Source organism: Sciurus carolinensis, chromosome 1, assembly GCF_902686445.1.
Source record: "Sciurus carolinensis chromosome 1, mSciCar1.2, whole genome shotgun sequence".
Lineage (NCBI taxonomy): Eukaryota > Metazoa > Chordata > Mammalia > Rodentia > Sciuridae > Sciurus > Sciurus carolinensis.
This window is the reverse complement of record NC_062213.1, coordinates 185,496,631-185,563,762: the sequence shown is the minus strand read 5'-3', so window position 1 is coordinate 185,563,762 and position 67,132 is coordinate 185,496,631. Positions and strand designations below refer to the sequence as shown.

General features: G+C 44.2%; 1 protein-coding gene across 2 annotated transcripts; it reads right to left on the bottom strand.

Annotated features, from left to right (window-relative positions):
• Positions 1-33,427: 33,427 nt before the first annotated feature.
• Ak2 (adenylate kinase 2) lies at positions 33,428-54,144 on the bottom strand. Of its 2 annotated transcripts, XM_047524131.1 has the most exons (7): positions 53,986-54,144; positions 44,846-44,971; positions 42,912-43,022; positions 42,690-42,784; positions 38,172-38,244; positions 36,781-36,976; positions 33,428-34,504 (listed from the first exon to the last, which is right to left on the bottom strand). In XM_047524131.1, exons 1-7 carry the CDS (start codon positions 54,076-54,078, stop codon positions 34,500-34,502), a joined length of 699 nt encoding a protein of 232 aa, XP_047380087.1. In that variant the 5' UTR covers positions 54,079-54,144; the 3' UTR covers positions 33,428-34,499. The 2 variants fall into 2 exon arrangements, with proteins under 2 accessions (XP_047380087.1, XP_047380078.1); XM_047524122.1 differs by lacking the exon at positions 33,428-34,504 and having other exon boundaries at positions 36,612-36,976.
• Positions 54,145-67,132: the final 12,988 nt, after the last annotated feature.

The following is a 67,132-nucleotide window of genomic DNA, read 5'->3' as shown; positions in this document are numbered from 1 at the left end:
ATGAGTAAGAGTTGACAAGCTTGTAAAAATGAAAAATTCCAATCAGGAAGCCAGGAGGAAAGGCATAGAGGGAAGGCAAACTGAAGATCAGTTTGAGGAAGTATGAGCAGCAGGGTACAACAGGAGGTCAGAATGTCTGAACGAATGTGACAGTCAAGTGAAAATAAAGTCTGTATTATGGCTCCATTGGATGCAAGCCAGAGAAGCCAGGCACAAAGAAGCCTAGACCTAAAGAATGACTTTTGACTCATGGACAGGTGCTATTATAGCAACTAGGCCCATGGACCAGCTGCATCCCAGGAACCAACCAACTCCTGCACCCTGTCATTCATTTTTGCTGCTTTGCAAGTGAGCTTTTTTTTTTTTTTTAAATGATCATCATTATTATTATCATTGTGGTAGTTGTGGCGGTAAAAACTACATATGACATAAAACCCACCATTTTAACCAAGTTTTTTTTCCAACGGTAGGGATCAAACCCAAAGCCTTGTGCATGCTAGGCAAGCTCCCTACCACAGAACTGCATTCCTAGCATCCCCCCCCTTTTTTTAAACCAATTCTAAGTGTGCAGTTCAGTGGCATTAAGTGCATTTAGTATTGTTCTGCAACCATTTTCACCATCCATCTCCAGAACTTTTTCATCTTCCCAAACTGGAAATCTATTTATTAAGCATTAACTCTCTCTTCTCCCCACTTTATATTTGCAGACCACTTTCTCTCCTAACTGGAACTGTTCCTCACAGCAATCCCCAGCTTATGCATCCCAGCTTCCTTACCAGAGAGATATGAATATTTCTCTTCCAAATCTTCAAAAATCTTACAGATGGATTCTGATCGACCAGGTTTGGTTACAGATTCACTCACACCTGCAGTCACAGGGCTCAAGAGGCCATGATTGATAGCCCCTACCTGGACCAGGGCTGCTACCTGGGAGACTCTCTGCCTAAAAAAGACAGACTTTGTGCCTGGGAGCAGCAGTTCTCCAAAGGACAGTGTTGTGCTCTTAAAAAAAGAAGGGGTCAGGTGTGGTGGCCCATGCCTTTAAACCAAGGGCTCAGGAGACTGAGGCAGGAGGATTGCGGAGTTCAAAGTCAGCCTCAGCAAAAGTGAGACCCTCGGAAACTCAGTGAGATCCTGTCTCTAAATAAAATACAAAAAAGGGGCTGGGCATGTGGATCAGTAGGTAAGTGTCCCTGAGTTTAGTCCTTGGTACCTAAAACAAAACAAAACAAAACAAAACAAAACAAAAAAACCAAAAAACAAGAAGAGGAGGAGAGGGGACCCTAAGCAGATGAAATAAGAAATGCTCACCAAAGATAGGTTAGAGTCAGGTCACCAGGAGCCTTTCGAATGCCCAGCTTTATTCTGTTAGGGAGTGGAGCATTGTGGCAGCATTTTGATCAAGGAGAGCCATATGTACAATGAAGTTGGACCATGAAACTTGGTCTTTTCTTCCTTGAGATTCTTCTCTTGATCTTGCCTTTCAGGGTTGCTACAGAAGCTAATTTTAATCCGATGTTATCTGAATACTGACTGAGCCCCAGCTATTTCCTCTGACTTCAGGAATGATCTCTACCTGTTGGGAGCCCCACCTTTTCCTTCTAGGTCAGGAGTGATGAATGCTTAGTCAGCCTGATCTGGCTCATCTCCTGTCTTCTGGGTCTCCTGACCTGTTTCAGTTAATGGCCTTCCCATTCACCTGGAAATCCTCCACCTGTCTTTGGATTCTCTCCCCTCCCCGCACGGAAGTTCTATCCAATCCATTTTCCCTCCCAAGTGCTTATGGAAGCTTCCCCCACTTCTCTGGGCCACAGGCCCTACTCTGGCTCAGTTCTCAGTATATAATGTTTCCTGCCTGGACTTTATGCCCAGCTCCTCATTGGGTTCTTCTGGGAAGCCACAGACTTGTCTACCCTACTCAAACACATTCTACAGCCAGCACTATACGAAGCCTCATCTCCTTCCATGCCTCCTGGGCTCAAGCCACGTGGCCGTCTTAGTTCTTGACAGAAAGAGTGTGCCAACCCCTTGTTTCTTTCAAGTTTCATTCCATTGAAATCAACACAAAGAGAGGTTACAGTGCACTAAATGTTCCTTCCTTTCTCCCTCCCTCTCTCTCTCCCTTTCTTTCTTTTTCCTTCCTTCCTTCTTCCTCTCTCTCTCTCTCTCTCTCTCTTTGGCGGTGGTGGGGATTGAACCCAGGGCTTTGAATATGCCAGGCAAGTGCTCTACCACTGAGCTATATCCCCAGCGCTATGTGGCCATCTTAATGTTACCTAAATATATTCAGAATTGTCAAGCCTTACTTCTTTGCAAATAGTAGTCCCTTTCCTAGTTAAATCCTTCCTATTTCTTCTCTTGTAATCTGATGCACAATTCCAGGCTCATGTTCATGGTTACCACCCTCCTTCCTATAGACTTACCTCCTTCCCTCTGTTGTGTCCCAGAGCACAATGTAGATGACTCATGTCACATCTATTAATTACGGTGATGACCACATAATTTACTATCCAAATCAGGATTCTTTCAAGAATGAAAGGGAATGCTGTTAATTGCTTGGTTTGATAGGTGTTCCCTCTTCTGCTCCAGGTAAACTGGAAGGTACAGTCACCTTTCTTCACCCAACAGCACTGAAAATCTGGGTGTTGGTCTGCTGTTTATATCATATCATTTGTGTGTTTTAGCAGCGCTGAGAGTGGTTTTGCTATCCCCATTTTTTAAATGATAAGATAGAGTCTCAGAGAGAAGAGACTTGTGGTTTCACAGCCAGAAGTCAGCAAAGCTAGATATCTAAATCCTGGACTCTTCAGACTCCCACCTGTTCCTCCAATACCAGAACAATACTGTGTCTAGGTTAATGATTTGTGGTCCCCTGGGATGAAGTGGCAGGGTAGAAATGGAGTCTTACTAATAAAGAAGGTCTCAGTATGTGCTCATTTTATAGATGACTTCTTGAGGATAGGAACTGTGTGTTTATGTGCTCTTCTCCTCCTCCCCTAGCACATTACTTGTTATATCATTCATGCATTCAATTAGCATTTATTAAGTACCCACTGTGTACCTGTGTGGGACCCCAGATTTTGTCTCCCCTAAATATATTTCTTTGGCATATTTGGAGATGGTTATTTAAAGAAACTGCAGACAGATATAGCTCTGAAAATCTGTTCTTTAGTAAAAGAAATTTACACCTATCTACATTAGTAAAGAAAGCAACAGATGCAAACAGGCTTTCTCTTTGAGATCTCCATATCTGCCTAGGAAAGATCTTTTCACAGGAAGAAGAGATTAGAAGTCTGACACCTGACCCAGACAGATCACCACAGGTGGTCTGAGGGCTGCTAATTTGGAGACTTCCTGCAGAAAAAAGACAGACTTTGACAGTGGTGCAAGCCTGTAATCCCAGCTACTTAGGGAAGTTGAGGAAAATTACAAATTTGAGGCCAGCCTAGGCAATTTAGTAACACCCTGTCTTAAAACAAAAAGGGATGGGGATGTAGCTCAGTGGTAGAGCACCTCTGGGTTCAATTCCCAGGACTGGGCAGGGGGGGACAGCCCTTGGCTACCTGCAGCTCTCCCGAGATCCCATGGCTTGGGTCAGTCACTACCTCCCCTCCTCCAGGAGCCTCAAACCCCTATTCCTTTGTGTAAAGCAAGATATTTCATGAACTCCAACCATCTGGCCCTTTCCTTGAGTCTTACACTTTGTGCTCTTGTGCCTATGTCCATGATTATTCTTTTTCTTTTTGGTGATGCTGGGGATCAAACCCAGGGTTTCATGAACATTAAGTTTTGTTTGGCTTTTCTCCTTTTAACCTATATACTGTCTTTCAGTTTATTCCCTAGACTAAAGTTATAGCGCCTTCAGAGAGAAGAGAAAAATCAACATACCCCGCATCTGGTACCGTGTTGGTGCTACGAGGGTGAGCGACACAGCCCAGGCTCTCCCAGGGCTTACAATCAAGTGGGAAAACCCCATACAAACACAGTCACACAAGTGAACATAGTTACAAATCACGATTAATGGTAAGAAGGAGAAACACTGGATATAAAATTTAAGAGATATTTTGAAGAGAAATTTAACAGGTTGTGGTCACAGATTTGATGGGGGCAGAAAAACGGAGATGGAGGTTAGTTTTCGCTTGAAACAGGCGCAAACTGGGGAAGTAATGAAGTCCGGTTTGACTGTGTGGGATTTGAGGTGTCTGGGGGACTTCCCTTCTAATCGCCCCGCGCCAGCCAAATTAAATTGCGTTGCCCCAAACTGGAAAAATAGGGCAAGTCACCGAAACCCGCTTCAGCCAGCCCAAATAGAGCGGGCCTCCGGGTGGGTACGGTGGACAGAGGGGCGGCTGCGGGGAGGCAGGGGAGATGCAGAAGAGAAGGTGGGGGTAAGGGGTGTGTTCCTGCCGAGCCCGGTCGCGCTCCATCCTGCCAGGCAGGTCCTGCGGCGCCGCAGCGAGGGGAGGGGGCTGCTCAGAGCCCGGAAACCCGAGCAACCCCGGCTGCCTCGGCTGCGAGACCCGCCAATCCGGCTGTGCCTGGTGGCGGTGCCACGTGATCAGCCTTCCCTGCTCTCCCTCCCCGGCCTTCCAGGGAAGACCGGTATCCCCGCCATCCCGCCCCCGTCTCTTGCGTGCCGCAGCCGCCAGGGCTGGCTGGGATTCCGCCGCAGTCCGCTGCAGCGCGGGGAGGGGGAGGGGAGCCAGCGACTCGTAGCCGCAGCGCCCGCAGTGCTTTGTGTCAAGGTCGAGCGTGCCTTCGTTGGCAAGGCTGCCTCCGAAATTCCTCCCTTAGAGCCCTGCCAGCCGTTCCCATCGCTTTCTGCCACGCGTCTGGCTGCAGCATCTCTGGTCCCCTGGACCACGGCACCAGTTTCTCCTAGGCTTCCTGCAAGGGCCAGGGCAGGTTTGGGAGGGGGTGGGCAACGGAAGGGTTTCAATTCATCCTTCCTCTCGAGCTTCCTAGTCACCTTTCTCATGCACAGCTCCTGGTTTAAACCCCATCCTGGAGCTGGGGGTACAGCGCAGTGGTAGAGTGCCCGCATACTAGCAGGACTCCAGAACTGCAAAAGTAAATAGGTAGCTAGAGTCTGAACCCCGCTTTGGCTCCCATTGCTATGTAAGAGCACATTTAGGCCCTTCATAAGCAAACCCCAGCCAAACCTTTTCCAGCCCCGCCCTGCTTGCCCTGGAGACCCCAGTCCTCTGGACCTTGCCTTTCCAGGAATAGCCATCGCTTGCTTACTTCAGTGACTGCTCTTGCTGTGCTTCTGCCTGTGGTGCCCTTTCCCCTTTTGTGATCCTGGCAAATCCCCAGAACCAATTTAATAATAATAATAAGGCAGCAGAGGGTGGAAGCTGGCACCAAAATGCCTCTTAGCAAAGGCTATAAACTTTAAAGCTCACAGGGTTCCAGGAGGACAGATAAATAAGGCCAGTGGACAAAGGCCTAAGAAATACTTGTCTCAACAGCTGGGACCCTACTCACCATTCAGGCCAACAAGCTCCTTGGAGGAATTGTGTGTCTCAGGATGCCAGATTTCCTAAGTTTACAAGAAAAAGCCACAATTCCAGATTTTTATGTGTAATCTTTTTTGGGGAGTGGGGTGGATAGTGGGGATCAAATTCAGGGCTTCATGCAGCAAAGCAAGCACTCTACCACTGAGCCACATTTCCCAGACCTTCATGTGGAATCTCTCAATTTCTAAATGTTAGTTTGATTTTTAAAAATCACCCCTGTGGGTCAGATGCAGCTCATAGATCTTCAGTGCATGACCTCTACTCTTTAGGGAAGAGGAGTTTTCATTAGGAAAATACTTCGAAAACCTATTTAGGGTGAAGGTGTGGCCTTGAATAGCCTTCAGTCTCAGAAAGGCAGCTGGCAACTTTTGTGGAGGCAACTAAGAGGACTTGGATTTGAATTTGCTCCCCAAATCACTAGATTTCTTTCTTTTTTTTCTTCCTTTTTTTTTTTTTTTTTTTTTGGTGGTTCTGGGGATTGAACTGAGGGGCATTCCACCACTGAGATACCCAGCCCTTTTACTTTTTCTTTTTTATTTTAAGACAGGGTCTTACTAAGTTGCCTAGGTTCACCTCCAACTTTGCAATCCTTCTGCCTTAGCCTTCCAAAAACCTGGGATTATAGGAATGTGCCACCATGCCTGGTTCCAAAATAACTGAATTTTTAAAATAAGAGGTTCCATATTGAAAAGCTAAGGTGGGCTCAGCTAGTTGGCCTGAATTTGGAGGAATGGATTTGGGAAATTGGCAGGAGCAGAGGGTACAAGGGAGAGGGAGGTAAAGAAGCTGGCCAGGACTATCTATCTACCCATCTGTGTCAACTGTCACGAATGACAGCAAATGTTTTCTCCCATCCTAGTGGAGGTTACATGAAGGTCATAAAGGGGCCTTTGTGCTTTCACTTGGTGTGGGAAGACAGGAGGGGAAACCCACCCCTCTGCCCCCAGGGCTTCACATAGTTCATTAGTACTTGCAAAGGGAAGTGGAGATCTCAGAGAGAAGGTGAACAGCCAAACAATGCAGTTGGTTACCAGGAGCTACTGGGAGATGGCTTATGGCTGAGGGACTGGGGACAAAGTGAAGGGAAACAAGAGCCAGATGAGCTGTCTTGGGAACCAGGTTTATTTTGTTGTTGCTGTTGTTTTGTTTCACACTGAGGTTATCTAGGATATGATTCCCTCATATTCTTGGAAGTCTCCAGAAAAATCTCTTATGCTTAGAGAGGCTGACCTGACGATAGTGTTCGTGCAGATGGCTGTAGGACCAAGTTTTATACCATTTTGGTAATAATACTGACTGATGATGGTAAGGCTGAAGCAGGAGCTGGACCTGGAGAAATAATACCTGCCAGGAATTTGTAGTCTTGGAACTAGGTTTTTGGACTGGCTGCTTGTGCTCATCCCAAAATCTCAAAGGATTAGAAGACCTCAACTGACATACAGGATCAGCTAAAATTTGTTTTGAGTTATTGCCTTGTTTGTGCAAGACACTGTGCTAAATGTCTTACATACATTTTCTCTCTTATCTCCACCATGATCCTATGAGGGAAATACTATTATGATAACCCCCATTTTACAGATGAAGAAATTAAGGCTCAGACATGCTCAAGTCCACAGAGCTAGCAAACAATGGATTGGATCAACTCTCTAGTGGGTTGCCCTCAGCAGAAGAAACTGTCACCTTGTCTGGGATTTTCATTGTACTTTTGGCCCACTCAAAGATAGCACTTGCCATACAGAATGAAAGGTATTGTTTTGATTTGCATGTCTGCCCTCCCTGCTACTGTACTTACAGGAGGGCAGGAACCTCTAATTGCCAGTGCCCAGCTTCTACCCGGTGTGCAAATGAGGTAGAATAGAAGAAATAAGAAAAAAAAAAAAAAAAAAAAAAAAAAAAGAGGAGACAAAAGGAAAAACAAGGGAATATAATTTCAATCTGAAGTTCTGCATGCCTTCCTATGACTTTCACTCCCCGAGTTAGTTTTTCTCCCAGGCTGGTCACTCCCAGATTTCTAGGAAATCCATAAATTCGCCCATTTAAAAAATTACCTTGTGCACTGTTAATTATCCCATCAATAAATAGATTAAGCAAAAGGAGAGATAATATTTTAAGAAAACTACAATTTAGGGGACTTTCCAATATTGTCTACTGATTGATAATGGAGACCACATCAGCCTAAGGACTCTGAAAATTGGGTGGGCCACATAAACTGTCTTGTGGTCACCAGACCGATTGTATCCCCACATATCCTCCCATGTCTAACCCTCACCAATTTTCCTTCCAAAGAAGAGCCAGGGATTCCCCAAAGCATGTCACTTACTCCCGATGTGGCCCACATTCTCCCCTGAATGTGTTTCTGTTTTCCTAAATAAATCTCTGTCTCTGACTGACAGCGTGCTGAAATTTGTTTCCATCACATAGATATGTCAAGGACCCCTCTTGTCCTGAGTTGAGGGTCTGTGCTCTGGGAACTCCTTGGACCTCTTCCAGTGGTACAAGTACATGTTAAATGAATTCTGTCATGAAGGCCAAAAGCGGTACTCCCAACTCTCAGATCATCATATCCTTGGGCAAGTCACTCACCCTCTTTGGGTCTCAGTTTCTTTATCTGTGAAATGTAGATCGCAAAATAGATCTCACAGGATTATTGAGAGATTTAAATGAGATTAGGCTACCAAATTTAAGTATACTGCAATACAACTGGCAGCTGTTTTTGCTGCTATAAAGATAATGATGGGGACTACAGAAGGGGCCAGGAAGGAAACCAGGATGTAAAAATGTCAGAACTGTATCAGCACAGACAGGAAACAGGAGACCCAGCCAGTCTACATTTCCAAGACTACTGTGTCTTCATTCATTCATTCATTCTTTCCAGTTTTTTTTTTTTTTTTTTTTTTTTTTTTTTGGCACTGGGTGGAAACTAGGGACTCTTTGTCACTAAGTACATCTCCAATCCTTTTTAGTTTTTATTTGGAGACAGAACTGGCCTCAAAATTGCAATCCCCCTGTTTCAGTCTCCCAAGTCACTGTGATTACAGGTGTGGGCTCCCCCTGCCCCTATACCGGGGATGTAACCTAGGGCCCTATGCATGCTACACAAGAGCTCTGCCTCTGAGCCACACTCTCAGCCCATAATTCAGTCTTCACTGATGGAACACCTACTATGTACTGCTTGATCTCCTTTCATTTACAACTCTGCAAAGCAGATGGTCAGATTGTCCTCATTTTCCAAGTGCAAAAAATGAGGTTAGAGACGTGATGCAACTTCCCCAAGGTAAACCCAGCTAGAAAGTGGCAGAGGCAGCATTTGAACTTAGATCTGTGTGGTTCTAAAATCCTTGTTCTTTCTGCTTTGTACTCCACAACTTCTTCAGTCTTCCCTTCATTCACTGGACCATTTATCAAGCATCATCTAAGGAATAGGCCTTCTGCAGGGGGCAGGGGAGACATAGCCAAAACTCTTGTCGGCAAGATGCTTCTCCTTTGGTCAGGGAGGCAGTCAATTCAATGGACTTTGACATTTCAGCGTGACAAACTCTCTGCTGGGGAGGTGCAGCTGATAGAAGAGTGGGTCATTGCTTTACTGAAGAATTTATTTTATATGTATTTACTTTTTGTTTGTTTTTGCAGTACTGGGATGGAACCCAGGGCCTTGAACATGTCAGGCAAATGCTCTACCACTGAGTATACCCCAGCCCTGGGCCATTACTTTAGACTCAACTATCTCCTTGGCCCACAAATCCCTTCAAGTCTCAGACCCCTAAACTGAGGCAGAAATACCCTTACACTGTCTGGGGTGTGTTACAGTGAGACACCGCAGCAATCAACAGTTCTCGCCAAAAGAATTCCCTCTCACCTGTGCTCTCTCTCTTACACACACACACACACACACATACACACACACACACACAGAATAACGCTGGTAGAACCAGTTTCTGCTTTTTCTATCCTTCAGCATGCCTGGGTGGTCTAGCACCTTACTTTGGGATGTGGTGGTCCTTGCCCCCAAGCCAAGAGAGGAAACTTGCATTTGACATCCTGTTACATATGCATTAAAAAAGAAATCCGGAAGGAGAGTCCACCTAGCTGTCAGTAGCTATTATCTCTAGGTACTGAAGTGATATGTAATCTTCGTCTTCTTCTTTTTACTTATATTTGCTTAAATTTTTTCTTCTACCACAAACTTATTTCTTGTGTCATCAATAAAAATAAATGAATAAAGTCATTCTCTGTTTTAACAATTATTTCTGGCCCCAGAGGTAGGTCTGTTAGAATTATTTCTGGGGGTAGTTCTGTTAGAATTACTAGGAGGAGGAGCTGGTCCTGCGCAGGGTCAGGACTGTGGTCTTCCACATGCAAGGAGGTAAGCAAGTGAGGTCATTGAAGACTGAAGAAAAGCCACCATTCCTGAGGGACTGTCTGACCCCAGTGATAAACTATTATTTCACAGAGGAAACCAAAAACCTATTTTACAGGTGAAGAAAGCAAGACCCAGAGAGATTCCATTACCTGCCCAGGGACACACAGCTAGAAAGTGATTAGGCAAGATTTGAATAGAGATCTGAGTGACTTCATAGTCTGTGTACTTTTTTTTTTTTTTTTTTTTGGTAGCACTGGGGATTGAAACCAGGGGTGCTCTATCACTAAGCTACATCCCCAGCACTTTTCATTTTTTTGAGACAGGATCTCACTAAGTGCACTCAAATTTGCCATCCTCCTGCCTCAGCTTCTGGAGTAGCCAGGATTACAGGTGTGCACCCCCATGCCAGCCATAGTCTATACTTTTAACACCTGGACTTGGTGGCCATTGCAACCTCTCCAGTAGAACGGTGCTTATTCCCAACTGGCCACACACACACACACACACACACACACACACACACACACAGAGGCGTTCATCCATATTAGTAGAACTATCTAGAGAAGACTGTGAGGTGAAGATCCTAGTCCCATTTTTCAGATGAGAAAATTAAGGCCAGAAAGGTGACCTGCTCAGTATAGTAAGCTGAAGTTCCAGCATCCGGTCTCCTTTCTCTTCCTGGGCAGCTCTTCCCTTCTGCTACCTTCTGCCAACTGCTGAGGCTTCCTTCACGAAACAAATGACTCACCGTAAGTCGCTGGTCGGACTTCCCCTTTCTCAAAACACAGGAAGTCTATGTTTGTAATCCCTGTCGGTGAGCCACTCAGGTCAGTTATAAAGTGGGTGGGGCCGTGGAGAGGGTTGGATGGGTGGGCAGGACTGCTAGCTACCTGTGCTGTGGCACCAGCCATTTTCCTTCCAGGGGGTCATGCCACTGTTTCTGCCAAGTCAGGCTTAAGGTCCCATAGCAAAGAACTGACTGCACCATTAAGGAATTTAGAAACAATTTAGATGCTCCTCCTCTCAATATTAATAGCAACTCAGTATTTAATATTTGTACCAGGCACTGGGCTAAGTGACTGAGGTGAATCTTTTCAGGCCCCCAGTAGCCCTAGGAAGAAAATTCTGTCTTTGGAGCTGGTGCCATTTCCCAGTCGTGTGACCCCAGGGAAGTTATTTACATTCATTTAAGTAAATATCCTTGAACACCTACTGTGCACTCTATAGGCCATTCAGTGAACAGAATGGGGATCTCTGCTCTCTCTTGATGCTTACATTCTACAAGGTGAAGCAGACAAATCGTAAACATAATAAAGAGATGAATAATGTTAGAAAGTGGTAAGGCTCTGAAGAAATAAAAATGGAGGCGGCTGAGCAGATGGGAGTGCCCATGCAGAAACGGGGGAGGGAGGTTGCAGGTTCAATAGAGGTTTTGGGGACTGGGTGCTGCTCAGTGGTACAGCTGCTTGCCTAGCATGCCCAAGGCCCTGGGTTTGAGCCCAAGCATTGCAGAAAACAATCAAATAGTGGTATCAGGGAAGGTCTCCCTGAGTAGGTGATATTTGAGGGAATTAGCCATACAGATGAGTGGGGGACTCTTTAAGCAGAAGGAACAGCCAATAAAAAGCTCTAAGTGTGCTTGGTGGTTTCAAAGAGTAGTAAGAAGGCTACTAAGTGTGGCTGAACAGAATGAGCCAGGGAGAGTCCCCTGGACCCCCAAGGACACCACAGTTGTTCTTTCTCATACTGAGCTTTGTGCTTCCTTATTTTAATTTTTAAGTATTTTATTTATTTGGGTGTTTGCTTATTTCTTATTTATTTTCCCTTCTAGTCCTGTGTTGCTTAAGACCACATTAGTCTTGTTCGGTGCTGATCACAGAGCCTGGGCCATAGAAGGCACTTGAAGTTGAATGAATGAATTAAGACCATTCATCCATCTCTCCAGTCATACTCATGACTGGAGAGAACCCGCCCATCCTGTGGAATACCATTTCTCAGGGGAACACATTCTGAGTTCCAGGCCAGGACATTAGGTATACAGGTAGTAGCTAAGAGCACAGCCAGACTGCATGGGTTCCAGTTCTGATTCTACTCACTAGCTGTGTGATCTTAGACAAATTAGGCAAAACTGCTCTGTGCCTTAGTTTGCAAATCTGTATATTGGCTTAATAATCATATTGTTCTCCAAGGGTTGTAAGCACTCCAAGCAGTGCCATGTGTATATGTACTTTCCTGTGCAGCCCAGGCATGGGAGCCAGGACTCGAATTCCTTCCTCTTGTACCAGATCCCAAAAGGGAAAAGAGAAGGACAAGGGCTCATAGAGGAAGTGAGCCTGCAGAGCATCTCTGGTGCAGGGCGCCATATCTGTGCTGTGTGCTGACGGGTGAGGGCTTCAGGGTCTCCACTGGGACGGCCTTCTGAGGATATGGTTGCTGGCTGTGTTGCTTTCCAGCCTGCTCCTTTGGCTCTTTTCTGTAACACAGCCTAGGGTGGAGTCTGTCTCTTGCAACAGAGAAAGTTGACTGATGTAGATATTAATAGAGTACCTTCTTTTTTTCTGCCTGGCACTTTATATCATTATCTCAATAACTCTGCACACCTGATAGATAGGTAGTAACCCCATTCTACAGATGTGAGAGCCAACTCAGAGGCAGAGTGGCTTGCCCAAAGTTACATAGCCAATGAGTAGCAGAGTCAGGGTTCAGGCACAGGCGTGACTCCAAATTACTCTCCCAAAGTGCCTCCCAGTGATGACTAAAAGGCCCTGGCAGGGTGCTCTCCTCCTGTACTTGCTGCTATCTGTGATGACAGGCCATAGCTCTGCCTGGAGAGAGGGACTCATGTGAATCTGGTCTCTAAGCCAGAAAGATAGATGCTTCTGGGCTGCCTGGGAGATCTCCAGGACCCAGGGGAACTGACTGTCTTTCCTGGGTCAGTACTTAACACAAACAGCCCTCTTCCATACTGCCCCTTAGACCAGAGGCAGTTTCTCTCTGAGATCTGAGCCCAACTGTCACTGGGTGGTCTGATTCCCATGGAAATGTGGAGATAGAAAACATCTGGGGTGACTGGTTGCCAGGCAACAACCAACCACTCACTTAACAGAATCAAAGAGGCTGTCTGGTGCTGACAGATACGTGGATCTGAGGCCTAAAGACCTAGATTCGGGCTCTGATTTGTTGTGTGATCTTGTACAAGTCCCGGCCTCCCTCTGGGCCTCAGTTTTCCACTTCTGGTATATAGGGCAGTCAGATCAGGCTGGGGGATGTAGCTCAGTGGTACAACCCTTGCCTAGCATGTGTGAGACCCTGGATTCAATCCCAAGCGTGGGGTTGGGGAGGGGAAGAACAATCAGACTGTGTAAGTCGCAAGATGAGTAGACATTAGGTGGTCAGAATGACAGGGGGCACAACCAGCGGCTCCGGGTGAGGGAAGACTCAGTTTTGTCCATCCTGCCCCAGGCTGTCCTGGATCTTGTCCAGTTAAGGACAAGAGACATTTCCACTCCTCCCCTGGAGTCTGGCCATTGGTCTCCATCCCAGGCTACCCTTGCAGGTCAGAGTCTGGGAATTGTCCTCATACCCACAAGTTGGCACAGTTACCGCCTAGCCGGCAGATGTTTCCCTATGGGGAGTTTCCTCAGTTGCTGCCAAAATGAAGCCACCCAACTCTGGGTGTTTCCCTGGACACCCATCAGAAGGCCTTCTGATGCTGTTTGCTGAGATTGCACTGATGGTAAGCCCTGAGGGTGGTGGTGTGTTTCTTGGCGATCAGCAGAGCTAACATGTTCCATTTCACATCCATTACAGAATTAATGACAGCAGCTGTCGTTTGCTGGGCCTGGCACAGCATCAGATGCTTTCTGTCCATGATCTCATTTAATCCTCATACAATCCAGAGGGAGGGGAGCAAAGGCCACTGTTATAAAGATGCAAAATGGAGCTTCGGAGAGGAGAAATGATTTGCTCAAGATCCCATAAATGGTGGATGCAGGATTTGAACACAGGGCCAGGGGCTTAACCACTATAGGGTGCTGCACAGTCCCGGCATAGCTTGTCAAAGCTGCAAGGACTCCACTCGCACTTAACAGATGAACAAGTCAAGGCCCGGAAAGAGTTGCCTGGCCCACAGTCACACAGCAAGTCCATTCTAGAGCAGAATCTAGGATCTGTCTCCTCAAAGCCTCACCACACCATTCCAGAACACAAAAAGTGCCTAAGGCAAAAGCAGTGGATAAACAAGAAATTCTGAGTCTTAAGAAATCCCCAGCATTTCTTAGGAAATCAAGAAGCACGTAGATCTTCCAGAGGTCCTTGGGGTTAGAGCAGAGGCCTAGCTAGCATCCCTCTGGACAGCAGGGAGATGTGGGTGTCACTGTTTTTGGCATAGGTGAGACCTCAACTCCAGCCACTTGCTGAGGAGACAGGTATGCCCAGAATATTCCCCTCCTCAATTATTGTGCCTGGCTAATGCCCACCTCATTGAAGTTCAATATCACTTTCCCTGGGAAACTCTCTTATGAGTTTCCAAGATCCCCCACCATAGGTTCTCGTGGTTCTAGCTCTTTCCCACAACAGCACTGACCTAGTTTGCTCTATGAACTCACATCAGAGGGACATTGAACTAAAACCAGCTTTAAAATTTATCCTCTACCCACTGACCTCCAAAGATGACAGTTCAGAATTTGGTATTATCCTCATAAAACCAAACTAATCTTTTAACATGCACTAAGATGATGGATGCTTAATATAAAACTAGATTGGAGTCAGATCTGCAGACTCCAGGAACACTCCCAATTCTCTGTCCAACCTCAATTCATCCCTGGAGATAGGGTTGTTTTCTTAAAAACAGAGTGGTTTCAGTGTCCAGGTATCTAGAGATAGCCTTACCTGGAGTTAGTTCTTTCAGCCCAGATCATTGCTTTTCAGACCTGAACATATAGAAAAATTATTGTGCTGGGTGTGGTAGTGCACACCTATAATCCCAGTGATTTGGGAGGCTGAGGCAGGAGAATCACAAGTTCAAGGCCAGCCTCAGCAACTTAGCAAGACTCTAAGCAATTTAGGGAAAACCTCTCTCAAAATAAAATATAAAAAGGGCTGGGGATGTGGCTCAGTGGTAAAAGCACCTCTGGGTTTAATCCCCAGTACCAAAAAAAAAAAAAAAAAAAAAAAAAAAAGAGAGAGAGAGAGAATTATTGCACAGTATATAAAGTCTCTTTTCTCTTTTTTTGGGTGCTAGGGATTAAATTTAGGGTCTGGTGCATGCTAAACATGTGCTCTAACCACTGAACCGCCCTCCTAGTTTCTATATATATATATATATATATTTTTTTTTTTTTTTTTTTTTGCAGCACTGAGAATTGAACCTAGGGCCTTGATGCTTGCAAGGCAAGCACTCTACCAACTGAGCTGTATCCCCAGCCCACTAATTTAAGGTCTTTAAGTGTGATTTTGAATGATAATGCTCTGGTTACCTAACTGCTGTTTCTAAAATTCAGCCTTATTCAGAGAGGGTTCACTGTGATTATGAGCATGAAAGAGTACTGAATGTCTGTACCCCTCCCCACCCCTACCCCCTTGCCAGAATAGAAGTTCCGTGAGGATCTGTTAGGCTCATCTCTCTGTACTCACACCAGCACCGTGCCAGGCACAGAGCAGACACACAGTACCTGTTTATTGAAGGAACGAATCACATGTATTTATTTGTGAAAAATAACACCAGAAGTGGTACGCAGGTGGCTGCAGGAGCTCACTCCCCAAGACCACAGGTGCATACTCAGCTCTGTGCACTGCTCCCCTGCCTGTGCAAGGTGAGAAACAGCATGAACAGGAATGTGGATATGTGTGTGTATGTATTTGCCCACATGTTGTGAAAAACAGTTTATTATAGTTCCAGAGTTCAGAAGTCTGAAGAGGGCCTTTTAGGGCCTAATACCAAGGTGCGGGCAGGATCATTCCTTCTGGAGGCTTTGGGAGAGAATCCCCTTGTTGGACCTTTCCAGCTTCTAGGGCTGCATTCCTTGGCTTGTGGTCCTCTCCTCCGTCTTCAGGGCCAGCAGCACAGTATCTTTAAATCTTCTGTAAGGACCCTTGTGATAACATCAAGTTCACTTGGATAATAATCCAGATGATCACATTTTAAGATCCTTAATTTAATCATATCTGTGAAATCCCTTTTGCCGTCTAAGGGAACTCTCACAGGCCTTGGGAATTAGGACCTGATATCTATTGTGGGGGAGGAGGGCACTGGGGGGTTGAACCCAGAGCCTTGTGCATGCTTGGCAAGTGCTGTATCTGAGCCACATCCCCAGCACTTTTAAAATTTTGAGACAGGATCTCGCTAATGCCCAAGCTGGTCTCCAACTCACCTGTGATCCTCCTGCCCCTACCTCCAGAATAGCTGGCATTACAGGTGTGCCCCACTGCACTGACTAGGACTTGCTATCTTGATGTGACCATTGTTCAGCTTCCTGAAGCATATCACACCTTGCTCTATGGAGCAAAGTGCTCAGTACAAAGGGAAAATCTACTGCCCCAGCAGAAAGCCCACAATCTGAGGACTTTGGAGCTGTAAGAGTGGCGAAATCGTGGACATAATAACGTATAACCCAGAACCCTTCTCAACATAGGGAACAGCTGGCATCCCCAGGGTATTGCTGGGAATTGCTGTTTCTCTGCTCTCTGCACAACACTGGCAACTCTCTAACCTCTCTAGCTGCTTACAGGGATCAAAATTTTTGTTTTTTCATTTTTTTTTTTCTTTGAGGGACTGGGGATTGAACCCAGGAACTCGTGCATAAGTGCTTGCTAGGCAAGTACTCATCCTCAGCCCTTGTTATTTTATTTTGAGACAGAGTGTGGCTAAGTTGCCCAGGCTGGCCTGGGACTTGGATTTTCTTGCCTCAGCCTCCTGAATTGAATAGCTGGGATTACAGCCTGAGCCATGGGAAAATTTTGTTCTTAATTTATTTCTTGAAGAAACAATGTGCAAAGTTTATTGTTACCAAACAATTAGAAACTTGATTCTGTTCATCATTTAATTGAGAAAAAGAACTGATTGTTTTGGTTAAGCTTAAACTTTGGAGTCCCAAGAACCTATATTCAAACCTTGGCTCTGCCGCTTAGTGGCTGGGCACAGTCGTTTTACCCCAGTGAGGAGCTTCAGATGATGGTTTTGTTTTGTTTATTGATCTGTGAAACAGGTCAATAACAGAATCTTTTTCATAAGGTGATTGTGACAAATAAGTAAGATAACATCTACTGTGGTTCTCAAGTGTGGTCTCCAGATCAGCAATATTAAGGTCACCTGTGAATTAGCTCCACCCCGGACTTGAAGCTCAGCAATCTGTTACAACACATCTTCCAGGAAATTCTGGTGTAGCTCAAGTTTGAAAACTGATTTATATGTAATGGGCTAAGAATAAATACTCAACAAATGACTCTCATTGCTCTCACTGTTGTTTCCTGTGATAGTTTCAGCACATGCCCTGTGATGTTGAGTTGGGTATCTTATCCTACGAATGTTGTACATATTAGGGTGACCTGCTGATGCAATCTGTCACTCACACAGTTGCCCTTTAATGAGGTCATCTTCAACCCCCTGCTGCACATTTCTAGTACCAGGGAGCTCACTATTTATCTGGGCAGGCTAAGCCCCTGGGCAAGCCCTGCCCATACCTGCATGCCAACTGCATACACTCTGCAGACATTTCTCTCTTCTCTGAGATCTCTCTCCAGTTTCAAGGCTGCTTTCCTGTATGCTGAGCCTCAAATGGGGCCTGATTAGCCGTAAGTCACAGAGGAGGATTCCTTCTCTGATTTGGACTGGGTTTCTGTTTGCCAGTGTTTTGGCAGCCTTTTCACCCTGCTGACTCACTCTGGTCTGAGGTCAACCAAAACCCCCCAGCCTTTTTCTCAGGAACTGCCCACACTCTGATTGAACAGGTCACACCAGTCCTTGATGTGTGCAATTCCTTTTTTAAAAATAGCACTACTTTCGAATTGTAAAAGTAAAACATGCTTGATACAGTAAGTTAGGAAAATGTAAAGAAAAAAATTCATTGGTAACCGTCATTTTAAAATTGATTTTCAAAAAATGACACTTTATTGTACTAAAGGGGGTAAAAACCCCCACAATTGTGCAATTTCTATTTCAGGCAGAAGAAAAAGAATTGGAGAAAACAAAACAAAAATACCAGAGGGAAAATTGTGAATTCTAGCATAAGTAGATATCTCTTATCTCATAATTCAAACATACATAAATATAACAATGAAACTCCATACCCAAGAGACCACCATTGCTAGTATTTGGGTATAGCCTCTGGGTCTTTACGATTAACATCATGTATTTTAAAACTTAAATCTAAATCTAAATTCAGCACTGGATTTGAAAACAGAACTGTTTCAAATTCTGGCATCTTTACTTATTGTTAGATCACTTTGGACAATTAACCTCTTGGAGTTTCAGTTTTCTCATCTGTAAATGGGGGTAAGTATTTCTCAAAAGTGTGGCAAAAATGAAAATGAAGCTGGCACACAGTAAATGCCTGCAAAGAACTTGTTTTGGGGATTGTTACTGTTAGGAACTCCTCACTTGGCTAAGTGCTACTTTCTTCCTGATCCAGGTCAGGTGCCACCCCTTTGTAGACCTCCCTGCATGGCTACTCCCACACTGTCTTGCTGCTGTCCTGCATCCGTCATTGTGTTATAGCGCCGGACATAAAGCTGCTGTACCCACTTTCACTTTAAGCCCTTCCAGGACAGGGACCAACCATGTACACCTTATTCATTTGTTTCCTCATGGTCCAACGGAGTGCGTGACCTAGTGCGAGTGATTGAATAAGAATTGGTTGAAAGAATGAATGAATTTCAGGGAGATTGCGTGAATGGATGAATGAGTCAGTACCTGCAGGTGTCACCTGCTAGACCAATCCTCATTCTCCTAGAGGAGGAGAGAATGCCAGCCTCGGGCTTTATCAGGTGGTGGGCGGGGTTCTGGCTGGGCCCTGTCAAGAGGCTCCGCCTCTCCCTGCGGGAGCGTTGGGAGGCGGAGCCCTTCAAAGCGAGTAGGCAAAGGGTGTGCAAGGGGCAGGACCCCGCTGGAGGGGGTTCGAGGCTCTCAGCGGTGTAGGAGAGCCTTTGGTGTGGCCAGAATTCGTGCACACAGCCAAACCAGTTGCTGAGCGCGGCTGCGCAAGCTCAGTTTGCAGCCATACTGGAGATGTGATCAAATGGGGGTTCCCGGACTAGATAGCCAAGAAACTGAGGCCTCAGAGATGGGAGGCAGCAGCCCGGCGGGCTGATGCGTCAAGGTCCGATCCTGGCAGGTGCTTCTGATTACTGGGTCTGACCCCAGCCAGTGAGCTAATTTACCTAAGACACGCTGCTCCCTGCGCCCCAGTTTTCCCGTGGTGGGGGGCTTTTCCCACTTTGGCACTATTAAGAACTTTTTTTTGGGGGGTAACGGGGATTGAACTGAGGGGGTGTTTAACCACTGAGCCACTTCCCCAGTCATTTTTATTTTTTATTTTGAGAAAGGGTCTCGCTAAGTTGCAGAGACTGACCTCGAACTTGCGAGCCTACTGCCTCAGCTTCCCTCTCTAGGACTACAGGTGTACACCACCAGGCCCGGCTACGATTAAGAGTCTAAACTCTCTTCCAGGCAACCTCCAAACCCCGCCCCGCCCACACATACATACACCAAAAAACAAAAACAAAAAACCTCCCAAGGCAAAGCAAAACCCAAACCGATACTCAATACACAATACTTTTTTTTTTTTTTTTAGTACACCTAGTATTTCATTAGGAGGAGCAGAGGACTCGGCCCTGTTTTCAGTTTCCTTACCTGTGAAATGGCCATGGATAGCAACTGTTTCCACCCTCAGGAACAGCTGTGAGGGCTAGGGAGCTGCTGTGCCTGGAGGGCTCTGCAAGGGTTGGGAGCATTTCACTTACTCTCAGAGAGGAGTAGTTTCAGGCTCAGCCTTTCCTGAGGCCACCCCCCCCACACACACACCCTCAGTTTGTGGCCAGATGGGAAGCCCTCCTGGACATTCCTGAACCTGGCATGGTCCCAACTAGCAAGCCAGTCTGGGTAGTCTCTGCTGAGAGCCTAGTTGGTCTCAGGCCCTCAGGGAGGGAGTTTTTAGAGAAGGAAATTGTTGTGGTTGGGACAGCATGATGGAGCAACTTCCCCGGGATCTGGGTGGAAAGCCCCTGCTCCTGGCTGTTCTCACAGCGGGATGTGGGGCAGACACTCAGCGCCCTCCCTTTTACACCATCATCACTAAGAAGTTCCCAGTGGGGAGCCGTGACGAGTTGTGACAGAGCAACGTGTCTTCACTTGTGGAACCTCTGACCTGTCACTTTTGCCATCTCTGGTCTCAGAACCTCCCTCTTCCCAAGTGGTTACTCATTCAGAATCTGGTCCCACCAGCTGGGCCTCTATCCTGTACTTCAAACTTGGGGCCAGAGAACCAGCCTTTGGAATTAGCTCCTGATTTGTTGGGAGGTCCCTTCTCCTCTTTGGCGGGGTATGACAGTGAAGTTGCATTTAGCTCGGCCGTGGCATGATCTTGAGTCCAAGATACTGTGCCCATGCCAAGTTATTTTGTAAACTCTGGGCTGTTGGACAGTACAGAGGCCCAGTCCTGTGGAGAGATGTGCCCTCCAGGCAGCTGGAGGGCTTGGTCATTGCTTACTGAGTGGCTGAGAGAAGACCCAAACTTCTATGTTTCTACTTCCTCATCAGCAAAATGGGGACATTCCTCTTTGGGCCCTTCTTCCTTCTCTGTAAAACAGGAGTGGGATGAGGGTCACTGGTCATGTGCCCTGTGATGTGGTTCCCAGCTCTGACCGTGGGCAAGCCACTTCAGCTCTGTGTCACAGTTTCTTCATCTGTGTTACTATAGGGGTTGCTGAGCTCAACCGGGTGATAAGCCCGGAAGTTTTCCGAATAGGAAAAAAGGGAACACTAACATGGACACAACCCAGGCTCATTACCACGCTCCCTGAGGAATCTGGGGTTCACTGCACCTAGAGTGTTCGCTGGAATTAAACTTTGGAATTGTCATCCTGAGGAACAATGTAAACACTCTCAGCCCCTTTGGGGGCTCTACAATGCCCCAAAAGGATCAAGGACCAATTTCCACTTTTGTTCAAAACCCTCTACCACTTACACCTTATTCCCCCTGCTCTCCAAGATATGCCAAGAACCTTCCTTAAACAAGCTTGTACTTTTCCACTTCCAGAACTTTATTCATGAGTTCAAGGTCCCTATACTTGTCATCTTGCCCTCATTTCTGCTTTTCCAAATGAGAGGACACCCAGCGTATTTAGGGGCTGATGCCTGGAACCTGGAGTGTATAATCCTCAGTTCCCTTTCTCTCCACCCACATTTAGATGAGCCTTCTGATTGCTGAGAACCCATCCTTTGTGTCCCTCATGTGTACCCTAGGCCTTGAGGAACATGCAGGGACAATGTTGAATAGCCACACGCCTCCTCTGAGCTAGGCCCTGTGCTGACACTGGAGGCTCACAGTGGGCCAGTCTTTTTCCTCAGGAGCTCAGGCTGGCAGGGACAAGGTAAAGTAACTATCACCCTCACTTACCTCCTCACTCCCTTCATGTGTCAAGTCCCTACCAGAAGAACCTATGGGTCTTTTATAGTAGGACCTATAAACAGCTGGAGAACTGGACCTGCTGAGGGACCACAGGGAGATCCTCTCCCTCTCTGGCATCTGGTCTGGTTTTGTCCCTTGCACAGTGGTGTGAAATTGGAGAAGGGAAGGCTGGGGGATTTTCCAGTTCTGACAGTCTTGAAGGCAGTGACTCTAGGCAGGGGAGCAGGTGGGGAGGGAGCTAGAGTTACAGTGGTCTGGCTGCCTGACTGAGGAGGAGGAGGTCCTGCTCCTGCCAAGACAGTTCCTTTGAAGCCCCACCCCCTTGTCCTCACCTCTCCTCCCAAGAGGGTGTAAAGCTTTTCTGTGGAGTCTCGCCTAAAACCAAGAGGCTGCTGGTTAGCTCCCTGTCCCAGCCCAGCTGGGTCATCTGCCTGGCACATAGCCCAACCTGGCTGGTGACTGGCTGCTTCTCTCCAGCTGGCTCAGCCCTGGAGTCCAGGCTGGAAAAGGAGAGCCCTGGCTCTCTGCCAGTGCCGCAGCAGCAACGGGCTCTTGAGTCAGACAGACCTGGGTTTGAACTCCAGCTCTGCCACTTGGTAGTTATGAGGCTGTGAGGGTTAATTTTAGCCATTTGACAATTCAATGATGTCAACTTGATTGGGCCGTGGGGTGCCCAGATAACTTCAGACTCAGACTGGAACGAAAACATTGGCTCTCCTGAGTCTCCAGCTTGCCGACTCACCCTGCAGATCTCAGGACTTGCTGGCCTCCACAATCATATGATTATACATAGATCCTATTGGTTCTGTTTTCCTGACTAATACAGAGACCTTGGGCAAATTGCCTGCTCACTCTAAGCCTCTATTTTTTGAAATTTGTAAAAAATGGAAATAACAATTCCTAGTAGAAGTGCCATTTCTTTGCATTAGAATTCCCAGTATTGACTGAAAAGGACTCCTAGTCTTCTTTGTAAGCATTTCAAAGCCCTTCTCTGCCCTGCCCTAGCCAATCTCACTGAGACTCATTCCCTCATCATTGACTGGATGCTATGACTGGACACCATTCCTGTTCCAGTCCCCTTGCCTTTACATAAGCTCTCCCCTTCTCTTGTCCGCCTGGTGAGCTCTCGTACTTCCTCAGGGCCCATCTCCCATGTGCACTCTTCACAGGGCCTTCCCGGACTGCCCAGGCATTGTCTTACCCTCACCAGGCCCAGCACTCCTTGGCTGTTGCATTACTCATGCCATGTTGGTGTTGTGGGTCTGTATCTGACTCCCCAAGACTTGAGCCCCTTGAAGGCCTGGCTCCAAATCACCCATGTCTTTATACACAACAGAGAGGTAGTTCCCATGTCTGTCTGGTTCAACATCTTTTAGTTTAGAAGCAGATTCATGGTCTCAAACTCATAGTCACTTAGGGAAGGAGGCAGGGCCAGGATTAAAGCCTCCAGTTCATCCCACCTCCCTGGACAGGTCTTTTTCAGAAAGAGCTCTGGTGGGGAGTAGGACTTGGTTGTTTGAACTCAGGTCTCCAGTTCAGCAGGTGTTGGGAGAGGTTGGGGCTACAGAAAGGGTCAGGTCTGGGGCAGGTGGGAAGGGACTGAATCTGATTATAGATGTCTCTCTCTGTGGAACCTTGGGCAACTCTGTATTTTTCTCCATCATCTTCAATTTTCTTAGCTGCATAAAAGGCCACTCTGAGGGTCAGTGTGGAACATAGGAGATGGTCAAGGGGCAAGTGCTCTGGGAATGAAAGTGACTGAAGGAACTATGGACATAGCAAATGTATGTCCCCAGACGTACTCAAACACTTCAACTATTTCATTTTGCTGACAAATCATTATTGTTGAACCATCTCTTAGGGTCCAGAGTGTCCCTAATGCCTTATCAGAATACAAGCTCCTCTCCCTAAGAGCTTAGACACCCTCCCATTGGGACCTAGAGGTCCCTGAATGAAGTGGGGACTGTTAAGGCCCAAAGACAGCCCCTCCCATTCCAAGACTCAAGGGTCAGTGCTGAAGAGCTTGCAGTCTCTCTGATGGTGGTGCCATTGGAGATCAAAGGAGAGACTTACACTGCCTGCTTATAGTGGGGCTCATGCTCCTTTTCTTTTTTTTTGGGGGGTGCTGGGGATCGAACTCAGGGCCTTGTGCTTACAAGGCAAGTACTCTACCAACTGAGCTATCTCCCCAGCCCCCTCATGCTCCTTTTCATTCAAAAGCAGCCCTGTTTGTCTCAGGAGCAGGAAGAACCGCATTCCAAGTATCTGCAAGGCTGGGAAAATAGCTGGTTGGAGTCCTTGGGTACTCCCAGGCTAAGGATGGGGCTGTCCCAAGTCAGATGTCTCTGGAGCTAGCTGCTCTATTTCTCTACGAAGTACCCCTACCCTGAAAGTTCCTTGTGTGTCTGTCATCCCAGGGATGTCCTGGTCCAAGGCAAAATGGGAGGAATGGTATGGTGATTTTCTTCCATGATCTCAACAGGTTATCTCAAGTCCAGAGATGTGGGTCCTTGTCTTGGATTTGACTGTGTGGACACTTTGACTTCCTACATTTCAGTTTGCCTCTGAGACGATGCAGCAAGATCAAAGAGATGAAAATTCTTCATTGACTTTTTTGGGCAGAACTAGGGATGGAACCCAGGGCCTCATGCAGGTCAGGCAAATGCTCCACCACAGTGCTCTCCCACTGAGGACATCTGAATATGGGAGAAAAACATCAAGGGAAGTCTGTGAGGCAGCAGGCCTGATGTAAGACAGGACAGACCAGTTTGGGCCCCAGATTCCCTCGTTGACCAGATGACCTCAACAAGTCATTGTACATTTAGTAACACTTCCCCTTGCTACTTCAGTAAGCTGGGCCCAGCATCCTCAGGTTCAAACTGCAACATCACTTCCTTAGGGACATCTTCCCTGTCTGCCTAGGGAATTCAGCTCCCTGTTATAAAATATTTCCCCATTATAAGGTTTATTTATCTAGGAACTGGGAATTGAATTCAGGGGCACTTTACCATTAAGCTATATCCCCAGCCCCTCCCACAACCACCCCTCTTTTTTTTTTTTTTTATTGTAAACAAATGGGATACATGTTGTTTCTCTGTGCGTGGAGTAAAGGCATACCATTTGTGTAATCATAAATTTACATAGGGTACACCCCTCTTGTTTGAGACAAGGTTTTGCTAAGTTGCTGAGACTGGCCTTAAACTTGTGATCCTCCTGCCTCACCCTCCCAAATCTCTGGTTACAAGCATGCACCACCACGCTTGGCTAAAGTTTTTATTTTTCTAAAAATCAAAATAATGATAAATAATTAAGAGCATGATCATGTGTTTAGCATTTGTCTTCCCTGCCAGACTGTGGGCTCCCTGCAGGAATCATGTCTGGCCTGCTCTCTAGATGCCAACATGGGACCTTGCCCATTGGAGCTATGTAACAATTTCTGCACAATAGTACAGTTCTTTGCATCTTAGCTGCCTAGCTAAACTGCTGGAGAAACCCAGAAGACAGAAGTTGTGGCCCGTGAATATGAGCTGAATGTGATAAATGGGTTGCTCTGTGAAGAGCTTTTATCTGAGATTGGAGGGTGGAGTGCTCTGAACAGGAAGGCACAGCATAGTCTTTGGCCTCCAGGGAAAGGAACAAGTGGTGTGGGCCACACTGGGATCCAGAGGCCTGTGCACTGCTTTTTCTAGTCTTAAGTCTCAGGTTGTGGCTTAGGAACTTGGTGCTTAATTGAGCCACTGCTACTGCTCCTGTCCCTTTAGCCAGGTCTCTTCAAACACACACACACACACACACACACACACACACACACACACATTCCTCTCCCCCTCTGCCACATGGAGTTCACCCTTTCCTCAGGAGACCGTCTTTCCTGCTCATCCTTCTCTACCTGGAAAATGCAAGACTTAATTTAGCTCCATGTTTTTCCTGCTGGGAAACCCTCCAGGCTGCTGCAGGCAGTTGGTTGCTCCCTCCTTGGAGCCCCACAGCCCATCATCCTTCTCTCTGTGCAGTAATGTACCTACCACATCGACTGATTGCTGGCTTTCCCATCAGTTCCCCTAGCCCCCAACCAACTGGGTGCTACCTAAAGACAGGGATAAGCTTAGCTTCTCTGTGTGACCCCTGTGCCCAAGGAGAGATTCTAAATAACCTGGGGTTCAGGTTTTTAGGCAGGGACAATTACTTTGTGGTATCCCAAATGTCCAGTCTGTCAGAGGTTATATTTAGGAGAAAGGTCAAGGACAGGGGTGATCTTATTTATTTACTTTCTAGGAAACTGAGGCCCAGGTAAGGAAAGGGATTTGTCCAAGCTCCCACAGTACATTGGCTAACAAGCTGAGCTTGGAACCCAGGGGTTCTTAGCTCTGGCTGCGGCAGCCTTGAACAGCGTCTAGGCATTAAGCCAGGGTGCCTGGAGGCCCCAGAGGCCCAGGTCCTGCAGCTGCTCAATCCATACTGGCTCAGTTCCTCTGGCCAGGCTCTCAGCCAACAGCAGCACGGGGCTTTGGTGCCCCTCCCAAAGGTTGTGCTGTCAGCGATTTGGGGAGGCAGCCAGGCCACTTCCCTATAGGCAGCTCAGACACAAGACCTGAAACAGTGTTTAAAGGACTGTGGGCTCTGGGGCAGACAGAGTACTTCTTATCAACCTGATTGGAGCCTGATTAAACCTGTGTCTGAAGTGCACAGAGCAGAATTCAGCATGGAGCATGTGCTTAACCAAAACTGGTTAGTGCTGCATAATTACTATTACCATGATGATGATGAGAGGTCATTGGATTGGGAACTGAAGAATGAGGCCAGGGTGATATGTTAGGCACCAGCACTTACCAGGTCATGCAAATTACTTAACTGCTTTATGCCTCATTTGTCTTTGAGACAGGCATAACAATAATTCTTGTCTCACAGGGTGGCAGGAGAATTAATAATTAAAGCACTTACTCGTCACCTCTAAGATGATGTCTGAGATCAGGGCACTCACTTCACTAGTGCACAAACTTCTTGGTGACCATGGTTCCAGGTGCAGGCTTCAGAACCAGAGAAGCTGGGTCCAGATCTCAACTTCAACATTTACTGCATGAGCTCTGGGTTTTAGCTTCTCATCTGTGAAATGGAAATGACATCAGCCTTGTGGAGACTATACGCATTGATTGCAATAATGTACAGAATGTCCAGCACGATGTCTGGCATGTGGGAAATGCTCAAAACCTCTCTGAGGCTTGTACTCCACTGGCCCAGTCATTTTCTTCCTCTGGGTTTGGCAGGGTCACGCATCCTCCTCCCCAAGCTGCCCTTCTCTGACTGGTGCAGCCCTTACTCATTGCTCTTGATTTCTGCAGTCCTTGTCTAGGCTGCACAACTCAGTGTATTCCACCGCACTGGATTCCTGTTAGTCACCTTCCCAGGACCCAAACTGTCCCCCGCTTCCTCAAATTCTCAATTCCCAACAGAAACTCATAGTTTCAGGGAAGTTGCTGCTACTTTCTATCACCCCTGTCCCCCCAGTTCTAAGGGTAAACCACATGATCTAGGCTAAGGCAGTAAACAACACCTGCCTCTGATGGCTGTTTCACAAGTGGACACATCACCTTCCTTATTCAGTTCATAGTGAATCTCAGGACTTTTGCTGGGAATTCTGGAATAGATTCTCTCTCCATTTTATCTCTTGTCTGGATGTGTGAAGTACAGATGTGATGTCTGGAATTGCTGCAGCTATTTGGCTGCCATGAGAGAAGCCAGCTTGAGGATGATACTGAGGAGACAATTAGGAGACTAGGAGAGAAATGGAAGTTTTGATCGAATCATGCCTGACTCACTGCCAGGTTTCACTAGATCTTTTAGTTGCATGAGCCAACAAATATGCTTTATTGGTAAGCAAGTTGTTATTTGTTATTTGAAGCATCCTAATTCAAACACCATCTAAACACTTCTATTTTATCAAGAGATGTATTTATTCACTTAAAAATAATTAGGCCCTGTTACATGTCAAGCACAATGCTGGGTGCTAGGGACTTAATGAACAGCACTAATGTGGTCCTGTTCTCATCAGGGAGATTATAGTCTGGTGAAAAATAGTAGAAAAGGTGCTTCCTTTGGGGAACTCACTCTGGTGTTGTGTTGAACCTGCTCAGCATCAGTCTCCCTCCTTTGGATAGTAGAATGCTAACTTTTCTTTAGGAAGCAATCTACAGGCCCAGTCAACTCACCTAAACCTGGTCAGGTGGCACATGCCGTGCTCCTGGCCACAGTGATTCATTCAGTGACAAGCATGCAAGTCAATCCTGAGATTGCAAACTTCAAGAACAGGTTCTGTCCTTCTGCTGGGGTCACTGAACAGGAAACATAAACCTGGAGTTTTCTTAAGCTGAAAGAGTGTTAACACTAACTAGTTAACCTCTGAGAGCTGATAGCAATAAACTTCTTTGACTTCACCCATTAATTCAACCAGACATCATCAGTGCTTCCTCTGGTGACTTGCCTGCTGCTGGGTAATGAGAAAGAGGGACAAAGTTGACTGGGTCCTTCTTCTTGAGCTCAGTCTAAAGAGAAGGACAACTGCATAAATGACCATAGTACAGTGTATCCGGACTGGGAGTAATTAGAGGGCCCCCACTCAAACTAAAGACATTTGTTTTTTAATGTTTTAAAACTATGTGATGCAATAAACACAGAAAAATTAGAAGACACACTAAAATTTTTAAAATAAACATTCCCTTAGTTCTACCACTAAACTACGATTTTAGTTAATACTTTCATTTATACCTGCTAGATGCTTTTCTGGGTAAAATTTTAAGAACCCAAAATACTAAATGCAATGTGGTATAACAGGTTGAATCTCTGAACAAACAACAACAAGAGGATATCAGCAGAAAAACTGGTGAAAAATCAAATATATTAAGACTCTAATAAAGTGCCAATGTTAATCTCTTAGTTGTGACAAAGGTACTATAGTTATGTAAGACATTAATAATAGGGGAAACTAGGTTAAGTATAGGCAGAAACTCTACATATTGTCTTTGGAACTTTTCTGAAAATAGAATTATTTCAAAATAAAAAGTTTACTTTAAAAAATAAACCCAAGGGTTGGGGTTGTGGCTCAGTGGTAAAGCGCTTGCCTGGTATGTGTGAGGCACTAGGTTCAATTCTCAGCACCACACATAAATAAATGAAAAAAAGCAAAAGGTCTATGGACATCGAAAAAATATTTTTAAAAACCCATTTTGTATTGTTTTACAACCGGTTCATCTACCTAATAGTTTATCATGAAATTTCTCTGTCTTAAAATCATTATTTCAGGATCACAAACTATGAATGAATCACAGCCAATCTCCCCTGTTGTTGGAAATTTAGGTTGTTTCCAATTCTTATCCTGCTATAAAAAAATGCTTTCTGCACAGTCATTTCCTTAGGATACACGGACACACTGGAATGGCTGAGCTGGAGCTGCCAGCTGGGGAAGGCTTCCGAGCACTGAGCAGCCTCTGTTCTAAAGCACCTGATAAACGCCAACTCATCCTGCCCGCTCTCCTAGAGGAGGGTGCTGCTCTCCTTCCTTATTACAGGGCAATTTTCAAAGGTTCTCAAAACAGAAGCCAACAAATACTCACTAGACTTCTCCCTACCACAGCAGCTCCTTGGTGTCCAGTACACACATCTACCTCACTGTGCATGTCTGTGTTCCCTCCCATTTTGCCCTCAAGAATGGCAGTTCCTGCAGGCAGCCACCGCAGCAGGTCTGCAGGATCTGAGCAGGTCATGCCAGCCCCAGGTGTGGTATTAGCAGTGGCTCCCGTTCTCTCATCTTTGACTACACACTGCCCTGCTTCCAGTGTGCTTTGGGCTCAAGACTATCACTCTCTGGCTGGCTGTCATGTCAGGATCACATTCTTCCTACCAACGTAGAGGAGAAGCAGCATCCCTGGGGAAGAGAACTGATTCCCATCTCCACCCAAGGGCATGGCCGGCAGCTCAGGAAACACACCAATGAAAAATAGCCTGTTCTAGTTTGGTACCATTTTCTAAAGGGGATGAAGAAGTCACTGGAGAACAGGAATGGGTGAAGATACCCATTCTGAAATGCCTGGTGCCACGGTAAGGTCTTTTTTCCTTCGCAAATGGTCATGGGGAAAGCGAGAGAAAGGATCGTTTATTAGGCAGCAGCTATTTTTCAATTCATATAAACTCTGCCATCCTTCTAATCAGTGCTGTGATCTGCATTTTAGTGAGTTTGTTGAGGTGTAGAGGCTAAACATCTTCCCCCAAGGCACAGTGAACTAGTTGGTGCCAAGATCTGATTACAGATGATCTGTCACCCCCAGAACCCATGCTCACACCAATGGGAACAGGACTGAAACACAGAGCCAACAACAAAATTGAAGTATTCCCTGCTTTTCGGTCTCACAGCAAAGGATGGCCTGATTAATTCATTGTCAAAGTTCAGACTGTGGTGTATCTTGAGGGAGGGAGAAAAAAAGGCACCTGAGCGGAACTTGAAGTGAGCTATTAATCTGTGTACATGTCTTTTGCTCTTCGAGGTCCTGACATTATTCATATTGTCTCTGCACTTTGTTTGAAAAGTACTATTTCCAACAAGAGGTGAATTTCTCAAGACCCCTTTGGGGTGGGTCACTAGATTAGAGCGGTCCTAACACAGCAGACTCTGCTGCCACGTGCCACCCTCTGCACAGAACCTCTGACTTCCAGACCCTGCCTCATTTACCTTTCCTGTAAACCTGCTTCTCTTCCAAAGCAGACTCTAGGCAGTTTACAACACAAACATGCAGCACAAAAATGCTAAACATAAAAAAACTGAGATTGAGGTGGGGTACAAATTTTAATAAGAAATCTGGCAAAAGAAAGCATAGCAGCTAAACAAAAGACAGTTGAATCTCCTCATAGCCAGGGCCAAAAGGAAAACACAAGAAAATGAAGCATCTTTGACCTAGAAGAATGAAGACCAACTAAACAGGAGAGCATAAGTGTCTCCTAGGTCCCAGTCCAGAGGAATCTGTCCTAAGAGTCTTTTTTTTTTTTTTTTCTGATGTAAGAGGGTCTGTTGCCCATAGTCATTCTTTTTTTTGGAACTGGGTATGGATTGAACTCAGGGGTACTTGACCACAGAGCCACATCCCCAGCCCTATTTAGTATTTTATTTAGAGATAGGGTCTAAAGTAAGTTGCTTAGCATCTTACTTTTGCTGAGACTGGCTTTGAACTCTCGATCCTCCTGCCGAGCTGCTAGATTACAGGTGTGCACCACCACTCCTGGCTTTAAAAGTCTTTCTTGAAGGGACACTGTATAACGGGATGATTTGATCCACATCAACTTTACTCCCCAAAGTGCAGATCTGTTTGGCCTACGGGTCTGAGGTGGTGATCTGCACAGGATCACCTGGTTTTGTTTACTGTACCTTTTCTTTCCACTCCCACCTACTCTGCTGGTGGGGCAACTCAGCCAGGTCTGGGTCCCTGGAAGGGGCCATCTGTGAGAGGTGGTCATCATTGCACTGTCCCAGACAACTCTAAACATAGAGCTGTCACATCCTGGAGACCTCAGAAGCACGGTGCTCCCTCTGGAGTTATGAATAATGCAAGGCCACAGCTACACAGAGCTGTAGTCCACGAGGGACGACTGTGAAGTACAGCTCATACACACACCCTCCCACTGCCACTTTTTCCAGAACCAGAGGTGGGGGAAACTGGCTCCTCCCCTGCCCGCTGGCCATCCTGGAATAAGGGTAGTTACAAGAGCTTCACTCCAATAGCAAGGAAGTCATGGAGATGATAGAACTGAAAAGACCTTACCTGTGACAATGTTTCCCATTCAGATCCTTCACTGTGACAGAGCACAACTGTGTAGATGTCTCCTTTCATTTGATCCATGACTTGTAGCCTCTTCTGTAATATAAGTGCCTGAAAACCTTTCCCTTCTCCCCAGTAAAGTATCAAATCACCCAGCACAGTGGAATGAGGATAGGATGTGGGGTCACATGTGTGATCCTCAAAATGCACAGACATACCATGGAGATAACAGTACTTATTTCCAGGAGGTTACTGAGAATAATGTATGCAGAACCTCCCACATAGTAAGCATTCAACACATGACGCTGTTAATTATAAAAATACAAAAAGAATTCTGCATACAATTTTGGAGGTCCATGATTTTTAGGTTATACTAAAGTTAAGAATTCTTAGCCTGGTTCCTCCTGCTCAGGGAGACAACAGCTCTCACCAGTGTCTACATTTTCTCTCTGAACTCCATCAGTATTTACTGAGTACTTGCTGTGTACTGGTTGTCCTGACCCATATGAGCATCTTAGTGACTAGTTGTCAGCACACTTGAGTGTAGGGATCATTTCCATTCCACTGTTGAGGGGAAATAAGTTGCCCAAGATCTCATGGTGGGAGGAGCTGCTGTTTAAATCAGTCTTCTGACTCACTGAGCCATCTTCCTCTGAGGAAATACTGAGGCTTCCACAGAGGCTGCTCCTTATCCCATTCTGCTCTGTCAGTGATAATCTGTACACAAGAGTGCCTCCCTTGTGTGACTGGCAATGTGTCCATTGAAAGATCTTTTATTCAGAAGGGCCCTTTCTGCCTATAGAGTTGCACAAGTCATTTCAGCAACAAGGTCAAGGGTGAAGACCAATGCAAGCAAGTTCCAACTCTGCCTTTCCGTGTGACCTGAGGAACATTACTTCACTTGAGTCCTTGCCTTCCTCACCTGTAAAACAGGACAGTCCTGACTGCAAGGGTGCTTTGTGAGAGTGATGTGCAGTCAAGTGTGGAGAGCCTGTGTACAGTACCTGGCGTATCAGTCCTCCAGGAGTGGTGGCAATTCTTGTCTCATCCAATCTTGATTTGTAATGAGGACACCAAGGCCCAAAGGAGTAAATGAAGAACAGCTTGCTCAGTCATCTTTCAGCTTATTCTTCTCAACCATTCTATGCTGCTTTGTGGGCTGCTTTGACAAACATTCCCTCCCAATTGGATGTATGAAGGGAAGAACATTTTCACGGAGTTTAAATAGCCTGGGGAGCGAACTGATCAGAGCAAATCAGTCATGCTGACACCTGGAAATAACTGCTGAGGTGGGGAAGTGGAGGAGCAAAGGGAGGGGCTGCTCAGGGCGAGGTTTTAGTATGCTGGTGAGGACTCTGACTCTCAGTAACAAGATGCCTGAAGAACGGTGGCGCTTCTATCCCAGCTCCCTCTGGTTTTGGGAACAGCAGCAATTTCTCGGAAACCTCCCTGGCAAAGGCAGTCTTCTAAAAGCATGCGAGCTTCAGTTTGGACAAACCATTTAAGCTCACTTTTGTTGGGGAGTAAATGGATTTAAACTAGGACACACAAAGAAGCAACCAAGGGTGTTAAAAGCAGCAGCCATAAAGGTAGACAAAGACCTGGCTTAGGATTAGAAGCACTGGCTTTCTAGGCTGTGGACAGCTGTCCCTTCAATATTATACAGCCTGGCAGGAAGCAGATATTTCTCTGTTGTATGTTCTGATCTAACTAACAATTTATCCATTGTCTGTTATATGCCAGGCACCAAGCCAAAGCTTCTCCTTATAAACTTCATTTAATACCATTGCCTCAGAAAATGCATTACTGGACTTTTTCAGATGAGGAAGCAGGAACAGAGGGGAGGCCAACACTGGGATCTGTTCTTGGTCTCCTGGAGAACTCCAAGCACAGTGATGTCTCTACTAGACCAAGCTGCCTTGTCTCTGGGATCAAGAAAAGGCCTAAGAGTTGACAGTTAAGAGGGTCTGCAAATGCATCTTAGGACCACATACTTGGACCTCCATGCTACAAGGCTACTAGTGGCCATGAGAAGGTTTCCAGGTCAAATCCAGAATTCAAGGTCATTTTTCTAGCCCAGGTTCTCTTAAAAAAAAAAAAAAAAAAAAAAAAGCCACAACGGGATACAAATTTTTAACATACTTTATTGACTTAGGGCCAAACAAGGCAGCATTTGGTCAATTAAGAAAGGCACCTCATTGAAGATAATACATCACAGTGCTGTTGAGTGATCCCACTCACAGTTGAGGATGGAAAGGGTCATCTTTGGACCATATAGCTTAGGACACTTGCTCATTTATTATTTTATTGACTTATTTTTCATGGTGCTGGGGACTAAACTCAGGGCCTTGCACATACCAGGCAAGTGTTATACCACTGAGCTACATCCCCAGCCCTTGCTCATTTATTAAAAAGCGTCCCTTCACAGACCACAGATGAAAAAAGGCATAAGATTGTGGCATGTACTGGGTGACTGCTGAGACCATGAGCTTAGCCATGAGTGGTGAGTCAGGGGAAGGGAGTAAGACCTGCCTCCCCTTCTCTCCCCAACACTAGAAAACCTGATTTGCCCCAGCTCCGAGGGTACACCCCTATCTCTTTCAGATGTGGAGATGATTCTTTTCCATTTTTCTTGATGCTGGGGATTGAACCAGGTCCTTGCACACGCTAGGCAAGTGCTCTATTGCTGAGGTACATCCCCAGCCTGTGGAGATGAGTTTTTGATCTTAAGGTGTGGGGCACCAGGGACAACAATCAAACACTTTCTCTTCCAAGTTACAGAATACATAGGACCACAGTTCGATTTCCTGCATTCTTGGCCTGGCACCCCATGAGGTTCTGAGAAAAAAGCTGAGGTCTAAGAGCACTGGCTTTAAAATATATTGTCACCAGTTTTGAGTAGATGAAAACCCAATTGCTTAGAAATAATACTGTGTCACCCTATTTGTATCCACACCCTTCAATCACAGTGTTTTTTAAAAAATTAATCTTTATATTTTTAAAACTCCCACCTATATGTAAAAAACCCCACTCACTACAACAACACTGTTGCTCTTCCAAATAGTCCTCTTGAGCCCTCACCACCCCTCCCTCTCCATGCTTCCCCTGACACCCTTCCCCTCTGCCCAGCACCTAAGAGCAGGGATCACGCCGCGGGGTGATGAGCAGTGGTGCAGTCTCGCCTGGCCTTCTGTTACTAGGCTGAAATAGAGAGGAAACAAGAGAGAACAAAATAGGTTTTTAAAAACCAAGTAAACGTCAGAGAAGGCTGGCATGCACGCCCCAGCAACCAAATGCATTAAACACTGGTCATTTCTCTGCTGTGAAAGCTCTCATGCCTGCTGAGGTTAAGACTTTACAATTAAATGAAGCAACAATACAATCATAACCACCTCAGAAAGGTATCTCCTGTGATCATCTACTTTCTACCTACAGCTTAAGTATCACTTGCACACATCTGTGCACGTGTGCACATGTGAATATACATGGACAGATGGCAAGTGTTTAAGAAAGGAGTACACACATTCAGTTAGCAAACATTCAGGGACCCTGACTTTGAGATCAAGTGCCTGCAACTATCCCTGGTCAAAGAGGAATCAATTACAAGATTCAGGAATCCATCCCTCATTCAGAGAAGGATGTCAGACTCCTGGCAGGCATAGCTGATAGTTTTAGTTTCATTCTTTTTCCTTCCCAGAAGTCATGTGCTTTCCAGAAACACCCAAAGCCAGACTGGGTTTTCATTAAGAGAGGAAGGGTTAGATTAGAGCCAGGAGAAAAAGGTAGGGCAGAGGCAGCACTCACTCACTTGGACCAGGCGAAGAGGAAAACAAGATGTCACATACCCACACCCAGTTTCCATGTGGGCAGAGAACAACAAGCCCCCACAGTCTTACAGATGGGGACTAGGTCAGAAGGGGACTAGGCACTTTATAGTTCATTCCAACGAGTCAGCAACAGATTACGCTGAGGCAGGCAGCATTACTTACTGGATGTACCACTGACTTTCTAATGGTTTTCCCAGAGACTGCAGGTTTTGTGGTCTCTTCACAGGAACCCATTAATTGCTCTGTTTGCCATAATCAAACCAGACACCAAAAAGGCCAGCATGGATCCTAGGGAATGCTTAATAGCTGGAGAGCCAATGTTACAAATAAAAACATTTTTTACTGTCACAGGTGATCTTATTTCTGGGTAATTTTTTTGTGTGTAGGGGATCTGTGGCTACACCATCATGAAATAAAGGGTGAAACACTGGATATGGGAGGGAGAGGGTTTGAGTTTCAAAAGGACACATTTGATTTGGGTTTCATATCCTAGAGGGGGACTGGGTTTGAAAAAATTCTGACCAAAATGAATAAAAGAATAGATCACCCCCAAATCACTGTTTTGTTAATACTTTGGAACACAGGCAAACATTAAAAACAAAAGCAAACAAACCTACCCTGGTCTCTCTTTGGGGAAATGGATTTGGCTGCTCTCAGTTGTCCAATCTGGATGTTCAAAAGACAATCTGAATTCCAAAGGACCTTTTACCTGGTTTAATTCTTTGAAACGATTCAGTTTTTAAACCCAAGTACCAAATAATCCATATCTTACAGCACCATGAAATAGATCATAAAAACATTTCAACCTGGCTTGGCTCTTTCTGATACCCTCTCCCAGTAAATTCTGGAATTTGTAATAAAAGTGCCCTTTATTTTCCCATTTAGGGGGGAATTAATGCTCCCTTATCCAGCCACTGACTCATGTAGCTTTTCACTGTAGACTGAAAAAAAAAAAAGTGGAAATCCCTGCCAACTCTCTACATCAGGAACTGCCTGACTTCATGTGACCTTAGACTTCTTATCAGCTGTTAAAGATGGGATAAATACTATGAGGCTTTGGAACCGGGTACCTGGAAGATACCTGGGTTGGTTTATTTTGGTTAACAAATAAAACCAAGAGTGTGGCTAATGAGCCGGGTGCAGTGGTATATGCCTATAATCCCAGCAGCTTGGGAGGCTGAGGCAGGAGGATCACGAGTTCAAAGCCAGACTCCACAAAAGTGAGGCTTTAAGCAACTCAGTGAGACCCTGTCTCTAAATAAAATACAAAATAGGGCTGGAGATGTGGCTCAGTGGTTGAGTGCCTGAGTTCAATCCCTCGTACCCAAAAAACAAAAAACAAAAAAAACAAAACAAAACAAAGAGTATGGCTAAAGAAATAAACAGTTGGTAAAGTAACTGAGACCCAAACATAGAGAGTAGGAGTGATCACATACCACACGCAGAAACACAGATGAGATGAGAGTTGCATACACACCAGGTACATCAAGCAAGTGCTTTTTAATCAATAAATCAAGAGATATTCTGCTAGCTTAAGGAAGGAAGCTTCCCTTTGCCTGCCCTGTCATTCCTACCCACTCCCTTAACAGGGATAGAAAGAAGAAATTCCTTTCTGAACCCAACATTAGATAAACATAACCAAGTCTTTACATGTGGCTTTGGAGAAAGCTGCTAGGATGCTGGCAAATACGACATCAGGGGTCTGGGATGCATCAATGGCGGAGTGGATGCCCCGTTTCCTGTAGTACTCCACAAGTGGGGTGGTCTGAGTGTGGTAGGCTTCCAGGCGTATTTTCAAGGCCTTCTCATTATCATCTGATCGGCGGATCAAGGGTTCCCCAGTGATCTGAGAATAAGAAGGGGATTTAAATGCTGGGTCTATTTGCAAGGTTTCCTTACCCATGCCAGATGTGAGAAGGGACCATTCTGTCTAGGATGTTGTCTGATCCCACAGTTCATCAGAAACAAAGACAGATAATCGAGACCCTCTCCAGTAAAGAACTTTTCTACTCCCAGTAGCAGACCAATAGACCAAAGAAGTCGGAGAGTCTGTCAGAAACAGCAACATGAGGAAAGGCCCTCATGAGAGGACCCTTCTCTCACAAGTCTCTGCTTAGGCTATTCATCTTCCAAGATGAACACTTCTAGGGAGAGAAGCAAGAACGATGGAGGCCCCTGAGACCAGGAGAATACATTGAAATTAGAGATGAAATTAGTAATTGTAATCCTAGTTGCTTAAATATCTAGCATAAGTACTATAGTGTCATCTACCAACATTCTAATAGTGGCAAGTGAAGTGAAAAAGGACTCTAAATGGTAGAATTACCAGTTTTTCAAAATGTGCCTAAATGATGATGGCTTTGGAATTTTTATTTATAGAACCTGGATGACCTGATGAACTTGTCTCATGTGACAAAGACAAACCCAGGAAATTCTCACTGTGGCTTGCATGCTCTAAAACAGATCATATGTACTCCTTATGGTGAATGGTCTAGCGGCCACGTGTGAAATTCCAGGGTACAGCAGAGCAGTCACTAGGATATTGTGAAGCAGAACAGATCAGCACACTTCTCTTCAGCACTACCCCTCCACCTGCTAGTTCTGGGCTTCCCTGCAACCTGTGTGTGTGTATGTGTGTGGTGCTGGGGACTGAACCCAGGGCTGTGTGCATGTAAAGCAAGCACTCTACCAACTGAGCTGTATCCCCAGCTCTGCAACCATTTTTGATTAGCTGACCACTTAGGTGGCCATGAAATCAGAATGCGGCTGCTCTGGACAGAAGATAATATAAGGCCTTGGGAAACAGCTGGAACTGGCAGCTGCTTGAGGTGAAGCAATAAACCACCCAAAGAGATGCTATACAGATTTGTCACAGGTCATCTGATTTATTAACAGTACTATATTTCTCATGCTTAAGTTAGTAATATTGATAAAAAGGAAGACAGAAAGAACAAAGGAAAAAGAGAGAGAGAAAGAGAGAAAGAAAAGAAACAATGAAGGAAAAAAGAAGAAAGAAAATTTCCTGTTCTGAGTTTACGTACATCATCTTTCATGGGCTGCTTTGGGGGGTTGAACTCCTCATGGTAGGACCGGCCACTTTTAGGGTGAATCAGCCTGAAAGATAGCAAATGTACATGAATCAGCTTGCCTGAAAGTAGCCCCCTCACCCCAAGTTTCTTCTGAATGATGCAGACAGAAAAGCTGGATGTACAGGCTTTAACCCAAAAGAGAAGCCAGCTTTAGGCACCTCTCTTTTTAAAATATTGTTTTAGTCGTCGATGGACCTTTATTTATATTTTATTAATTATATGTGGTGCTGAGAATCAAACCCAGTGCCTCATACATGCTAGGCAAGCGCTCTACCACTGAGCCACAACCCCAGCCCTACAGGCACCTCTTGCTTAGGAAAATAACTAGACTTATGCAATGGTAGAGTGGGTATGTTTTCTAGTTTGACCAAACATAATGATTGTTTAAAGAGGCAAGCCACTAGCATAACTACATAATTCAGGACTTGAGAGAAGGGGTTCTGGTGTTGGTCTCACACAGTCATTGATTCTACTCACATTCAATGGACACAAACAGTGCATTCACTAGTTCATTCAACAAACACAAATAGTGCCTAGTCCAATTCAGGTCTTAAGTCGAACCCTGAGACTAGATGAAGCAATGAGTTGAGATTTCTGTTCATAAACAGAGTTTGGTCAGGGAGACAATGGTGGAACATATAACTAATGATCCTCCTGCCTCAACCTCCTAAGCAGCCAGTATTATGGGCATGGGCCACTGCACACAGATTAATGCCATTTTCTAAACTAGTTCAGTTACAAAACCAAATGGCTGCTAACAACAAAAAAAATAATAATTCATGGACATGAACACCCCTAGATAATGCAGCACATCTTTACAATCACATAAAGCACAGCCTAACCATTGCAGGGCAATATTCAGGTGATCAGGACAAATGACATATTAAGCAAGTTATGAAACCAGATGCAGTGGTGTGGGCCTATAATCCCACTATAATCCCAGCTACTTGAGAGGCTGAGGGAGGAAGATAATTTGAGCCCAGGAGTTTGAGTCCTATCTTTGATCAGACAACACGATGTTTTGTTTTAAAACAAAAATACATCAAGAAATAGCCCAGGCCAGGCGTGGTGGCAGAGTCCCTGGAAGAGGTCCTTTGGTCCATCTATTCATAAATGGCATCTACTGGAAGGCCCAGGGTGAGGGAGAGCACAGGCTGCTGGGCTCAGCTGCAGTGTCTTTGGAAGGGGTGGGGGTCCAGTGATATTTCTTCATCTGGAAGATACAGGGCACCTTGCAACAAATATAACTCACTTCTACCATTTGTGAATTCCCAGATGCCCTCAACTGTCTGATTACACACAACATGCTCTTTCCCCATCCATGAACATCTCTTTTTTTTTTGTTTTTGTCCTGGGGTTCAAACCTAGGACCTCATGTATACTTGGCAAGTGCTCTACCACTGAGCGATACCCCAGTCCCATAAACTTTACTTTAAAGAGAAATGCAGAAGGTAAATGAAACAAAGCAAGCCCAATCTCCAGGTTCTCAAAATGCAATTGGTTTCAAGTACCAGCAAAAACAGCTCCATGAGTTACTGGGCCTGGCCTGAAGGTAGAGGCAAAGGTGAGAAGCAATCAAAACTGGGATTCTACAGTCACTGTTATTATTATTTACTTATTATTTTGGTACTGGGGATTGAACCCAGGGGCAATTTGCCACTGAGCTATATCTCTGGCCCTTTTTATTTTGAGAAAGTTTTGCTAAGTTACTTAGGGCCTAAATCACTGAGGTTGGTCTCAAACTTGCAATCCTCCTGCCTCATCTCCCAGATTACTGGGATTACAGGTGTGAGCCATCCCATTTGGCATCAGTCCTTTTAATTTTGAGGCAGGGTCTTGCTAAGTTAGGTTGTTCAGGCTGACCTTGAATTTGTAATCCTCCTGCCTCAACCTCCTAAGCAGCTAGTATTATGGGCATGGGCCACTGCACACAGATTAATGCCATTTTCTAAACTAGTTTGGTTACAAAACCAAACAGCTGCTAACAACAACAACAAAAATAATAATTCATGGACATGAACACCCCTAGATAATGCCCCTAGATGAACACCCCTAGATAACTCTCAGAGTTGCTGGGATTACCAGTGTATGCCATTGCCCTGGCCAGTCACTGTTATATTTGATAATACTTTAGACTCCCGTTTTCTCATCCTCAAGTGGAGATGGTACTAGACATTAAGATAATGATACCAGAGGGCCAAGGGTTAAGATAACTAGGGTACCAGAGAGCCAATACTGAATAGGTGAAAAACAAAAACCAAAGAAACTAACCATCATATTCAAGATACCAAATTATTATTAATTAGAAGTGAGGTCATAGCTAATTCAGAAATCTGTTATAGTGAGGTCCTTTATCACTTCAGACTTAACTGTCTACAACCTGCCTCACTTTCTTCCAACCATCAGTGCAGTATTCTAGGAAGCAGAAAGCAGATTTCTGGTGCTGGTTCTGCCACTCATCTACTCAGTGAATTTGGAAAAATACTTTTGCTAGCTGGCATGCCCGGTGAGGGAGCAGGTCCTCTTCTGAGGGAGGAAGTGACACTAAAGCACTCAGTTCCAAAAGGAGGAGGTGAGTCTTCCCCTTTCGCCCTCTATTGTACTACTGCAGCTTGTTCTTTAGAATCTTTTTGCTCGCTCCATTCCCATCCACCTAGCTGCAGGCCTCCATCACTTCATGTGGCTCATGAGCAAGCCAAAGATGGGGTCTTTATCTTGTTTCTCTTCTCCTCCAATTTACCTTGTCACTAACACCAACGTAATGTTCTTAGAATGCAGTTTTTGCTCCAACACCCAGTGGCTTGAGAATATCCCACGACTCCTGAACTCGTTGTCAAGTCCACCCTCTTCAGTCGGGCAGACCTTCCATTAAATTCCCATCCTCTTTCCAACAGCATTCCCTTTGCCCCTCATCTCCAGAGCACTCCTCCAACTATGGGCAAACAAGTCTGCTACTAGCCCCAGCTAGAATCCCTCCTCAATCCATACTCATTCCTGCCTCTACTCCCTTCTTGGAAGGACTCACTGAAATTCTTTCCATTCAGAAAGGTTGAACTGATATACTGCCTCTCCTATGCAGCTTCCCTCCCCATTCCCAGACTCTGTTCTTGAACCTTCCTACTATACTACACTACTGAACAGCCATTTGAGGTCAGCGATGGACATCACTATACTGTTCCTCTAGAGCCTCTCCTGGTCCTGCTACGCAGGAAGCAGATACTCAGGAAGCTGGACCCACTGAATCAAAGGTCCCCAGTGTCACCTGGTTCTGTTAACATCTGCTTTGTAACTCAGGGACTCCAGGCTTGGTGATGTTCCTTACTGTCAACCCTATTGTTCATTGGCTTGCATGAACTTTGTCTACTCTGTGCATAATAGGAATGCAAAGAAACAAAAGTCCCTGCAATGAAGAAGCCTATGAAATGGACATCTGAAAAGAAAGTTAATATAAGGTAGATCTGACTAATTCCTACAGCTTTCTAGGAAAACATCTCTCCTATCACTCTGCCATCTATTTGTGTGTCTGTCTTTCTCTTTGAAGGTATGGACTATACATACATAATATATGTTCAACCTCAGAAAATCAAAGAAATAGTCTAAAACAAGAACATATTTTCTTCCTAACTAAAAATTTAATGTCATATAATTATTACACTATCAATTTAACAATAGCTAATCAAAAGAAACACAAATATAGAGCAGTAAGGGAATAAGTAAAGAATGGCTCACCTACTACCTGAAATTTCATGTGATAATTAAAAATAATGATCATGGATATCTGGGACAGTGGAATGATCACCTTCCTGAGACTTCATTAAAATGACAAAGACAAAAAAAAGCTATAGCCCATATTCAAGAAAATAACGGAGGGTTCATTCATAATTGAGAGCTTCTAAAATATTTCTGTACTATGAACAAATGTTTCCTTTGTTTTCTGAATTTTGTGTAGATGGTCATATTTAAAAAAAAATTTAATTTGTTTTAATTAGTTGTACAATATTATTTTTTAAAATTAATAAAAAGCCCACAGCAAAGGATGAAACTCCACTGAAATCGGATTTAGAAAGCACTAAAATAGAGATACATCTGTAAAGAATTTCTTAAGCACCTACTATTAGGTAAAGCCATGAACTACGTACTTTGTTACCTAACATGCACCTGAATAGGACCTGAAGCAGGAACTATTAACCCTATTCCACGTAAAAGGAAACAGCCTTCTTAGAGAGGTTAAGCAAAGTGCCTAGGGTCAAAGATAAAAAAGATAGGATTGACATGCTGCCTTCAAATCCCTTGCACTTTTTTCTATATATTGCCATCTCATGTCACCACTTCAGTGGATGTGAGCAAATAAGATCAATTCATGTTGAAATGGCACTAACCTTCATGGCTGGGATTAGGTAAGAGCAATTCTCATAGGCTGACAAAATTTTGAGAAAACATGAAAAGAAGGGACCTTCAAGGGAAAAATACCTTCCAGTGATTCTCCGGATTAGCAGGGAGTCTGGAATGCGGAATTCAATCACAGAATCAAGCTTCTCTTTCCTCTTCTCCATGAGGTCATCAAGCTGTAAAAGAGTGTGACCCACCTAAGCTATCAGAGATGGTTAGACCAATCTCCTTCAAAAGGATTTAAGAGATAAAGGGCCAGAGTTTGCTTTTAGGCAATGGTGATACAAATAATATACAACCCACCATTTCTGCCTGTCTCACAGTTCGAGGGAAGCCATCCAGAAGAAAGCCATTTTTGCATGAAGGGGTCTCCAAATTCTTCTCAATAAGCTCCACTACCATTTCATCACTTACCTGGAAGTAAAGAACAAAATAGCCTTGGATTTCAATTTGTTAACTAGGTGACATTAGCCCAACTGTAGTGTCAAAAGTTTTTATTTGTATAACTTAATTACTAAATGGCAAGTCCTCTTGATCTCAAAGAAGCAAAAACGAGAGCAAATGTGAAGTGGCTCCATTTGCAAGACCCGGTTTTGTAACTGTTTCTGTAGTTAACATACATATTCTTTTCCCTTGAAATTGTCTTGTGTTCCAAAAATCTGGGTCATGTGAAAGGGACTTTTACAGCTTCTGAGACCACAGAACTCCGACCTCCCTTGCTACTACAGTCAGAGTCCTAACGATTAGAAAACAGCTTATCAGCAACCAGCTGACTTCATGGCACAGGAAAGATGAGGGTACATGGCTAAGAGATCATCTGAGGAGAACCGGGATAGAATGGGGGTTGATCAGAATGCAGGCAGACACTAATTATTCCTGATTCACAATTTTGATTGGACTAACAGTATAATGACTGAGATGTGTGCTTGGTCACACATCTGGGCAATCCTGAATGTAAGGTAATAGAAAAATTTACTGAATTAGTAAGACTGGATCAGAAATAAAGAATGGAAGGACCAACCCAATACATTTCTGAACCTCTCTGAAACCTCAAGAAGGACCCCTCTCAGCTTTCAAAATCTGGTTTTTCTCCTGAGCCTTTGTAGAAAAACTTCCTATAGTGTATTGCAGTGAAGGTCACTCATTATGGCTGTCTTCTGTCTCAGGACGAGCTATGAACTCGGGAACAAAGTATAAGCTCTATGACTAAGTGAAGGTTGGAGTTAAGCAATCTTATTGTCATATCCTAATTTTCTCAGTACAGAATTTTCTGCCAAGACCCAAAGTCCAAAATATCTAACTGTCTGGCTTGACTGAAGTCCTCACTAACATAAAGGGAAAGCTAGAAAGAAATGGTTAGGTGGGCAGACATACTACAGGGTAACTCCAAACCTAAGAGGAAGTTGGAGGTGAAAGCAAAACTTAGCACCTTCCCCAATCAATATTCTCAGATACAAAAAGACCAGAGAACCAAGTACAAAATGACTTCTGAAGGTGATTCCTAGAGGTCAGATTCTAGAATAACTCAGTTATAATTAAGCTCTGGCATTAATTAGAGATTTAGTATCTAATTCATTGTATTTGTCCAATCAGGTTGACTGGCCTAAACTCAAGAGAAAATTCTATTATATTCCCCAATTATTTTTGTTCCAATTGCTAACTCCCTTGTTAGAGACAGAGAACATAGCCATGCAAGAGGTTAAATAAAACACTTATCTGTGACTTTGAGTCTTCTTTTGAATATTCCTGAGTTCTGGCCTAGGGATGGCAGTTTCAGTTTTGGTCCTAAATTTTTAATATATTATAATAAAGCATCAGCATAAAGGAACCTTGAGAATACTGTGAATAAGGGATGTAACTCATTTGGCACAGCATTTGCCTACCATGTGCAGAGCCCTGGGTTCAATCCTAAACACCACCAAAAAAATAAAAATATTTTTTAAAAAAAGATACTGTAAATAAATTCAGAGACACAAATTTAGAACAAACCAAGTAACTTGCTATTCGAAAAATTCATATAATCTGACAGTTTTTAAAAATACCCTCTAGCACAGAGCTGTCCCAAAGAACTTTCTGTGATGATGAAAGTGTTCTATGTCTGTTGCCTGGTGAATACCTAAAATATGGCTAACACAACTGAATTTTAATTTAACTTAAAGAGCCACATGTGTCTGATGGCTATCATACTAGACAACATGGATCTAGGAATATCGACTCACTGATGTGACCAAACCTACCAGTTTCCCAGCATCCATAGTTGCCTTCAACTTTTTCCCCAGTTCTGAGCCAGAAGCCACCATGGCCCTCAGCATATCCCCAGTGGCCAAATGGCAGACACAGAAGTTTTCTGCCAATTTGGGTGCCTGTGGAAGAAAGACAAAAGCCAAGATATAGTTAACCCTGAAGGCCCTGGTGTCAGACTATCTGGGTATGAACCTGGTCCTGCCTGCCATGTACTGGCTGTGTGAATTCAGGAGAATCTCTGCTTTCTTACTTATACAGAGATAAAAGTACCTTATATCATATTCTAATGTAAAATTATTATAGGATTATGATAATGACATGTGATAAACATGTAAACCTCTATTATCACTACTTTCACTAGATGCACTGTGACATATAAGCCTCAGTTTCCCTATTATGAATGGGAAGAACAAAATATTGTTATCAACACTTCATATATTTGCTGTGAAGCTTAAATGAGATCACATATATAAAGCACATGGCATAGTACTGGGCACATAATGTGATAAATTATCTGCCAAAGAATGAACGTATTATTGTCATACAATAATACATGGCTAATTGGGCCTGGGAGTTAAGGGCAGGGTGAAGAACATGTTTGCTTCCAGGGAGGACTGGGTTCCTCCCCTTCCCTGTCACTAGGTAGATGCATCACCTTGGTCAAATTATTAACTTCTCACACGCTCGGCTTCCTCTTCTATTTAACATAAAGGCAAAACAAAACAAAACAAAACCCAAAAAGCTCCATCTTGGAAGGTGTCTGTGAGGCTTATACTGGATATAGCAGTAGAGCATATGGCAAATAGTAAGCAACCACATGGTAGTTTTGGATGCAGTGTAGACTTTTGGATAAGAACATGGGCTTGAGAGTCAATCTGCCTTGGTTTCAGACTCCAGCTCCACCAATCACTACATTCATGAGACTTGAGAAATTACTTCACCTTTCTATGTGTCAAATTTCCTCTAAGTAAAATATTTCCTCTAAGTAATAGTACTTATCACTGAGTTCATGAGAAGATTATGCAGAATTCTGCATAAGCAGGGCCTGGCACATAGTAAGTCCTCAGTGAGCATAACCCTTGACTTAGTTCTATATTCACTAAGAGACCCTGTCCTCAAAGAGCTCACAATTTGGTGGACTACAAATTGGAACACAGAATTAGACCATGAAAAGATCTCAGACATGGGCACTTTTCCACTAAGCTCTTTGTAGTGGCAAAAAAGAATACAGAATTCACAAAGAACTGAATCGGATAAAGGAGCTCAATACTTAGCTTTCTGGTTCAGTTGTTTTAGGAATTGAGTAGTTTGGATCCCTGTTCAAACCAGTTTGTTCTGAGTTTTCTTAGGAGCACACAATAAAGGTAAATGGGGCTTAATACAGAAAATTCTGGTTTGTGATTCATGAACTGATTCGATTCAAGCAAAGAAAATTATTTTATAGAAAAATGGAACCCATATAAGAAAGCATTAAAAACTCTGCACCTTGGGAAAATAGTGAAGATCAGAACTTGCTGGCAGTGGAAATCCAGGCTGGCACTGTGGTCATATATTCAATTTCTCCTTGGTTATTAAAGTTTACTTGGGTGAATCATTTGGAGGTCAGGTTTGCTCATGGGGAAAAGGTGACCAAAACACTACAGAGAAGAGCTGTTTGCACAGAATCTAACTGTTCTATCATCATTCCCAAACTGCAGGACTTTTCTACACTGTTCCAGGTGATTTGATTCTACAGCTGTGTGAAGAACACACACCAACAGGAAGACGTGGCATGGTGGAAGACCACTCTACTTCTTGTTGGCTGCATGAAAGTTCATGCAAAGAACATGGCTGGGCTTGAATCCTGAGGCACTCAGAGCTGTGTGACACTGAGATCGTTATTTAACTTTTCGAGGTGGTTCACCAAATGGGGATAATGGCAACTTCACAGAGCCCTTAAAAGAATAAATACCAAAACCTCTGATGCACAGTTGGCATTCAATAAATAAAAGACTTCCTTCCATGATCTTTTTTGCCCTCTTTATTGCAGACTGCAGAAGTACAATGAAGTAACTACTGTAGTTCCATCACACTTCAAATTTGTGCTTAGAGTAGCTTCTCAGACTCTAAATCGCCTGGAGGTGTACTGTTAACATGCAGATTATGATTCCAAAAGGCAAGTGCCAAGCCAAGGAAGTGCTTAATTTTAAACCAGCTTCCAGGCCTGGATGGGCGGCTGCCCACTGGGCTACACTTTGAAGAGGAGGAGGCTAAAGTTCACACAATCACATTCTGCTGCTGGCCAAAGACACTTGCTGAGCCCAAGTACTGGACTTGATCATCACCTCTATGAGAATCCTGTGGGTGGTGAACTTTTTTCAGGGGAGTAGATGGGAATGGCCAAAATCATTAGGGACAGCATGCTGGGGCTTAGTGGTTCTCAAATATCCTGACTTCTCACAGTTCAACTTTTCAACTTAGGATATTTTGGCTTATCATGTTTTTTTTTTTTGGGTACTGGAGATTAGGCCTGGGGGCACTTTTCCACTAAGCTACATTCCCCAGTCCTTTTTATTTTTTGAGACAGGGTCTTGCCAAGTTTCCCAGGCTGGCCTTGAATTGTAATCCTCCTACTTCAGTGTACCAAGTGACTGAGATTATAGGAGTGTGCTACAATGCCTGGCTTTTATCATGGTTTTAAAGAGATACGCATTCAGCTGAAGCTTTGATATTTCATAGGCTAGCAAAATGTGGACTGGTATTCTTCTGTGATGCTGGGCAAAAGCAAGAGCCACAGTTCCTAGTCAGTCAGGAGCTCATGAGTGGAAAGAACTGATAATGTACGATATACAGTGTTGGTAAGTTATGTTTGGTAAGTTAGATGTACTAAATGCACTTTCAACTTATGATGGGTCTGTCTGAATGTAACCCCATCCTAAGTTGAGGAGCACTATGTCATTGCAATCTCCCGAGGCACTTGCTTAAAATATAAATGCTAGACCCACCATTACAGTTATGATTGAGTGGTTCTCATGTTGTGCCTTGTGATTCTGATGCATGCACAATTTGTGACACTCTGGCGTAGTGGCAAGAAACTGGGTTTTGTAGTGGTACACATCTGGATTGGAAAATAGCTTCTATCATTCATTCACTGCTTCACCTTGAACAAGTTATATAACTTTCCCAAGGCCTCAGCCTTTTCATCCATAGAGTACAATGTCTATTTTCAAAACTACCATGGGGATTTAATAAGAGTGTGCGTGCAAAATCATCCAACATAGCTGGTTGAGGCGGTGCACATCTGTAATCCCAGTGACCTGGGAGGCTGAGGCAGGAGAATAGCAGGTTCAAGGTCAGACTCAACAATTTAGCAAGGCCTTAAGCAACTTAGTGAGATGCTGTTTCAAAATAAAAAGGGCTGGGGAGGTAGTTCAATGGTAAAGCACCCCTGGTTCAATCTCCAGTACAAAACAAAACGAACAAAATTTAGCATATTTCCTGGCATCAGGAAATAAAGGGAAACTATCAGTCTCCAAATTCACCAGTTCCCTCCAAACTCACTTATTCTCTCACCTCACAATCTTCTTTTGGCTTCCAGTCTTTTTCACTTCTACCTTCAATGCCTCTGCACACATAGAATCATATCCTACAATACTGCTGGATATACCACCCTCTTCCCACCTATATATTCATTTAGAAGCTTCCTGTATCTAAGTGCTAAGACATTAGCACTGAGACAAATATCTTAGCTTGGCACTCAATGCCCTCCACAATCAACTCCCTACACCTGGCAAACTCTTCATACTTACTTCCAAAAGTACCCTGCATGTATAGTTCCCACACATACAATAGGCTCTTCTTTACATAGGAATGAACTCTTCCTTTCCTCTACTGGTCTCAGTCATATCCTTCTCTACAGTAAAATTCTGAGTCCATTTCTTCCAAAAAAAGCCTTCCCAACCACCTCTTCTTCCTCTGAAGGACATGTTAAGCAATTGTCCATGCATTAATTTACAACATTTAGTTTGCATAATACATAACAAACCCACGAAGTATGAACTATTTCTATCTGCTCCCTACAGATGAAATTCAGAGGCTAAGTTGTCTAGGATCACACAACTAGTAATAGCAGAGCTGGCAGCTGGCCCCATGACAGTCAAGGCCTAATTCTTATCCATAACACTATATGACATTAAAACAACCTACCCAGTGTTAGTGTAGCTGTCCATAGAGGAGGGGCCTGTGTGTGTGTGGAATCATAAGATTCCAGTGCTGGCAGTGTTCTGTCTTGATAATGCATGTAAGGTATACAAAACTGTGTTAACACTGTAAAATTCATCATTTGCAAAAAGTATTTGCATCTTTCTCTATGTATATTAGATTTTGATGTAAAAGTTTTTTTTTTTTTTAAATTATAGAAACTGTTTGGATTTCCACTTCGCCTCTTATTTGGGCTATTATCACCAACCTTACCCCGCGAGCAAGAAAATATACAGAAGACCTGCAACAAATTCCAGTTCTTGTTCTATTCCTGAACTAACTTGGCATTTGTCAGTGTTACTCATCTGATGCTTCCCACGTGGCACCTTCTACTAGCATGTATTTTGAAAAATTCTATTTACTATTTTTTCTTTTATTGGCACATTATAGTTGGGTTCATTTTGACATACCACATGCATGGCATTTAATTTACTTCATTTTAGTCCCTGGGGCCTCCCCTTATTTTCCTTCTATTCTTATTGTTCACTTATATATGTATTTAAAAAATTATTTATTTTTATGTGATGCTGAGGATTGAACCAAATGCCTCACATGTGCTAGGCAAATACTCTACTACTGAGCCACAACCCCAGCCCCCCACTTACATATTTTAAATCAGTGCTTTACAACTTGTATGCATACCAAAAATGATAACTGATGAAGAATCAGGCAGACATCATGAGTTCAAATCCTGCCTTTGCTACTTACTATATTTGTATCCTGCAGCAAGATATAGCCTTAGGGCCTCAATTTGTCAGTATAAAAGTATGAATAACAACAGAACATACTTTCTAGGGTCATAAAATTAAATTACATGAAGCATGTATAATCTTTAGTTTGGGGTACATCACATAACCCAGTAAAGGGTTACTATGTTGTAATTATTACATTCTCCTGACATGCACAGGATAGGAGAAAAATCTAACTTTGGGAAGTAGACAGCAGCAGAAAGAGCTTTGGAATCATTCAGGCATAAGCTCTGTCAATTACTTGCTTCGTAGCCTAGAGAACAAGTCAATTGGACTCTATTTCTCCAACTGTAACAGAGGGGATGAGAGTTTGGGGAGTTGTGAATTTAAATTACTAAAGTAATTGAATAAACCAGACCTGGGAGATTGCAACTGATTGCCTAAGGGCACCTGGTCTCAAAGAATTGGCAAAAGCCAGACACATTGGAAAAATGAGGGGGGATTGGCAGAAAAAAAAAAAAAAAGAAATACATTTTTGGTTTTGGCCATACTGGGGGAACATCCGACTCCAGAAGAGAGACAGAAATAAGGTTATTTAAATAAAATAACAAACCCAAGTATTCTACATGTTTTAAAACCTTAACATTGACACAAAAACAGGCAGTTTTTAAAATGGTTAACCATTTAAAATCGAGGATTAAAAAAACAAACAGATTTAAGTCATGCCAACATAAAATGCCTAAAATACTAGGTACAGCAGGAGGTAGTAACAGGAAGAAAACATCGCTGAGTAGGCACTGGGCACTACTCCCAGGTTAGGAATTTTACATCAAAAGTGGTGAATATTTGCCAATGGGGGCCAATCAGGCAATGTAAATAAATGAAATGATTCTAATGTAAGCAACAGGCAACAAAGGGGACTGTGCGGGGGACCAAATACACTGACCATCCAAAGTAACAATATTATTCAGCTCCAAGAGACTACTGCTGTGCTGGAGTGAAGGCCCATGGCGGCCAGACATTCTCTCTCTCTCTCTTTTTTTCTTTTTCAAGGTGCTGGGGCACACATTCTAATTTCCTAAAAGAAACTGGAGCTCTGAATGTTTAAGACAAACTGAAAGCTGACAACTAAAGAGAACAAATTAAGCATTATCTCACTTTTTCTATATGAACCATATCAATGGATACAAATAAAGGAGGGCAAGCTTTTCTTTAGAGAGAGTTCAGCTAAGAAATGAAAAAGGAGTGATATAATTAGAACATCACCATTTTGCCACCTATAATGAATTGACGGACCTAGGCACTGAATAGTTATGGATGTGAACACTTCAGAGACAAAAAAGTATCAAGTAGATGCCTGCTAATGGAGAGCTGAGCATTACCTGTGGTAGATGGGTCAATAAATTGATCCTAAATCTGATTAAGCATTTGTAGGAAGTGGGACAGAGTAAGATGTTAAACAGACCAGAGGGACACAATAAAAAATTTGTAAAATGAGCAATAACACTACCAGGACAAACTAGTTTTCCACACAAAAATGTAGAATTAAAAAAACAAAGAGCAAAAAAAGTAAGACTATCATATTTGAGAGACAAATGGAAATCTGACCATTAACTACTATTAAAATTTAATTTTTAGGGGATATTGAACTTGTATCTTTTCAAAGAAGCCTCTTTAGAGATGTACATTGAAATATTTACAAATGATGTGTTATGGTGCCTGGGAGAAGCTTTATAATAATTTGGGAAGGGAGAGTGGATGGGGGAAACGAGCACCAGCTGATGGTTACTGGAAACCATTACACCATTCTGTCTTCTTTGGTGTATTCAAAACTCTTCATAATAAAAAGTTTGGGTGAGTTGGGTGTGTTTGCAGGCGAAATGCTGCTACAGGTTGCCACGCTGCAGCATTTATGAACTTTTAAAGTTTCTAGGTACTGGGGATTGAGCCCAGGGTGCCTTACCATTGATCTATCTCCAAAGTCCTTTTTATTTTCGAACAGGGTCTTACTTGGTTGGTTGCCCAGGCTGGCCATGAACTTGCAAATCTCCTGCCTCTGCTCCCAAGTAGCTGGTATTACAGGAGTGTGTCACACCACACCCTGCTCAACTCTTTTTAAACTCCATAAAACTACAACCACCAGTATTCCTATTGTTCCCACTATGGAAAGGAAGCTGTACAGAGATTGTGACTTGTGTAAAGCTTACTCCTTCCTCAAGTTCCAGCTCTAAAATTCTCCACTTCACAAAGCATTCTCTGGTCAACTTCTATCATTCATCAACTTGTACTATTTTCCTCAAAATATCCTGACTTAGTCATCTTTACACTGAAATACATCAGAGTTGGGGGAGAGATGTGTTACTTAGGTAAGGGAGTCAATATTCACGGAACACCTACAATGAGCCAAGTTGTCAATTAGCTACATCTGGATGCTTTATAAATGTATAAAACATAATCTTCCAGCATCCCTGTGAATTTTTCACTTTTCAGGTGAGAACACTGAGACTCTGAAGTTACAGTTTGCTAGACTATAAAGTCCTTGTCTCAGCACGGGGACAGTTGTCCATTTCACAACTACTGAAACTACCGATTTCAATATAAATTAAGGAAAAAAAAAACCCTCAAAGATGCATTTAAGCTGTGCTGTTTATTGAGTCACTCACAGCAAAAATCTGCAAAGTCCAGGATTAAACATCCCTAGGTTACAGGTTACCTAATAACTGAGATGGCAACAGGAAGGAGATGTCAACATTACTGGGTACAAGGGGATTAGGTACAGGGTGGGGCCTCAAGAAGAATCAGATGAGTTTATGGTAAGAAAAGGGAAAGTGGTCCAAGTTCTTCCTGACCCAATGCCCAGAGGTAGAGAGCAAAGCCACAGGAATACACTCAGACTTCTAGACCTCCCTTCCCTTCATTACCACATTAATTTGTGTCATTCATCCATTTTCAGTAACTCCAGTAAATGCCAAGTAAACGTGCTGAGTGCCACAGGGGTCCCAAGAATGGGTAAGGTAGTCTGCTAACCTTTTTTTTTTTTTTCCTCCTTTTTTAATGTGGTGCAGGCTGGTTCCAAACTCATGGGCTAAAATGATCCTCTTGCCTGAGCCTCTCAAGTAGATGGGACTACAAGCATGGTCACCATTGCCAGGCTTGCCAAGACTTTTAAGTTGATCTGTGCTATGAAGAGTGGGCATAAAATAACCCCATTCACCTAGGAGCCCAGACTTTCAGAAATTCCTCTTTAGTGCCTAGTGATAAACTAAAGTCCAAGGCCTAGGGCCTGTGGGGCAATGCTAAATCCTTAGCAGGAAGGGGACATCAATAACCCTACCTGTAGACTTCCAAATCCTAAATGAGATCATAAATCCCAACTCTGATCTATGGCCCCATTATTTCCCAGCTCTAGAGAGGGCCCAGATGCCAAGTGGGGCCCTGCAATCTGCTAGGGCAGGAGGCCAACTTCAGACTCCAATCCTCTGGAGGTCCAAGGCTCCTGAGAACCTAGGTTCCATAAAACCAATTTCACTAACTTGGGAAAGTCATTTGACCTCTCTGGGTCTGTTTTCCTACCTGTTGATTCGTGAAGTTAAATTTTCAAGTTCTCTCTCATCTAAAATCATTTTAAGTTATCCTGATCTTCCCTGATGTTCAGGGAAGATCTTAGGTTTGTGCCCCATTCCCTAACTCGTGGCTCACACATCATTCTCCCAGCAGTATTCCTAATCACACATTAGCTCCCACTCTGCCTCACGTGTTGGAGATGCTCCTCTATCTCTAGTCGTCAATCATTATCAAAAAGTTCTCCTACCCCTGGTGCCTGGAACGTAACCCTGACAGGACAACTTACTTCCAACTGGAAAGGAATCTTGTCTCCACTCGGGTCTGTAATTCAGTCTCAGTCCCAGGTTCACCCCAACCCTCAAACCTCTACTCTAACCCATGAGGCATTCAACAACCGAGATCCTTTCCTTTCCTAAGACACTCCAATTATGGATCCCTCAAGCACTCGTCCTAACCCAGACTCCTCGCCTCCTTTGTGGACCCTCCCCTAAACACTTCACCCGACCAGAGATCTTGGCCAAGGTCCCCCGAGGCCTCAGCCCACAGTCCGCTGCTGGGCGAGAAAAGGGCTTCCGGGTCTCCGGCCGCCCTGACCTTGGAGTTCGGCGGGCTCCGCTGCCCAGCCGGGTCCAGACGCTCACCTGCGTACCCTTGCCAGCCCCGGGGGGCCCCAGCAGCACAGCCCGGATGCCTTTAGGATACTCGGGTTCGGCTGCCGGCGCGTTGGGAGCCATGTCCGCTAAAGCCTCTCGCAGCACCCCGCCCGCACACCTCACAGGTCCAGTACTTCCAGGCCAGTGCGCCACGCACGCCACGCACACCTCGCTCGCGCTCACACTGGTCGGTTCGTCACGTCCGTCAGATCTCTCCAAGCCCGCCCCCGAGCGCGATGGACACTTCAATTTACCAATAGTATGGCGATACTAATGACTACTGCTTCTTATTGGACAGAATCGATGGGGAGTGAGGAAGGGGCGGGCCATCTTGGACTAAATGGGGCGGTGCGCTCGTGGCGCTCGTGGCTGGTGTACGGAGTGGGCGGGAAAACGTGAAAGAAGACCAGAGCCGAGGGCTGGGGGTTCTAGTTCGGTATTTGACAGTTAATGACATCCGCAACTCCATCTTACTTCTATGAACTTGCTGGTGGGAGTATAAAAGGGTAAAATAATTCTTCGAAAAGATGTTGATATTATGCATCACGCACTCTTTGGTCCGGCAATTCCACTTCCAGGAATTCAAAGGACAGAATCAAGGATATGGGTAAAGTTTTTTGTAATAAATGCTGTCTCACTTAACAATAGCCCTAAAAATGAATAAATGAATGAATGAATGAATAACAGGCAGCAGTTCAAATGTCCATCAATAAGAGATTGGTTAAATAAATTGCAACAGATTTGTATACTGGAATCTCCCCCATCGTCTGAGACTATTTAATTACATGGGAAAAAATAAATGTTCGCCCAGATGATACAAAATTGCAATTACAATAATCCCAATTTTGTTAAACAGTTACAAGGGGAGGACCTCCAGTGTGACTTAGAAGAGAGTCTCCCTTTCTTTCGACATTTTTGTATTTCCCAAGTTCTATAATGAATTCTATATGAAGAGGTACTACCTTTTTAAGAAAGAATATTTTAAGTCAGGAAAAAGATAGTTTTGTTGTTGTTTGCTTGCTTTTTCAAGAGAGAAAACCCTCTCCTGGACAGAGAAATGATTTCTACAGTTTTTTGGTGTGTGAAAGTTTGATCCAGCCCCAAGGATCCTTTGGGATCTTTAGTGAGAGCGTAATTAGGAAACTATTACGTTCCTCTATGGGTTCATAGCAAATATTTACTACATCCTAGTGATGAATTTGCTATCCCTTCTGCTGTGATCTTTTCTACTTTACCTCACAGAAGTTAAGATTCATTTCTCATCTCCACACTGGAGGCACAAGGTGCCTGCTTGATCTTGTTGGATCATCCCAGTGACCTTGAAAACAGAAATTGTTGTACCCATTTTTCAGAAAGGAAACCTACATCTAGAGATATGCAGTGACCAGTTCAAAGTTACATAGTAGCATTCTTACAATAAAGACTTTGAGTGACAAGCTGGTGCCCCTCCAGAGAGCACAGTGCCTAAGGGGAACAAGGACATTTTCTCTGGTAGAAGTTTCTATGCGACCCAAAATTCACTTCAATTCCATAGGACAAACTTACTAAGATGTGTGGTGAGCAGGGCACTAGGCAAGGTGTATAGGAACAGCCTTCCCCTTCCACCAAGAATTTCTCTGACCAGGAATGGACCCCCAGGAGGGTAAGCAACGAAAACTATACATAAATATACAAAATGTAAGATTTATTCATTCAATTAAAAAGTATTCTTGGTTTGGGGGCATAGTAAGGATATTGACATTCCAGGAGAAGGGAGTATCTCATTCATTTAATTTTTAATAATAACTGCTACTATCCACCTATTATTGTTTACTATATGCAAGTAGTGTGGGCTGAGTCATTTATATGCATCATCTCATTTACTTCTCACAGCCACCAGTGTTTGGGGTAGCTACTTTATATCAGCATTTTTTTTTTTAATGGAGGAAACTAAGCCACAGAGAGGTTAAGTATTGTACCTTGCTCAGGGGTCACATGACTAGCCTGTGGCAGAGCAGAGATTGAGCTCAGAGATCTGGCACTGCCAGGTAACAGACGTGGAGCTCACAGTCCAGCTGGGTTCCAGCTAGAGTGATAATGAAGTCTTTGTGAAACAGGAGGACCTTGAAGGATGAAGAGGTTTTGACTTTGGGGTGGGGGGGCATTTCCGACTGAGAGAACTCTCGGAGCAAAACCCTCACAAGCAAGACAGAGCTGGCATACTGTGGATTTTATTCAGTGGGCTCTGGGGAATAGGAAAGTGTCTTAGGTAGGACAATAATTACCAGATTCACATTATTTAAAGATTAGTTACAGGACGAACTGGACAGAAAAAAGGTGGATACGGGACAATTTAAAAGGTATTTCTGTTAATATTTTGTGGTAGGCAGAAATAACAGCCCCTCAAAGAATTCCACTTCCTGATCCCTGGAACCTGTGACTGTATTACCTTACATGGCAAAAGGGACTTTGCAGATGTGATTAAGTTCAGGATTTTGAGTTGGAGAGATTATCCTGGATTATCTAGGTGGGCCCCATATAATCACGAAGTCCTCATAAGGGAAGGCAGGAGAGTCAGAGAAGGATCTGTGATGACATAAGTAGAGGTCAGAGTGATATGATTGTTGGCTATGGAGCAGGCAGTCACAGGTCAACGTATGAGGGTAACCTTTGATGCTGGAGAAGGAAGGAAGTGAATTCTCCTTTAGAGACTCCAGAAGAAATGTGACCCTGCTCACATCTGACTTTCAGTCCCATGTGACCCACTGTGTACTTCTGACCTCCCAAACTGTAACATCATTAAAAGTTTGTTTTCTAAAAGCCACTAAATTTGTGATATTTTGTTAGAGCAGCAATAGGAAACTTATACAGGTTCTTTGGGTACAAGTAATAGAAAACAGATTCTGGCTACATTCAGCAAAAAAGGGAATTCATTAGGAAAATACAGTTGTACAACCACAGGCCTCAGGAATGGTAAAAACCAGGGCTGCTTTGGGTAATAGATATCAGGAATAAAAGTGAGCAGTACTTAGGGAACATTTACTCCCAACCCCATGTGAGAGTCAGTCAGTCATCCTTCCTTCCTTCCTTCCTTCAATAGTAGAGATTGAACCCAGTTCTGCCACTGATCATCCTCAGCCCTTTAATTCCCCCCCCCCCTTTTTTTTTGGCACCAGGGATTGAACTCAGGGGCACTTGGCCACTGAGTCACATCCCCAGCCCTATTTTGTATTTTAGTTAGAGACAGGGTCTCACTGAGTTGCTTAGCACCTCACTTTTGCTGCTGCTGGCTTTGAACTTGAGGTCCTCCTGTTTCAGTCTCCTGAGCCACTGGGATTACCAGGCATGTACCACTGTGCTCAGCTTAATTTTTTTTTTTTTTTTTTTAGATTAGGTCTCACTAAGTTGCCTGTACTGACCTTGAACTTGTGAGTCTCCTGCCTTAGCCTCCTGAGAAACTGGGATTATAGGCATGCGCCAGCCTGCCTGACTGGGACCTCCTTTAGAGGACACTTTTGCCTCTTCCCTTCATCTACCTGTTATTCCCCAGAGGAGGAGAAATGATATATATTATCTGATTAGTGAGTTTAGGAAGAATGAATTGAACTCAACTCAGTTTTTTCTTTTCCTCTTTTAGATCTTTCTTCCCACAATAACTGGGGAGTTTTGCTCTCCTGCATGCTTGAAAGTTCCCAGGGCCTTCCACAGAAGACTATGATTGCCGGATGCAGTGGCTCCTGCCTGTAATCCCAGGGGCTCAGGAGGCTGAGGTAGGAGGATATCAAGTTCAAAGCCAGCCTCAGCAAGAGCAAAGCACTAAGTAACTCAGTGAGACCCTGTCTCTAAATAAAATACAAAATAGAGCTGGGGATGTGGCTCAGTGGTTGAGTGCCCCTGAGTTCAATCAGTATTCCTCCAAAGAAAGAAAAAGAAAAGGCTATGCTTTTTTTCTTTTCCCTTATTTAGGAGATAGGGTCTCACTTTATTGCCCAGGCTGGCCTTGAACTCTAGGACTTGAATGATCTCCCTGCCTCGGCTTCCTTAGTAACTGGGACTATAGGTACACATCACTAAGCCTGCATAGGAATATGATTTCTAGCACTACCTGAGACTGGGTGGAGAAGTTTAATTTTGGTGTCCAATATTAGTCAACCCACTTGTGTACTGGTAAAGACACATTTCAAACAACTCTGTCAGAAATAAAGATAATATTCTGATCCCCCTCTGCCTCAGTTCTGTTGAGTACCCCTTCATTTGGTTCTAAACTTGATGAAGCCATTCCAAAATGCAGTGAAGAATTTCTTATGAGTCATTGCTCATTTTCTGTATTTGTGTATTCCATTCAAGAGTCAAATTTTGGGACTGGGGAGATAGCTCAGTTGGTAGAGTGCTTGCCTCACAAGCACAAGGCCCTGGGTTCAATCACCAGCACCACACACACACAAAAAAAGAGTCAAGTTTCTGGCTGGGTACGGTGGCATACACCTGTAATTCCAGTGGCTTGGGAGGCTGAGGCAGGAGAATTACAAGTTCAAAGCTAGCCTAAGCAACTTAGTGAGACCCTAAGTAACTCAGCGTAACCTTGTCTCTAAATAAAAATATAAAAAAGGTCTGGGGATTTGTCTCAGTGCCCTTGGGTTCAATCCCCGGTACCAAAAAAAAAAAAAAAAAAAAAAAAAAAAAAAAAAAAAAAATCAAACTGACTTAGATTTGTTCATTCCTTGGTGAAAGCCAAAAGGGATCTTGATTGACACTTCCCTCAAGACTTCAGGGAATGGGAGAAGTAGTTCCCCCCCAAAGTAAATGGTGGCAGCTTCCAAAATAAGAGGAAAGGGCTACTGGGTAGGCAGACATAACAGAAGTCCTCTATAGGGAGCTATTGCAAAGGTCCTGGAGATAGATAATGAGGGCCTAGACTATGGACATACAATAAATGGGATGGACCAGATTGGAGCTAAGGATCCAGTGGTGAATAAAAGGCAGGGCGTCCATCCTTATAGAACTTACACTTAAGTGGGGGAAAAATACAAATAAACATTGTTGAATGCAATGCTGGGGAAAGTACATGCTTCAGAAAGAACACGATGGAGGGGCCTCTAACTCAGATTTGAAGGAAATTTCATGTAGGTGAGATGGGATCTTAATGATGAGGAGGATTTGCCCAGAGGAGAGGAAGAAGCATATTCCAAAAAATCAGCATGTGCCAAGGCCTGGAGACACGATTTACTGTGGAAAGTCAAGGGAACTGTGGTACTTGGCAGAGGAATGCAGGTCTTGTGTTGTGGAAATCCTCTACTCCTAGGGACTCAGTGGAAAACAGAGCCACATTTCCCTCTGCAGAAGTGGAAAGGGCAGAATCTGACTGCCTTCCTGGCAACAGGAGAAAGCACATGCCCAGGCTTGGCCAGCAGAATGTTCCTGCCCAGGACTTTGACCTTGAAGTAGAGATGAGAGTCCAGCTACTGAGGGTGGCCAATGGCCAGAATTAGCTGTTCAGCCAGACTCTGACTGTGCCATGTCTTTGGCTATGTTCTTGGCCTAATCACTCTTGGTTTCTACTCAGGTTTGGAATTCATGAAAACCACATATTGTTCAAGAGATTCATTCACTGCCTAAGTTAGCCTCTTAGAGCCCTGATTGGTGCAGAGCCAGGAGAGCGTCAGTCTGACTGGCGTTTAAACCTGAGGGCAGGGGGGAGAGGGCAGAAAAAGGAGGGGGAGGAGGCAGAGTCTCATGGAAATTTTTCCTGGGGGTTTTGGGGGAGGTTTTGCTTTCCAGTAAAAAGAGAAATTCTGGGGAGGAAAAACTCCCTTCTTGCCTGTTTTTGAATGCTGAGAGAGGATGCAGTGCCTGAAATTCACCAGCCATCTCAGGACCATGAGGAGAGAGCCCAGAGACTCAGAGACTGACTCAGGACCTAACATCACTGAACTGTTGAATTAACCTAGGTATCACTTTCCTCCAGACTTCCTGTGATGAGAGATAAATCCCTGATATTCAAGTCACATTTATTTGAGTATTTGGGTACCTGCTGTTAAAAGCACCTATGTGATCCTGCAAGTCATCTAATCTCTCTGGGCCTCAATGTCTGCAAAATCACGTTGGTGATACTTAACCTCAGAGTATCATGGTATATGTTGAATTAGATAACAAAAGAAAGCATTTAGCATAGTACCCTACTTATGGTAAGCTCTCAGTGCATGTTAACATTGCTACCTGCATCAAAAGCACAGAGTAACCTGGCGCAGTGGCGCACACCTATAATCCCACTTGAGAGGCTGAGGCAGGAGAATCGCAAGTTCAAGGCCAGGCTGGGTAATTTAGCAAGACCGTGTTTCAAAATTTAAAAAAAGAAAACATGGCATGGAGTTCAATGGCAGAGCTCCCCTGGGTTCAATCCTTAGTATCACAAATAAAATGAATAAATAAAATGCCTGGGAATGTAGTTCAGTGATAAAGTGTCCCTGGGCAATCCCCAGTACCACGAAAAATGGAATAGAATGAAAACGAAAACAAGAGAAGAACGAAGATTAAACCTAAAGTGAAAAGAGGTGGCTGGCAAGGAGTCAGGGAATGATTAGAGAGGTATGAGGAAAACCTATGATTTCATTCTTCCCATCACTCCCTTTTCATCTGGAAAACTCCTTTTCATCCTTTAAAGTCTTTTAAAAATATCCCCTTCTCTGTGAAACCTTCCTAGGCCCAGGCTCACAGACTCATGTTCCAAGTTAGTTGCCCTGATACCCTCGATCCCAAAGTTTACCCTTCTTTTCTTGCATTTGTCATGGTTTGTTGTGGTTTTCTGCTCTTATATCTGTCCCTTGTCTCAGACTATGAGTGAACGCCTAAGAGCAGAGGGGTCCTGATTGGATCTCCTGTGCCTAGCTTGGGACCTGATAGCTAGAAATAATGATGAAAGTTATCATTGATGCCAGGTACTGTGCTAAGTGCTTTATATATATTAAATCATATAATCCTCACAGCAGCTTGATAAGGTTGGTGCTATTATTAGTTTCATTTTACAGATGAAGAAATTTAAGAACTGAGAGGTTAAGTAACTTGTTCAACTTTATACCCATAAGTGCCAGAGCTGAACTATAGGTTTAGGTGGTCTGTCTCTTTATCCTGCACTGTTCCCACTCTGCTATGTTGTTTTTCCTATGTAGTGGGTACTGATAGATGTTTGTGATTGAATGATGGAGAAGGAGTGTTACCAAAGCCAAAGAGTTTCAAGGAGTATGTTAGTCAGCTTCTGCTAAGTTATGCTGCAGTGACAATAACCCCCAAATCTACAGAAAGGGTTACATATCAGCTTCTGTTCAGTGATGGCTCTGCTGTATATAAGGGATGCAGACCAAGAATCAGTTCTAGTTCAATTATCTAGAGCAATGCTGTTCTCAGGAGAGAGAAAAAGATACTTGGTGTGCAGGATTTAGCTCACATTAAAAAGACCTGATAGTGTACAGATCTTCCCAGCTCCATGCTCAATGATGTCACATTAGCAACTTGAAATCAGTCATGGTGAGAGTATTATACTATGGATATATTAAATACTTTTCCCATTAGAGAGGAACCTTTACCAGCACAGCACTGGAAAAGGACCATGATTAGATAGTGCATTTGTTCTTTTTTTTGATATATTTTTAAAGTTGTAAATGGACATTTATTTATTTTGATGTGGTGCTGAGAATCGAACCCAGTGCCTCACATATGCTAGGTGAGCGCTCTACCACTGAACCACAACCCTAGCCCTGTGCATCGTCACAGGTCTTGGACGAGGCACAGGCCACATGTGCTCACATTTTACTTGCCAAAGCAAGTCTCATGGCCAAGCTGATGTCAATGGGGCTAGTAAAATATTTCACCCACAGGGAGGGACTATTGGAGAAGCAGTGAATATTCTAGAATAAAAACAATCTGCCTTTGTGGAGGAGTCAAGGAGAGGAATGAGAAAAGTCCCTTGGAACTGGCATCAAGGGAGCAATTTCAGTTGAAGGAAGTGCTACAGGCTTCCATTTACTCTTGCCTTGTGGCAAATTTATCTGCAGTTTTATTTACCAGACCCGTGGTTCAGACAGCTACACAGAATCACAATGCTCTTGCTATGTCAGAAATATTGTTTTTCATGTTTATATGTGGGAAAACTGAGGTTTTGTATGACTAATTGGCTTACTTGAAATCACACAGCTTGTGAAATCTCCCACCACACAGCAGCTTCTTTGTGGTAGACTGTCCTGTTTTCCACAAATGTTTGCTGTCTCTCTGGTTGGGAGGATTTTATATCTCTGTCCTGTTAAACTTAGGTGAGGGCATATGTCTTGCTTTGGCCAGTGGGATATGACTTCTGTGACATGCAGTCCACTTCCAGAAGGAAGCTTTAGAGAGCCTGCCCAGGATTCATGTGTTTTCTTGTCCTACCCTCTGCAGTCATGGAAACTTGTGTTGAGATGGAAACTTCGTTAGCCTTGGTCTCTGGGAAACTTCATTGAACAGAGCTCCTGAGTCAGTTCCAATGAGCATATAGTATAGTCAAGGACTTTAATTTGTTGTTTTAAAGCTACTGAGATTTTCCTAGTTGTTTCTTACAGCAACCAAACCTGTCCCATCCTAACTGATCTATCCCTCATTGGGGTCAGAGTAAAGAGACTGGACAAAAGTTTCCCACCAAGTGGATCAAGATCTGCTTACTTTGCTCTGTGGAGATAAAGGCTTTGAGTTCCTGGGCTTTGCAGACTTGGAGTTCCAGTTACCTATACCACTACCAACTCATTACTACCTGGAAGACAGCTCACCTCCTTCTGTGCCCTTTTAGGGCTTCACAAATCCACCTGACATGGTACCCATTTTCAGTCTTTGTAACATGCTTCCTGTCCTCCTGCCATCCAAACCACAGCAAAAAGATGTGGTTTTCTAAAGAACCAACCAAGTCCAGCCACCCGAATGAGCCAAGTCTTTCCGCTATCGTTTTGAGGTCGCTGTGACCAAATGCTCACTTCCATAAAAGTTGCCCGCCTTCCAAGAAAGGCTTATGACATTATTATAATATGTTCTTATTCAAGAAAAAATTATTCAATGATCCTTGTTAAAGCACAGTAAGGCAGACTCTATTCAGGACCACTGTGATAGGTGTAGGGACTACTGTAATGGGGTCTTGCAGTCGGAAGAGAGAGACTGGGCTTCACTCCAGACACAGCAGACACTGGTGGAATTTATAACCAGGGGGCAGTGTGGGGGTCAGTGGATAGAAAACTACCAAGAGGGACATCAAGGATTAGGGGGATTCTGGCTAAGCCCACTTAACAGGGTTCTTGCTGAAGACAGGCCGGAGTGATTACACAGCACCTGGGGATGGTGGAGGATAAGGCACTGATCAGATATCAGCTGATCTCTGATATGCTCAATATCAGATACTGAGGACTAGCAAATTTTTGCTAAACTGATAGTCAGGTTCTTTGCTAAAACTGGATTTAACGGGGAAGTGCATAGATGGGCCTAGGGAGATTCAGAAGCTGGACAAGTGTGGCCAAGTAAAGACTCTTTTTTACAACAAATTCAGTTGGGAATGTTGCAATTAGTCGTGGCCTGTGAGGAAATGCTCATAGAAAGAACCAGAAGTTCTGTTTGAAATGATGATGCAGAGCAGATGGCACTGGGTTGGAAGCACTCTATGGCCCCTGTGTCAGGGCATTCAGTCAAGGGTGGGGACGGGCAAGTAAATGAGCAAAGGTGCTAAGACATTGTAACAAGTGAAGTCTGTTATTCATTCATTCATTCATGAAGTCATTCATTCATCATTCATTCATTCATTCATCTGTTGCTTACTTATTGCACTCTTATGCCAAGGACTGGACATTTAGTATAAACGAGACAGGGACTATCTTTGTCCTCATAAAGTTAGATTCTAACAGGCATGAAAAAAGTCATCACAAAGAGCCAAGGGAGTGTTTAGCAGGGGCGACCCACTGGGTGGGGGGCAGAGTGTGGCATTCTGGGATAACTTTAAGAGGTAGGATCGAGGGCCGGGACTGTGTAGCTTGGTGGTAGGGCACTTGCCTCGCACATGTGGGGCGCTGGGTTCGATCCTTGGCACCACATAAAAAAAATAAAGATATTGTGTTCCTCTACAACTGGAAAAATATTTTTAAAAAAGGTGGGATCCAGTAGAAGGTAATTAGATCACAGAGACATTGCCCTGAGAAGGGACTAATGCTATAGTCCAAAAGCATAGGGTATAAACCAAAGAGGGGCAAGAGATAAGGCAAGACCACCAGACTGATAGGGGCCACGTCTTAAAGGACTTTAGGTGCTTGGATTAATCCAAAGATAGTAGGTGGCACTGGAAGGGTTTGAGTTGAGATGCTTGTTACTGAGTAACAGACTGAGCCCCTGTAACAGAGACTCCAAAGATAACAATGGCTTTGGCAAGGTAGTTTTCTTTTTGTGCAAGAGTGGTTATGCAAAAATCGTGGCAGGCAAGTGAGAAGTGGTATGGTGTGTCTACTGCCAGGGTCCTGCTCTTTCTGGTTTGTTGCTCTGACATTCTCAACATGTAACTCTTGTGGTCCAGGATGATGGTTCCAGGTCCTATTGTCACTTCTGTGTTTAGCCAGCAGGGAGGAGGAGAGGGGCTGTGGGGGACATCCTTCCCCGCTAAAGACAAAGCTTGAATTTGCACATTGCATAGCCAGAACTGAGTCACGTGGCCACAGCTAGTGGCTAGGGTGCTGGGAAATGTAGTTTTTATTCTGCACAGACATGTGTTCTGCTAAAAGGAAGACACTTAATTAATTTATTACTAAGGAAGAATGGATGTGGAGGATGACAGAGTGATGATCCTAGTTGCCTTTGGAACTCTGTCTCTGGGGAAAATGGAGAGTGGGCTGGATGGCAAAACATCAGAGCCATGGAAAGGACACTGGAGGCCTGCACAAAGGCAGAGACATCTGGAATGAGAAGTGGCAAAAGGCGTAGGAGGTATTTTGAAGTTAATTGGACAGGACATGGTTACCAATTGGACTATACTTTCTTATTAACTGTGCTTATCATGGTCTGAAACTCTATATGTGCTTATGTGACTGGCTGTTTAGTATCTCCCTCCCCAAGTAGACCATAAATTCTGTGAGGACAGGGATTAAGTCTGCATTGCTCATCACATAATCCTGGGAACAGTGCCGAGCACAATGTCCAGCATATAATAAATGCTTGTAAGTGAATGAACAGATGGAGCTAAGGACAGTGATCATGATGACCCTTGGAACTAGTTTGATTGAGATTATCAACATCTTCAGCTAAACAGCAAAGAGGTTTTTGAGAGTCCTACCAACTGTAATCAGACCCCCTTTTGGGACATGGGCTCCCTGATGACATCTCCAACTGGTTCAGTGAGTTTTTAGTTACTAATGGAGATTATTGTTTCAGGTATATTCATTTTTCTATTTCCTTCCCCCGCTGGGGATCAAACGAAGGGCTCTGAGTGTGCCTGACAACTTTTCTACCACTCTGCATTTTTGAAGGTCAGTCTTCCAGTGGTTCAAAGTCCAGCAGGCAGGACTGGAGAGGAAGTAGGTGCAGTCAGCTCTTGCTGTCCTGCCCTCTGGTGGGCAGGGACAAGAAGGAAATAAAAGACTCTTTCCCTTAGGTGTCCCTGGTGGCCCTTGGTCGACCTCTTCCTCACAGCTTGCAAGGTGACTGCTCCTATCCTGAGTCATCACAGCTGCCACAGTGAGGGTGGGATATGCCCACAGGCTAAGCAGTCCTCCTCTGCGGGCAGCCTCTGGCTGCCCTTCACAGTTCACCCCTTTGCCCCCAGCAGGCCCAGCTGCCCCCATTACATCTACTCTCTGCAGTCCCAGCCCTGGGGACTGTGGACCCTGGTGAAATCCATCTTTCTACTTCTCTTTGCCCTCTTGCCAGCTGGTCACATCCTTGACATTTTCTCCAATGCCCTTTCCTCTTTCAGTAGCACGAAGGCAGGTTGGCAGGTAAAGTCAGTCGCTCAACTGACGGCGGCAAGGAATGAGAAGCCAGACGCCCTCTGGTGGCTCCTCAAACCCCCAAAATCATTCATCTGACTTCAAGTTATCTAGATGTACAGCAGATACCCGAGCTTTGTGGCATCACACAACCTCCATTTGTCATGCTCGTAGAGCCTGAGTCAGGAATTTGACGAGGCACAGGTGGGATGGCTGGTCTCGGCTTCCAAGATGGCTTCCAGTGACCCCTGCCTCCTTGTGGTCATGCCCTTGTGAAGTCCCCTCCCACATTGTATTGGTCTGTGTGACCAATAGAATATGGAGGGGATAATAATATGTACTATGGTTTGGATGTGATTTGAATGTGTCCCCTCAAAGTTCAGGGCCCCTGTGTGGGTGTGTTGGAACCTTTAAGAGGTGGGATCTAGTGGAAGGTAATTAGGTCACAGGGACATCACCCTGAGAAGGGACTAGTGCTGGTTCTGTGGAGTGAGTGAGTTCTACCGAGAAGGAGTTGTTATAGAGAATAAGCTTGGACCCTCAATCCCTTTGGGTTTCCTGTCTCACCATGTGATCTCTTTCGCATCCTGGTGAGAGAGACCCTCATCAGGGGTCAAACAGATGGGGCTGCCAGATTTGGGACTTTCAGCTTCAAGACTATGAGTTAAATAACCTCTTTTCTTTAAAATATCCAGCCTCAAGTATTTTATTCAAGCAATAGAAAACAGATTAAACCATATGTTGCTTTTGAATCCAGATTATAAAAAAATATTGTGGCTTCTGACTCTCCGCCCCTTGGATCACACACTCTGGGAGAGGCCAGTTGTCACATTGTGAGGATGGTCACATGTAGAGAGGCCCATCTGGAGAGGAACTGAGGCATCTTGCCAATGCCCATGTGAATGAGCTTGAAATGGATTTTCTAGCCCGCCCCAGAGAAAACTTGGATGACTGTAGTGTTGGCTGACAGCTTGACTAAAACTTTGTGAGAGACCCTGAGTCAGAACCACCCAGATATGCCACTCCTGGATTCCTGACTGTCAGAAACTGCGTGAGTTGATACATATTTGTTGTCTTAAGCAGTTGCATTTTAAAGTAGTATTGTGCAGCAATAGGTAAGTATCCACTGCTCCTTGTTGTGTGATTCTTAGTTGGAAACACTCAAATGGCTGGGGGCTGGAATC

Excerpts from the sequence above, each read along its gene's own strand:
- Ak2 (XM_047524122.1), bottom strand. The coding sequence starts at position 54,078 with ATGGCTCCCAACGCGCCGGCAGCCGAACCCGAGTATCCTAAAGGCATC. Across the intron at positions 42,785-42,911 it reads CTGTGAGACAGGCAGAAATG|CTTGATGACCTCATGGAGAA; the intron begins GTGGGTTGTATA and ends ACTCTTTTACAG. Across the intron at positions 38,245-42,689 it reads ATCCGGAGAATCACTGGAAG|GCTGATTCACCCTAAAAGTG; the intron begins GTATTTTTCCCT and ends GCTATCTTTCAG.